Source organism: Triticum aestivum, chromosome 5D (assembly GCF_018294505.1).
Source record: "Triticum aestivum cultivar Chinese Spring chromosome 5D, IWGSC CS RefSeq v2.1, whole genome shotgun sequence".
Taxonomy (NCBI): domain Eukaryota; kingdom Viridiplantae; phylum Streptophyta; class Magnoliopsida; order Poales; family Poaceae; genus Triticum; species Triticum aestivum.
The window spans coordinates 374,910,630-374,982,718 of record NC_057808.1 but is presented as its reverse complement, the minus strand read 5'-3'; the positions used below and the strand labels follow the sequence as shown (position 1 = coordinate 374,982,718).

Here is a 72,089-nt window from a genome sequence, read left to right as displayed (position 1 = left end):
ATGGACGGCAAGCTTCAAGCATTTGATCTCTTCATGATGCTTCACTTGAACTTGCACACCGCAACCTAACCCCACAAAGAACTCTCACGAAGATCATGGGTTAGTACACAAAGCGTAATTGACAATGCTTACCACACCATGGGATCGCTTGATCCCTCTCGGTACATCTTGTGCGCTTTGTGTGTTGATCAACTTGATTCACTCTTGACTTAGTCTTGATCAACCTTGACTCTTTCCAACTCTCTTCATTTGGATGATGTCTTGAAGGTAAACATGAATGATCACACAATCTTCTTCTTCAAGACATGCTTGCAATAAGCTCTACTCTCACATGACCAATCTTTGGATAATTCCTTAATAACACCTTGGTCACCACATAAACTCCTTGAAACCAACACATGGACTTCAAGAAATGCCTATGGACAAATCCTTCAAATATAACTCAAGGCAACCATTGGTCCATAGAGATTGTCATCAATTACCAAAACCAAACATGGGGCACGGCATGCTCTTTCAGCATTTACATTTGCTTTAAAAAACTGATAATTTAAAGCACGTGTGTCCACGTGAATATGCATGACTTTTTTCAAGAAAACTTCTAATCTATTCTTTTTTAATCATGGCAATACAACGAACACCAGAAATAATAAAAACTACATCCAGATCTGTAGCATCTACTGACAACTACAAGGACTGAAGCGAGCTGAAGAAGCGCCGCCGTCATCGCCCCTCCCTCGCTGGAGCAGTGCAAAATTTGTTGTAGTAGATAGTCGGAAAGTCGTTGTGTTAAGATCCCATAGGACCAGCGCACCAGAACAGCAATCGTCGTCGATGAAGAGTAGCGTAGATCGGAAGGGTCCAACCTAAAAACACACAAATGTAGACGAACGACAACCAAATCCGAGCAGATACACCAAAGACAGATCCACCGGAGACACACCTGCACACGTCCACTGCGTTGATGGTGTTGCTTGATGCTGAGTTGATGGAGTTGCCTGCTCTCCAATTGGACTTTCTGGTTGTGTTTGCGTGTAACCAAAACCAAGGGTGTCCAAGAAGCTTTGGTCAGCATCCATCTGCAAGCAACCAATAGTACCTCTGAAGAAAACATACAACGACTATCAGAGACAAAGCAAACAGCTATTGTAAACATTAAGTCATGGTAGTGTGCGCCGAAACAATTACAGTATAGGAACAAACACACAAGAGTAACTCGGTTACTAGAGGACTGTAAAAAAAAAGTCTTGTACATCTGTGTGCTATACATTTACATGCAGGGAAGAAATTATAGAAGGAATAAGGGTATGAAATTACCCAACTTAGACAATGAAAAAGGATGTGTTACTACAGTAGTTACAGTTCTAAGGAAAGGGAGTTACAGTTAACGTCGTCAGGTACTGTAACATAACATAGGCGCAAATTACAAAGGCTGACAGAGCGACAGATCATAGGAACAATAAAACACAGAGAATACCAAATTACACTGACCTAAAAAGAAGAAATACAAGTCCTCAGTAAGTGTAATAGAAGTGTACTAGAGCTGTAAGCAAACTTTAAACCCGACTACTGGACACAGTGAATCATGGTCATTTTAACTGTGAAAAGAGTTCCACATGATAGTAAATGATGGACAGATCTCAAATACTAGTACAAAAATAAACTTGAAAGATGGTCAACAACAGCCGCAGAAATGCTATTGAAATTACAATGAACCGTGAAGCAAAAGTGCAGGAAAAAGAGGAAATTCAGAACATGAGAGACAAAACTCAATTTTAGTGACAGGACAATTACACAATAGAACAGTGGAAATAGAGGGGAAGGCACACAACATACATGGACAGAAGATTGTAAGAAAGAACAGCATTACAGGGCAGAAAGTTACGCCTGACTAACTATACGCCGAAAATACAACCGCTGTAAACTGCCAGAAAATCGTAACTAATGAACTATTGGCTGCGCATCTTAACTTTGCTGATAAACCAACCGAGCGCACGGCGAAGACAAGCACATGCAACTCTACACTACATCTAGACGAACAACTAAGATTACCCCCCAAAAAAACGAACCGCAAATGCCTGGCATTAGAAATTAGTACATGAACGCCCCTGCTGCTCGAGAAGGTCGCCAGTCCAGTGGCTAAACTAGGGCGCGTGCCGGCACCGGCGCCGCCGCCAGATCGGGCTGCAGGGCGTGCGGCCGCCGCCCCTGCATCTCCCCACGGCGCCGCCCCTGCATCTCCCCCCTCCCCCCCACCGCTCCGCCGCCCACGAGCGGGAGCGGGAGGCTTTTTTCCCTTCTGTTCGCGAGCCCACGAGCATGGTTCGGTCGTGTTTAGTCCCACGCCAGGTAGGCTCGTGGGAGCGACGTGTATAGGTACACGACCTGATACACGATCCACTGGGAAACATTTTTTGATTTTGATCGTGTATATTTAGCATCCACCTCCATATACACCATCCACTAGAGATGCTCTTAAGCTACTAAGTTGCTTTAGCTCTACGAATAATTAGTACTGTACTTGGAACCTAAATGATGGTGATTGTAGTATGCTTTGGCCTATACTCTCTACATTAAGCTACTAACAGTGGCATAGCCTGGATTTTCGGCCGGGATGGTCCAATTGATATGAAAAATATATTTACATCATAAATACAATATCCCAACATACTAGCAGAGGCGGAGCTATGTGTTAAGATGAGGGGGCCAATGCCCCCTCCCTCACCCTAACTTTGAATAAATTTATGAAAAAAAAATATGGGAGAACTTATATGGGAATTTTGGGTGCTACCCTATATGCGTGAACGAAACAAAAAACTGGAGAACCACGACCTTTTTGCTGCTACCCTGTGCGCGCGAACGGACCAAAGAATTGAAGAAACACATTAGCAGGTATAGAAAAGGTTAATTACTATCGGAGTTCAAGAGTTTAAGAGTGACTTCACATATTAGCTTTGACCCCACCCACCCACCCCAGGACGCAAAAAAAACATTAGCTTTGTCTCGGGTCAAACTTTCTAAACTTTGACCAAGTTTATAAAAAAATAGCATCCACAATCCAAAGTCAACAAAGTCAATACCATTAGAATCAGCATTCAATATATTTTTATACTATATATATTTTTTATTGTGAAATTTTAGATTGTTTTTGATAAACTTGGTCAAACTTTATAATGTTTGTCTTAGGTCAAAGCTAATACGCGGAGTGAATAAAAACAGAGGGAGTATTTCATCACCTCGTGCTTTTTTTAATTTGCTGGCACACGGTATTCATAAAATTTCCTACCCTCGGTCGTTAAAGTTAGGCACTACACTTACAAAACTGTAGTGTGATGATAATACTTTCTCATTGTACATCTAAATACTATGACCTCCTCCAGGAAACATAAGTCAGGTTGTTAAGTTTCACAAAGTTCTCTGGAAAAAATAATAACATATATAGTACCCAATTAATATCAATACATCAGTCAGGTAACATATATTTTTATATGACCTGCTCAAATATAAAAAGTTTGACTTATCGTAAAAAAATCTTCCGCCTTATTCGTTGGTAGGGGGTTTATTGTTCCAAAATTTGTGTTAAGAAAGTGAAAAGGAAGAAACTCATTTGAAAATCTAAGCGATTTAAACATTTCTATCGGAGTAAATGGCCACGGGTAGCCTAACCGACTCCCCCTGGCTCTTCAACGAATTATCAGGCCATTCGAGCCTTCAGGCATCCAGAGCATGGGGCCGCCTTCCTCCGGCCGGCTATCCCTAGGGCCGACTACCAGAAGGCGACCCGGCCTCAAAAACCTTCCCGAAGAAAACTACGAGATGGCCGACTCCAGGAAGCCGACCCCAAGAGGACCGACTCCTAGAAGACGGCCATGAAGAGAGCCGACTCCCAGAAGCCGGCCAAGACTGCACCCACCAGGGCTGCACCCACATAACGGTGATAAGACGGGGCGTGGCCGCAGTACAGCCCACTACCCCCGAATCCCGGAACAGGCATGGCCACAGGGCGCCGTACGGGTCAGCCATCCCACGTCCGGCGCGGCACTGTAGCCATGTTGATCTCGATGTCACCCACGACAGGCGCCAGTACGGCCCGCGGGGGCGGGCCCCTTTAGCCAGAGAGACGCTCGAAGGCGGCCCGGCCTCCCCTAGTCGGCCAGGGGCGTAGCCGGCTCCCAATAGCCGGCTACCTCCCTCCCTCGAAACATGTGCATCATTAAGGAGACAAGACGAGGTGATGCTACAGTGAGAGCCCGCAAGGCGGCGGCACTATAGCCACGCTTACCTCGACAAAGCCCTCGTCATCAGAGGCGAGGCAACAGTAACCAGCCGCCGACAAGGCCCCCAAGCGGTGGGGCCGGCCTGTCGGCCAAGAGGCGGCAGCCGGTGGGACCCACCAGTCGGCGGGCCCCAATGGCCGGCGGAGAAGCCGGCGAGCACAGACACTGACGGCTGGGACCCGCGCCCAGCCGGATTACCATTGTACCCCTGGGGGGTAGGCCTATATAAACCCCCCGGGACACCCATGCAAAGGGTTGATCTCACATAGTTTCACACACCACATAGAGAGAAAAGGAGAGCTAGCCTTGCCCTTCTTCTTCCCCTAGCCAAACAGCTCAAGGAGCACTTGTAGCTACTTGTATTGATCTAGTGATCATGCGGAGACCCCGCAGAGCAGGACTAGGGGTGTTATCTCCACGGAGAGCCCCGAACCTAGGTAAGATCCGCCGGCTTGCATGTCTTCGCCTTATCCCGTTTCCAGGCACCGGCGATGTCTTACTGGCTCCCACAATGATAAGCCACCCGTTGGCATATGTCACACCTACCACCCGACATTTGGCGCCCACCGTGGGGCCAGGTGCACCGTCGTCCGGAGACCTGTTCTGCACGGGAGCACTTTTCCTCCCCCGCGAGCGTAGCCAGCCCGCTACGCCCGATGGCGCTTGCCCTGACGCGCAGCAAGGCGTGGACGACGCCTACGCGGCGAGCTGCCTCGCCGACCTTCTTGGCGAGACTCGCATCTCCGACGAGCCCACTACCCCGAGAGCCGCCTCGCCAGCCTCCTCGACCAGCTTCACGTCTCCAGCGAGCTTGCTGTGGACTTGGAGTCGGTCGGCTCCACCGACCCGATGCTTGTCGACTCCGACACGGCATCGCTTGACGCCTTCCCCACCGACGTGGTGATCTTCGACGACCCTCTCCCTCGAGCCGACAGTGGCAGCAGCGCTGTCACCGAGGTGCTGGTCATCAGCCACGGCGCTGACTCGGGCGAGAACGCCCACGACGCCCTGCAAGCGGCGCTGCACGACTTGTCCGTCCCCATCCCGGCCGACGCCGACGCCGAGACTCTGGAGGCACGCCGCCTCGCCCTCATCGCGGAGGGCCAGAAGATAGCCTCCATGAGACGCCTCACTGAGGCTCACCAGCGCGAAGTCGACCGCGCCGCCTTTGGTACGCCGCCTCATGGCGGGCCGAGCCGAGCTGGTCTCGTCAAGAAGCGCGGCGCGGCCATTGCCAGCATGCTGGGGGCAGACCGCCCAGTCTACGCCACGCCACTCGAGAACCTGCGTGCCGCTCAGGCGGCCGCAGAAGAGTTGAACGGGCTGGGGGCTGACGAGCTCCCCTACATGACAAGGCGCATCCAGCAGCTGATCGACGCGGCCACAGAACGGCATGAAGCCGGCGCCCGCGCTGAGAGTCCTCCCCCATGCCGAGAACACGCCGTGACATCCCGGTTGCCGACTGCGAGCGGCGCCCGTGCGAGGAAAGACAAGGAGCCGGCTGCTAGCCGCAGCCGGACTCGAATCACCATTGAGCGCGATGCAGAAGGCCGCCCCCGAGCGGTGGAACGCCAAGGCAATCCGCCTCCCCCCGCCTCGTGGGGAGAGATATCCCACCCCGCCGCCGGTCACGCATCCGACTCTCGGTGGCCGACTAGGACACCGCGAAGGAGTCGGCGAGAATGATGCCCGCCACCGGATCGACCGCCTAGCGCGATCCCTGGCGTTAGAAGAAGAAGATGATGTCGGCCCGCCTTGCTTCGGCCCCCGCATCCGCGACGAGCCCTTCCCCAAAGGGTTCTCACTCCCCAGAGACACGCCCAAGTACAACGGCTCTGTGAAGTCGGAAGATTGGCTGATCGACTACTCTACCGCGATCAGCATAGCAAACGGCAACAGGCGCGTCGCCGTGAAGTACGTCCCTCTCATGCTTCAAGGCACGGCACACACCTGGCTGAACAGCCTCAAGCCCTACAGCGTCAACAGCTGGCTAGACTTCACGGAAGTCTTCGTCCGCAACTTCACCAGCACATACAAGCGGCCTCCCAAGCCCCGCCAGCTCTCCTTGTGCGTCCAAGGACCCAGCGAATCGACTCGCGACTACCTCATGCGGTGGGCCGAGCTCCGCAACTCCTGTGAGGGGGTGCACGAGGTTCAAGCCATAGAATACTTCACCGCCGGGTGCCGAGAGGGCACCCTCCTCAAGCACCGACTCCTCTGCGACGAGCCGACTACCCTTGATGAGCTGCTGGTCATAGCAGACAAGTACGCCACGGCCGACTCCTCGATGAAGACCGAGCTCCGAGTGGACGCCTCTGGGAAGGTGCTCGCTCCGGCTCCCAAGACGCCGGCTGGCGACTCCAACCGACGCCCCTACCAGAACGACCACAAGCGCAAGGCCCCTATGCCGCCTTCCACCAGTCGGCAGGTGGCCACCGTCGAAGACGAGCAGCCCGAAGAGCGGTCCGCTCCCAAGAAGAGCCGTCCAACCACACGACCCGGAAATGCCACTGGCTCACACGGATCTCCAAGGGCGAGGGGCTGGTGCCGCCTTCGCCTCCCGGCCCGCCGCCTCCAGCCCCCCAGCAGCCGGCTGCTCGACCAGCAGTCGGAGCCATTCAGGATGAGTTCCCAAATGAGCACGCCGCCTACGTCGTCTTCACGAGCCAGAGTGAAGACAAGCGCAGTCGGCGCCGACAGCACCAAGAGGTCAACGCGGTCGCCTCCAGCAACCCCGAGTTCATGCATTGGTCTGAAAGGCCTATCAGCTGGAGCCGGGCCGATCACCCAGAGTGTAACACCCCGCATGTAACTTGCCATATTTGGAACTCCGACTCTTGCCATTTCCGGCTATGTGATATGATTTTCCCTCCGTTGTCGGGTTTTGTTTTTCGTTTTGTATTTTGTCTTGTCATGCATTTTCATATCATGTCATCATGTGCATTGCATTCGCATACGTGTTCGTCTCATGCATCCGAGCATTTTCCCCGTTGTCCGTTTTCCAATCCGGCGCTCCTATCTCCTCCGGTGCACCCCTCTTGTTTTCTTTCGTGTGCGTGTGTCAAACTTTCTCGGAATGGACCGAGGCTTGTCAAGTGGTCTTAATATACCACCCGGAGACTACCGGTCAAGTTTCGTTCCATTCGGAGGTCGTTTGGTACTCCAACGGTTAACCGGGCATCCGCAAAGTCCATTTGAGTGTCCAGCAAAAAACCCCTCCAAAACCAGCCCAAAACCCACCAAACTCTCTTCCATGCTCTAGGTCTTTCGATCACGATCGTGTGGGCGAAAACCGCACCTCATTTGGAGTCTCCTAGCTCCCTCTACCTATTTATATGTGGGCATCCCGAAAACGAAATCGCAGTCTCCCGTAACCCTAATTTCCCCTCTCCGCGGGCGGACGCGTCCAGCGCCCGCCGGACAAACGCGCCGCCGTGCCCGGCGAACCAGCGCCCGCCACCTGTCACCGCCGCCCCCGCCGCCGCGCCGGCCCGCGAAGCCCGCCGCGGGCCCGCCGGCCCGTTCGCCGCCGCCCGCGCCTGCCCGAGCGCCTCCTCGCCGGTCCGCGCCTCCGCGCCGCCCCGCCGACCCGCCGGCGCATCCCCGCCGCCGCCGCCGCGCCGGCCGGCCGCCGCCGCCACCGCGCGCTCCCTCCGGCGCCGCCGCGCCCACCGGCGACCGCCGCCTCCGGCCGGTGCCCTCCTCTGGCCCCGGTTCCCCTCGCCGTCCGCCGCCCCGACGGCCCTGCCTCGCCGTCGCCATCGAGCACGAGCTCGGGAGCCCGATCCGATCGGATCTGGTACTGTTCCCGTTGACTTCTTCGTCCCCCTTTTTTTCTTCCAAGTCCTGGAATTCATCAGCATATGCACTTGTTCCCGATGCGATAACTTCTTGCATGTAGCTCCGATTTGCGCGTGTAATATGTCAAATTGTTCATATCGTGATGCTCTTCATTTTGTTCAATTGCACCATGTTCATTAGAGGTCATCTTGATGCCTAAATCTTCATTGGAAGAGGGCTAGTTGCTGTTATTCTCTGGTTCTTAGCAGAACTTGGAGATTTGTCTCTTTTGTATCATTTATTCTGTGCATCTTTTGAGCATGAGCTCTACATGTGTTTTGAAGTATGCCATTCCATCTTTCCAGTGGTGTAGTCCATGTATTTTTGTGATCTCTGTGGTGACTAGCACAAGCATGCAAAGTAGGCCCCGTAATATTTCTGATTTCAGGGACTTGGTGATTTCTCTAAGTCTTTGTCTGCTGTAATTTTGTTGCCATGTAAACTTGATGCTACAGAGAGATCCATGCATATTTTGGAGATGTTCAGTAAGTATGGTTTGTAGCTATAGTTGTAATTGATCCATTCCTGCAATTGGTTGCAATTTTAGAGTACCATAGCATGACTCAATCTTGCTCTACTTTTGCTATAAATTATTTCTGGCAGATTCTTAACATGATATGCATTTTTGCCAAGCTTATTGTAGTTGATCCATACATGCTATGCAATTGCTCTTGCCATGGATAGCTTCATAAACATGCCATCTTGCTGTAGGTATGCTTGGTTTGTCATGAATTGCTCTATAGTGAGTGCATCAATCTCACAAAGAGGCCTATATATTAATATTTCTGCCATGCTCTGTTTTCTGCTAAGTCTGAAACCTGATAACGAAACTTGCTATGTTTACATGCTTGCCATCATATCTTCTGGTCCTTTTTAGCTTATGGTCAGTAAGGGACTTTTGTCATGTGCATTTAGTAGAACACTACCATGCTTTGTTTTGCTATGTTAAGTTCCTGTAGCATATTGATTTCATGCTCTGAACATTGCTACCTGATGCTGATTTTTGCCATGTCCAGTTTTTCACTAAGTCTGTGAACCTGTAATCTTTTGCACTTTTGCCATGCTTGTTTGAGCTTGATATGTTGTGAACTAGCCATAGCTCAGTGTTCATCTTTTGTCAAGCATCTCCTGTAGATTACTTCCATGTGCTTTGTTGCTATGTTGGGGTGCTGTAGCATTGTTGCTTGTTGCATTTTAAGTGCTATCTTGCTGTTTATCGCAGATCAGTGTCATTCTTGTTTTGCTTGCCATTTGCAAACCGTGCATCCGATTCCGGTGATCTTTATATAGATTTCGACCGAAATCATCTCATCTTTCCAGTGGCATGCTTGGTTTGCCAAGTTACTGCCATGTTACATCATTTTCCTTCCGGAGCACGCATATGCATCGCATATCATTTCTTGCATATCATACATGTTTTGTATCATGTTGCTTGCGCATTCCTCGTTGTTGATTGTGGTTCCGTTTGTTTGTGTTCTTGTCTTGGATAGAGCCGGGAGACGAGTTTGTGAACGAGGAACCTATCGAGTACGCTTACGAGGATCAAGCTTTCGACAACTCTGAGAATCTTGCAGGCAAGATGACCACCCCTCGAAATCACTTCTATCTTTGCTATGCTAGTTGTTCGCTCTATTGCCATGCTCGCTACCTATCACTTGCTATATCATGTCTCCCATTTTAGCCATGTCAGCCCTAACCATCCTTTCCTAGCAAACCGTTGTTTGGCTATGTTACCGCTTTTGCTCAGCCCCTCTTATAGCGTTGCTAGTTGCAGGTGAAGTTGAAGTTTGTTCCATGGCGGAACATGAATATGTTGGGATATCACAATATCTCTTATTTAATTAATACATCTATTTATTTTGGTAAAGGGTGGAAGGCTCGGCCTTATGCCTGGTGTTTTGTTCCACTCTTGCCGCCCTAGTTACTGTTATACCGGGATTATGTTCCTTGAGTTTGCGTTCCTTGCGCGATCGGGTGATTTATGGGACCCCCATGACAGTTCGCCTTGAAGAAAACTCCTCCAGCAAGGCCCAACCTTGGTTTTACCATTTGCGACCTATACCTTTTTCCCCCGGGTTTTCTAGAGCCCGAGGGTCATCTTTATTTTAAATCCCCGGGCCAGTGCTCCTCTGAGTATTGGTCCAAACTGTCAGTCGCCGGTGGCCACCAGGGGCAACTCTGGTCTGGCCTATCGGAAGCTTGGACAATCTGGTGTGCCCTGAGAACGAGATATGTGCAGCTCCTGTCGGGATTTGTCGGCACATTCGGGCGGCTTTGCTGGTCTTGTTTTACCATTGTCGAGATGTCTTGTAAACCGGGATGCCGAGACTGATCGGGTCTTTCCGGGAGAAGGTTTATCCTTCGTTGACCGTGAGAGCTTATGATGGGCTAAGTTGGGACACCCCTGCAGGGTATTATCTTTCAAAAGCCGTGCCCGCGGTTATGAGGCAGATGGGAATTTGTTAATGTCCGGTTGTAGATAACTTGTCACTTGACCCAATTAAAATACACCAAGTGCGTGTGTAACCGAGATGGTCTCTTCTCGGCGGAGTCCGAGAAGTGAACACGGTCAGTGTTATGTATGACGTAAGTAGGCGTTCAGGACCTCTTCTTGGTCATTGCTAGATGACGTCCGTTCCGTTGCTTCTCTTCTCGCTCTCATTTGCGCAAGTTAGCCACCATATATGCTTTTGCTGCTGCAGCTCCACCTCTTTGCACCTCCTTGTCCTACAAGCTTAAATAGTCTTGATCTCGCGGGTGTGAGATTGCTGAGTCCCCGTGACTCACAGATACTTCCAAACAGTTGTAGGTGCCGACGATGCCAGTGCAGACGATGGCGTCGATCTCAAGTGGGAGTTCGACGAGGAACGTGGTCGTTACTATGTGTCTTTTCCTGATGATCAGTAGTGGAGCCCAGTTGGGACGATCGGGGATCTAGCATTTGGGGTTGTCTTATTTTCATCTGGATTTTGACCGTAGTCGGTCTATATGATTGTATTTTGGATGATGTATGATGATATTTATGTATTGTGTGAAGTGGCGATTGTAAGCCAACTCTTTATCCCTTTCTTGTTCATTACATGGGATTGTGTGAAGATGACCCTTCTTGCGACAAAACCACTATGCGGTTATGCCTCTAAGTCGTGCCTCGACACGTGGGAGATATAGCCGCATCGTGGGCGTTACACAGAGGTGATGCCGTCTCCCGGCTCCTACGCATTGGTGTTGGACGTCACCCTCGCGACGGAAAGGCGAGCTGCCCGTTTCTCCCGCGTGCTGATTGATGGCGGAAGCAGTATCAACATACTGTACCGCGACACCATGGAGAAGTTGAACCTCAAGGCGAAGCAGCTCATGCTAAGATGGACTGTGTTCCATGGCATCGTACCCGGCCCGTCCTGTTCCCCAATCGGCAAGATCAAGATGGATGTTCTCTTCGGAGACAAGGATCACTTTCGCCGAGAAGCGATCTGGTTCGAAGTAGTGGACCTAGAAAGCCCTTACCACGCCTTGCTTGGCCGACCTGCCCTGGCCAAGTTCATGGCTGTGCCCCACTACGCCTACCTCAAGATGAAGACGCCGAGCTCGAAGGGGATCATCACTGTAGCCGGCGACTACAAGAAGTCCATCGAGTGCGCTGCAGCCAGCAGCCGACTGGCTGAGTCCCTCGTGGTTGCTGAAGAGAATAAGATGCTGGAGCGAGTTGTGGCCATGGCCGGCAAGCAGCCGGCCCTGTCCCCCAACCCCAAGGAATATGATGCTCAGGGCTCCTTCCAGCCGGCCAAGGAGACGAAGAAGATACCTCTAGACCCGGAGAACCCGGAGAGGTTTGCTGTCATTGGTGCAAACCTGGACAGTAAATAGGAAGGCGAGCTCGTCGACTTCCTCCGTGAGAATCGAGACATCTTTGCATGGTCCCCAAAGGACATGCCGGGTGTTCCAAAGGATTTCGCCGAGCACAAGCTACACGTCCGAGCGGACGCGAAACCAGTCAAGCAGCCTCTCCGCCGACTGTCAGAGGAGAAAAGAAGGATCGTAGGAGAGGAGATAGCCCGGCTCTTGGCCGCCGGCTTCATTATGGAAGTGTTTTTCCCAGAGTGGCTTGCCAACCCGGTCTTGGTGTTGAAGAAGAACAACACATGGCGTATGTGTATAGATTACACTAGCCTCAACAAAGCCTGCCCCAAAGATCCGTTTGCCCTACCACGGATTGATCAAGTGATAGACTCCACAGCCGGATGCGAGCTGTTGAGTTTCTTGGATGCCTACTCAGGATACCACCAGATCAAGTTGGACCCAGCCGACCGCCTGAAGACCTCCTTCATCACACCATTCGGAGCTTTCTGCTACCTGACTATGACATTCGGCTTGAGGAATGCCGGTGCCACTTTTCAGCATTGCATGCAGAAATGCCTCCTCAAGCAACTCGGCAGAAATGACCACGTCTATGTAGACGATATTGTGGTGAAGACGGAGAAGCGCGGCACCCTGCTGGAAGACCTCAAAGAAACATTTGCCAACTTGCGCCGATTCCAGATCAAGCTCAACCCCGAGAAATGCGTGTTTGGAGTACCAGCCGGCCAGCTTCTAGGCTTTTTGGTCTCCGAACGCAGCATTGAGTGCAACCCTGTGAAGATCAAGGCCATTGAGAGAATGGAGATTCCCACCAAGTTGCGAGATGTTCAGAAGTTCACCGAGTGCCTGGCCTCCCTAAACCGCTTTATCAGCCGGCTAGGGGAGAAGGCTCTCCCCCTGTACCGACTCATGAAGAAATCCACCCACTTCGAGTGGAATGACCAAGCAGACCAAGCTTTCCACGAGTTGAAGAAGATGCTAACCACTCCACCTGTCCTGGCAGCGCCGACTGAGAAGGAGCCCATGCTCCTCTACATTGCTGCGACTAGCCGAGTGGTCAGTACAGTCATTGTGGTCCAGCGCCTAGAAGAAGGCCGAGCTCAGTTGGTTCAGAGGCCGGTATATTATTTAAGCGAAGTACTGTCCACCTCGAAGAAAACTACCCGCATTACCAGAAGATGTGCTATGGAGTGTCCTTCGCCGCCAAGAAGTTGAAGCCCTACTTTCAAGAGCATCCCATCACGGTCTTATGCACCGCCCCGCTTGCCGAGATCATAGGCAGCCGGGATGCATCCGGCCGGGTGGCTAAGTGGGCCATTGCGCTGGCTCCTTACACAATCTTCTACCAGCCCCGCACCGCCATCAAGTCCCAAGCATTGGCCGACTTCCTTGTCGACTGGGCCGAGACCCAGTACCTACCGCCGGCTCCCGACTCCACTCATTGGCGAATGCACTTCGACGGGTCCAAGGTGCGCACCGGCTTGGGAGCAGGCATCGTCCTCACCTCTCCCAAAGGCGATAAGCTCAGATACACATTGCAAATCCATTTTTCCGCCTCCAACAATGTAGCTGAGTACGAGGCGCTCATACACGGGCTCCGGCTAGCCAAAGAGCTCGGCATACGCCGGATCCTGTGTTATGGCGACTCGGACTTGGTGGTCCAGCAGTCATCTGGCGACTGGGACGCCAAGGACGCAAACATGGCGAGCTATCGATTCCTCGTCCAGCAGATCAGTGGATACTTTGAAGGGTGTGAGTTCCTCCACGTGCCACGGGCCGACAACGACCAAGCAGATGCCCTGGCACGGATCGGCTCCACCCGACAAGCTATACCAACCGGTGTCTCTCTCCAGCGCCTCCTCAAACCGTCTATCAAGCCGTCTCCAGAATCGGACTCTATCTTCATACCGCCTGCCCCTGATGCAGTCGGATCCGACTGGGGGAACCCAGCAGGCGGCTCGGGGACTTCGACAAGCGGCCCGGGGACTGTCGTAGTCGCACCTGGCTCGGGGACTTCAGAACCCGGCCCGGGGACTGCAGCAGTCGGCCCGGGGACTGCAGCGACACAAGAGGCGGTGGCCGACTCCAACTCTCCACCACCCAACCCACCCACCCGGGTCACAGTGGCCGTACTGACAACAGAAGAAGTCACAGCTCCATCATGGGCCCAGCCCATCCTCAACTTCCTAGTCAACAGAGAGCTGCCGACTGATGAGATCTCGGCAAGACTAGTGCAACGCCGAGCCGGAGCATACGCAATAATAAACAGAGAGCTTGTTAAGCGTAGCGTCACTGGAGTCTTCCAGCGCTGCGTCGAGCCAGAGAAGGGCATAGCAATCCTCAAGGATATCCACCAAGGCGAATGCGGCCACCACACGGCCTTAAGATCACTTGTCGCCAAAGCTTTCCGCCATGGTTTCTTCTGGCCGACTGCCTTGGAAGACGCCAAGGAACTAGTCAAATGCTGCAAAGGATGCAAGTCTTCAGCTCCAAGCAACACCTGCCGGCTTCTGCACTCAAGACCTCCCCCTCACCTGGCCCTTTGCCGTTTGGGGGCTGGACATGGTGGGCCCATTCAAGACAGCCCGCGGCGGCATGACACATCTGCTTGTCGCCATGGACAAATTTACCAAGTGGATTGAAGCGAAGCCAATCAAGAAGCTGAACGGGCCGACTGCCGTGACATTCATCGCAGACATCACTACTCGGTATGGTGTACCACACAGCATCATCACCGACAACGACACGAATTTTGCCAAGGGAGCACTGGCACGTTTCTGCGCGACACAGGGCATCCGACTGGACTTAGCGTCCGTTGCCCACCCGCAGTCAAACGGCCAGGTCGAGCAAGCAAACGGCCTCATCCTCTCCGGCATCAAGCCCCGACTAGTCGTACCACTGGAGCGTTCGGCCGGCTGCTGGCTCGATGAGCTGCCGGCTGTCCTCTGGAGTCTGCGTACTACCCCAAACAAGTCAACCGGCTTCACTCCGTTCTTCCTTGTATATGGTGCTGAGGCTGTCATCCCAACTGACATCGAGTTCGACTCGCCTCGGGTCACCATGTACATGGAGGCGGAGGCCAAGGAAGCGTGAGAAGACGGCGTCGACCTGCTGGAAGAAGGCCGGCTGTTAGCACTCAGCCGGTCCGCCATCTACCAGCAGGGTTTGCGCCATTACCACAACCGGAGGGTCAAGCCAAGATCCTTCCAAGAGGGCGATCTTGTGCTCCGGCTGATCCAGCGAACAGCCGGCCAACACAAGCTCTCGGCCCCTTGGGAAGGCCCTTTCGTCGTCAGCAAGGCCCTAGGCAATGACTCCTACTACCTGATCGACGCACAGAAGCCAAGAGCACGCAAGAGGGATGATTCCGGCAAGGAGTCGGAACGACCATGGAACGCCAATCTCCTGAGAAGATTTTACAGTTAAAAGCAGTATGTATCATGCTACCTTTTTGTATTAAGTACAAGACAACGGGCCCCCCGAGGCACACTCGGGGACTGCCCTCCTTTATCTATGAATGACGAGTGTTCCCATGAATGTACTATTACATTTGATTTTCTATCTGGCACCGGGTTCGACTAGTCGGCCCGGGGACTGGCCGCCTTAAGTTATATTAAAAGTTCTACCTGAAGTCAGACAAGTAGTGTGCCAGCACCCGAGCCCTCTCTTGTTGTAAGTCGCAGCTCGAAGAACCGACTGTCCGACTGGCAAGAGCCAAAGGCAGAAAGGATGCCCACACGAAAAATGGCTAAGGACTAACGAACTTATATAACACAAGCCGGCCTCCAACCACGCCTACCGGCTGTCAAAACAGCCGGCTGGCCGGCTTCCCAGTCACTTCGCTACAATCCAAGAAAGCTAGAGTACTTGCCCTCCCAACCGGCCAAGCACTTCTCCAGCCACAGACTGCAGAGCAGCTGTCCGGCTGGGAAGGCGGCAACCAAGGGAGGGCGGCAAAGGAAACAGCCGAAGGACGAAAAGCAAAGAACAATGGAAAGCCAAACACATGCATGATTATATTTACACATAAGGCCTTCAACAGGCCGGCAGTCAATATAGTTCAAATACACCCCCAGTGGGTGGAACTGTGCAAACTTAACAAAATACTGTTCCAAGAGTAATAAAACAGGAAAGTAGAGGCAGCGGATTAGACTAAGGGCGCAGCAGGGGAGCCGGGCTGGTCGGTGGAGACGGCAGCGCCGGCTGGAGGAGTGGCCGGCTGGCGAGTCTCAGCTTGATCATATACGGCTGCATGCGGTGCGCTCGCACGCGCCTTGTTGCTGGAGGCATGGTCAAGCTGAGGCTGACCGGCTGCTCCACCATCTGGCGCAGCGCCTTCACCCTCCTCCTCCTCCTCGCCCTCGTCGCTGGAGTCGATCTCCTCCGCCGAGTCCTCGCCATCTGCCAGGTTCAGCCCGAACCACTCCTCCGACTGGGCAACGCCGTTGTCATCCACCTCAGGAGCAAAGGCGCTGGTGTCGGTGTAGTCAGCGATCGCCGAGGCTCGCTGGATGATAGCCGGCTGCACCGGCTCCAGCTCCGTGTCGGCCTCCTGCCGCCAGGTGGCCAGCTGGTCCAAGCTCAGCTCAGGATACCAGGCCTTGACGAACTCCAGCGCCCGCCTGGCGCCTGACCGAGCCGCAGAAGCCTTCCAGGCCTCGAAGCGGCCGGCCGCTACCTCCAGCCAGTGGGTGTGCGGGGAATCACCTCGCCGGGCCAGAGAGCGGCCAGCACCTGCACCCCAACACGCTGAAGCCGGCGGAGCATGCGGTGAGCCGGCTGGAGGCGGGCTTGAACAAGCGTCCATACAAGCTTGGACCCAACGAGCTGAAGGAATTGAAGATACAGCTCGATGAACAAGAGCGTCTGGGTTTGATTAGACCGAGTTCATCTCCATGGGGTTGTGGTGTTCTTTTTGTAAAGAAGAAGGATGGCACAGACCGACTTTGTGTCGACTACCGTCCATTGAACAAGAAGACAATCAAGAACAAGTATCCACTTCCCAACATCAATGAGCTATTCGAGCAACTCAAAGGTGCTAAAGTATTCTCGAAGCTTGACCTTCGTATGGGTTATCATCAAATTCGCATTCGTGAAGAAGATATTCCCAAGACAGCATTCAGAACAAGCTTTGGTTCTTATGAATATACTGTCGTGTCTTTCGGCCTTGTCAATGCTCCTCCAGTATTCTCTTGGATGATGAATTTCAAATTCAAACCCCTATACCAATGAATTCGTCCTGGTGTATCTCGATGATATCTTGGTCTTCTCCAAGAATAAGAAGGATCATGCCAAACATTTGCGATTGGTGCTCGACAAGCTCAGAGAGTATCAATTCTATGCGAAGTTCTTCAAATGTGAGTTTTGGCTTGATGAAGTTCTTTTCCTTTGTCACATCATCTCTGCCAAGGGCATCGCTGTTAACCTCGAGAAGGTGTCCGCAATTATGAATTGGGAACCTCCTCAGAATGTCAAGCAGCTCCGCAGTTTTCTTGGTCTTGCAAGCTATTGCCGAAGATTCGTTGAGAATTTCTCTAAGATTGCAAAGCCTCTTTCCAACCTCCTCCAGAAGCATGTGAAGTATGTCTGGTCTCCTGAGTGTGACGTTGCTTTCAACACTCTCAAAGAGAAACTAGTCACAGCTACTGTCTTAACTCCTCCTGAGGAATCCAAGCCATTTGAAGTTTTCTGTGATGCTTCTCTCCAAGGTCTCGGTGCCGTGTTAATGCAAGAGAAGAAAGTTGTGGCCTATACCTCTCGTCAGTTGAAGCCCAATGAGAAGAACTACCCCACTCACAATCTTGAGTTGGCGGCAGTTGTCCATGCATTAATAACGTGGAGACATCTCTTGTTGGGAAGACAAGTGGACATATTCACCGATCACAAGAGTCTCAAGTATATCTTCACTCAGCCCAACCTCAACCTCAGGCAGACTCGATGGGTTGAAATGATGATTCAAGAGCACAATCCGAGTATTGAATATACTCCAGGCAAGGCCAATGTCATTGCAGATGCTTTAAGCAGGAAGGCTTATTGCAACAGCTTAATTCTCAAGCCATTCCAACCGGATCTTTGTGAAGCTTTCCGCAAGCTGAATCTCCAAGTTGTTCCTCAAGGCTTTCTTGCCAACCTCATAGTCTCTCCTACTTTGGAAGATCAAATTCGTGAGGCACAACTTCTTGATGCCATGGTGAAGAAGGTGAAACGTGGTATCGACAAGGGTCTTTCCAAATACAAGTGCTATCGCATTGATGACAGAGACACTTTATTCTTCGAGGACCGGATTGTGGTTCCTAAAGGTGATCTAAGGAAAGTCATAATGAACGAGGCGCACAATTCTCTCCTTTCCATTCATCCTGGAAGTACGAAGATGTATCATGACCTCAAGCAGTCGTATTGGTGGACTCGAATGAAGCGAGAAATTGCTCAATTCGTGAATGAATGTGATGTCTGTCGAAGAGTGAAAGCAGAACACCAACGACCAGCTGGTCTCCTCCAACCTCTTGCTATCCCAGAGTGGAAGTTTGATCATATCGAAATGGACTTCGTGACTGGTTTTCCAAAGTCCAAGCGCGGAAATGATGCTATCTTCGTTGTCATTGACAAGCTTTCTAAAGTGGCTCATTTCCTTCCAATCAAAGAATCCATCACAGCAGCTCAGTTGGCAGAGCTATACACCTCCAGAATTGTCTCCTTGCACGGCATTCCACAATTGATTTCTTCTGATCGTGGAAGCATCTTCACCTCTAAGTTCTGGGACTCCTTCCAGAAGGCCATGGGCACAAACATTCGCTTCAGCACAGCTTTCCATCTCAAACTAGTGGCCAAGTCGAGCGAGTCAATCAAATTCTTGAAGATATGCTCAGGGCTTGTGTCATTTCCTTTGGCATGAAATGGGAAGATTGTCTTCCATATGCCGAATTCTCCTACAACAATAGCTTCCAAGCAAGTTCGGGCAAGGCCCCATTCGAGATTCTCTATGGCAGAAAGTGCCGTACTCCTCTCAATTGGTCAGAGACTGGTGAACGCCAACTTCTTGGCAATGACTTAATCACTGAAGCTGAAGAAATGTGTAAAGTCATCCGTGATAATCTCAAAGCCGCGCAATCGCGCCAGAAGAGTTACTATGATAGTAAGCACCGTGATGTGGCTTTCGAGATCGGAGACCATGTCTACCTCCGCGTCTCTCCAATGAAAGGCACTCGTCGCTTCGGTATCAAAGGGAAGCTTGCCCCTAGATACGTGGGTCCTTTCAAGATCATTGGAAAAAGAGGCGACCTCGCCTATCAACTTGAGCTTCCTTCCAACTTCGCGAACGTGCACGATGTGTTCCACGTGTCACAGCTTCGCAAGTGCTTCAAGACTCCTGAGCGCACTATCAACTTCGAAGAGATCGACCTCCAAGAAGATTTGTCTTATCATAGCACCCCGTTGCTATTCTTGAAGAAACTGAGCGCAAGACTCGCAACAAGTCAATCAAATTTCTGAAAGTGAAGTGGTCGCACCATTCCGACCGGGAAGCCACCTGGGAACACGAGGACCATCTCCGTTCTGAATATCCGGAGTTCTTTCAGTCCTAGATCTCGGGATGAGATCCTCTCGTAGTGGTGGAGTGTTGTAACACCCCGGATGTAACTTTCCATATTTGTAACTCCAACTCTTGCCATTTTTGGCTATGTGTTATGATATTCCCTTCGTGGTCAGGTTTTGTCTTTCGTATTGCATTTTGTCCATGTCATGCATTTCATATCATGTCATCATGTGCATTGCATTGGCATACGTGTTCGTCTCATGCATCCGAGCATTTTCCCCGTTGTCCGTTTTGCAATCCGGCGCTCCCATCTCCTCCGGTGCCCCCTCTTGTTTTTCTTTCATGAGCGGGTGTCAAACATTCTCGGAATCGACCGAGGCTTGTCAAGTGGCCTTGGTATACCACCGGTAGACCACCGGTCAAGTTTCGTTCCATTTGAAGGTCGTTTGGTACTCCAACGGTTAACCGGTTAACCGCAGATGCCTTCTGTGTGTTGCAGCAAAACCCCCCTCAAAACCAGCCCAAAACCCACCAAACTCTCTTCCATGCTCTAGGTCATTCGACCATGATCATGTGGGCGAAAACCGCACCTCATTTGGACTCTCCTAGCTCCCTCTACCTATAAAACTCCTTCCCCCTCCGAATTTTTCCACAGATCAAACCCTAACCTTCGTCCCTCCGCGCGCCGGACACGTTCGCCCGGCGCCGGACGAAGTCGCCGCCGCCGCCCGGCCAACCGCACGCTGCCACCTATCCCCGCCGCCGCTCCACCGCCGCCGGCCCGCGAAGCCCGTCGCGAGCCCGCGGGCCCGTTCGCCGCCTCCCGCCCGCGGATCCCCGCGCCGCCGCCTCCTCCTCCGCCGCCTCGCGCCTCGCCCCGCCGCCGATGCCATCGCCTCCCCGCGCCGCCGCGCCTCCGCGTCGGACCCTGCCGGCGCCGCCTCCAACCGCCGGGGCCGAGCGCCGCCGCCCCGTGCCCGGTTCCTCCGGCGCCGCGCGCCGCACGCCGTCGCCTCCTCCCGCCGTCCCCGGCCGGCGCCGCCCTCCGGCGCCGCCCCGCCGGCGTCCCCGTCCGAACTCCGGCCGGCCCGAGCCTCGAGCCAGATCCGATCGAGATTAGGGTTGACCTCTCTCCCTCTCTTTTTTGCCCTAAGTCCTGAGATTTACACAGTATCTTGTCTTGTTCATAGCATCATAACTCTTTGCATATAGCTCCGTTTTGCGCGTGTAGACTACTGTCATATGCCTTGTTGCTATGTTGGAGTGTTGTAGCATTGTTACTTGTTGCATTCTAAGTGCTATCATGCTGTTAATCGCAGATTCGTGTCATTCTTGTTTTGCTTGCCATTTGCAAACCGTGCATCCGTTTCCGGTGATCTTTATATCGATTTTGACCGAAATCATCTCATCTTTCCAGTGGCATGCTTGGTTTGCCAAGTTACTGCCTTGCTCATCATTTTCCTTCCGGAGCACGCATATGCACCGCATATCATATCTTGCATATCATTCATGTTTTGCATCATGTTGCTTGTGCATTTCTCGTGATTGATTGTGGTTCCATTGCTTGTGTTCTTGTCTTGGGTAGAGCCGGGAGACGAGTTCATGAACGAGGAACCTGTTGAGTACGCTTACGAGGATCAAGCTCTCGACAACTCTGAGAACCTTGCAGGCAAGATGACCACCCCTCGAAATCACTTCTATCTTTGCTTTGCTAGTTGTTCGTTCTTTTGCCATGCTGCGCTACCTACCACTTGCTATATCATGCCTCCCATATTGCCATGTCAGCCTCTAACCATCCTTTCCTAGCAAACCGTTGTTTGGCTATGTTACCGCTTTTGCTCAGCCCTTCTTATAGCGTTGCTAGTTGCAGGTGAAGTTGAAGTTTGTTCCATGTTGGAACATGGATATGTTGGGATATCACAATATCTCTTGTTTAATTAATGCATCTATATATTTGGTAAAGGGTGGAAGGCTCGGCCTTATGCCTGGTGTTTTGTTCCACTCTTGCCGCCCTAGTTTCTGTCATACCGGTATTATGTTCCTTGAGTTTGCGTTCCTTACGCGGTTGGGTGATTTATGGGACCCCCTTGACAGTTCGCCTTGAATAAAACTCCTCCAGCAAGGCCCAACTTTGGTTTTACCATTTGCCACCTAAGCCTTTTCCCCCGGGTTTTCGCGAGCCTGAGGGTCATCTTTATTTTAAACCCCCGGACCAGTGCTCCTTCGAGTGCTGGCCCAAACCGAGCGATGTCCGGCGCCCCCTGGGCAACCAGGGTCTATGCCAACCCGACGTCTGGCTCATCCGTTGTGCCCTGAGAACGAGATATGTGCAGCTCCTATCGGGATTTGTCGGCACATTCGGGCGGCTTTGCTGGTCTTGTTTTACCATTGTCGAAATGTCTTGTAAACCAGGATTCCGAGACTGATCGGGTTTTTCCGGGAGAAGGTTTATCCTTCGTTGACCGTGAGAGCTTATGATGGGCTAAGTTGGGACACCCCTGCAGGGTATTATCTTTCGAAAGCCGTGCCCGCGGTTATGAGGCAGATGGGAATTTGTTAATGTCCGGTTGTAGAGAACCTGTCACTTGACCCAATTAAAATACACCAACTGTGTGTGTAGCCGTGATGGTCTCTTCTCGGCGGAGTTCGGGAAGTGAACACGGTTTGAGTTATGAATGGCGTAAGTAGGAGTTCAGGATCACTTCTTGGTCATTTCTAGATGACGCCCGTTCCGTTGCTTCTCTTCTCGCTCTCTTTTGCGTATGTTAGCCACCATATATGCTTAGTGCCTGCTGCAGCTCCACCTCATTACACCATCCTTTCCTATAAGCTTAAATAGTCTTGATCTCGCGGGAGTGAGATTGCTGAGTCCTCGTGACTCACAGATTCTACCAAAACAGTTGCAGGTGCCGACGATGCCAGTGCAGATGATGGGATCGATCTCAAGTGGGAGTTCGATGAGGAACGTGGTCGTTACTATGTATCTTTTCCTGATGATCAGTAGTGGAGCCCAGTTGGGACGATCGGGGATCTAGCTTTTGGGGTTATCTTATTTTCATTTGGTTCTTGACCGTAGACGGTCTATGTGTGTATTTTGAATGATGTATGAATTATATTTATGTATTGTGTGAAGTGGCGATTGTAAGCCAACTCTTTATCCCATTCTTGTTCATTACATGGGATTGTGTGAAGATGACCCTTCTTGCGACAAAACCACAATGCGGTTATGCCTCTAAGTCGTGCCTCGACACCTGGGAGATATAGCCGCATCGTGGGCGTTACACGCGCCCCCACGGAAGAAACCAAGATCAAAAAGCAAAAACGGGAAGACTTACCCGAATGGCCGCCCGCGTCGCGAGGAACTCGTCATTATATTGCCTCAACGCCGCGGCCTGGGACTGAAGCCGGTTCCGGACTTCTTGCGCCGCCACATTCACCACGGCCGTCCCTCCACCCGGTGTCCACCCCGCGCTGGCGCTGGCCGCCTCCACATCCTGGGCCGACGAGCTGGAGCACGCGGCCTTCTGCGGGTCCGGAGCCGAAGTGGCCTTCCCCGCGCGCTGGCGCGATGGCGACTGGACCACCAGGTCCGTCCTCGCAGCCGGCTCGCCCCCAGCCGATTACGCAGGCGGCACGTTAGGCCGGCTGCCTTGGGCCGCCCCAGTCGGCAAGGACGGTGCCGCCTCCCTCTCCGGGACGACGACGTCGTCCTCCCTCTCCAACCCCGGCAAGTCGCCGCCGGCTTCCTCCGGCGGGGGCTCCAGGACCTCGGGCGCCGCGACACGAAGGGGGGTGATGAGAAAGACCCCCTCTGCTGTCGCTGCGGCTGCAGCCTCTGCCTGGGCCTTGGCCGCCGCGTCGGCATGCGCCTTCGCCGACTCCTCCTCCTCCTGTGCCGCCTTGGCGGCAGCCGCCCTCAGCTCCTCCGCCTCCCGCTCCTCCCGCGCCTCGCGCGCATTTCGCTCCGTCGCCGCTTGAAGCTCAGGGCGGGGGTCCACACGGCGGGTGCTCCCGGATCCTCCCGGCGACCCAACCACGGAGGCAGCAGCAACCCGCTCAAGAGAAAGCGGAGCCCTGATTTTTTGAGACAAGGCAAGGATTCAGAAATCGACAAGAAAAGAAGAAAGAGTATGCAAAAGAATATACACTTACGCCGACACCGTCTGCGGCTGCTTCACCACCTTGCGGAAGTGGGCCGCCTTCGCGGCCGCCTCATCCCGCCTGGTCGCCGCCGCCCCACCCTTGGGCTTCTTCGGCCGACTGCCGAACAAGCCCGACGCGGCCCGGCGCTTCTGCCCGCCGCCCCGAGCAGGCGGCGCGGCGGAGGAACCGGCGCCATGGCCGGACGCCGGCTGGCGGCGCGGGACGACTTCCGCCTCATCGTCATCCGGCCAGTCGTCGAAGCTGGCTCCAAGCCCGGAGCCGCCTGCTTCGCCGCCTCCCGCCTCGGTGTTGTCGTCCATGGCGGCCGCCCCCAAGTCGTGGTCCTCCAAGTCATGCTCCGCCCGGTCGGGGAGAAATCGGCGATCCGGCCCCGACCCGGCCGAGGTCGAAGGAGAGGGCTCTGCCAAGACGTGCCGACTAGTCAGAGTCGGCCAAGAAAAACTTGGCGACAAAACTAAGAGAAGAAAGGATAAAGAAAGCATACCGTAGGCAGGGGATGAGCACGGGAGTACGGCTCCTTGCCAAACCGCCACTCTGCGGAGAGCTTGCAGTTCGCAAGATAATTCACCATATGAGCCACCTCGTCGTGCGGCATATCCTTGGTGCACATCCGACTTGGATTGAGTTGGCCGCTCATCTGACAGATCAGATGAGGGCGGCTTTGAAGCGGAAGCACCCGGCGCGCGACGAAGGCGGCCAGCAGGTCGGACCCAGTTAGGCCCTCCGACTGGATCATTACCCGGAGTTGGGCGACGGCCGCGACTCCAGCCGGCGACAGCGTCACGGCCCGATAGGACCACTGGGGCCGCCTCCCAGCCGGCGGGCCGGCTACGTAAGCCGGCAAGTTGATGTAGTCGCCTTGCGGGGCGACGTTCTTCACGTAGAAGTACGACTTTTGCCAGCGCTTCACCGACTGGATCAACGTGATGACGGGGAAGGGGTTGTCGGCTGCCGGCCTCCGCATCGCGATGAAGGCGCCGCTCTGAGCCGGCACGCCCTGCATGCGGGTGCCGAGCTTGGTTTGGAAGAATTCCCACCAGAGCTCGAGGGTGGGGAGAACGCCGAGAAAGCCTTCGCACAGGGTGACGAAGGCGGACAGCAGCACCACCGTGTTTGGAGTGAGGTGGTGCGGCTGGAGCTGATAAAACTCGAGGAAGGAGCGGAAGAAAGCGCTCGCCGGCAGGCCGAGGCCGCGCAGGAAGTGCGAGCGAAAGATTACCCGCTCGCCTTCCTCCAGCGCCGGCGTGATCTCCTTCTCCGGTGCAAGACGGACCCGCACCTGGTCCTTGCCGGGCAACCGCCGCGTCTTGCGGAGGAAGTCGACGTGGTCCATATGGACGTTGGAGCCGTCCTAGTCCCCGCCGTACTGCATGATGGCGAGAAGCTGGCGAGGAAGGGTGCGGCGGCGGAGAAAGCACGGCCCAGCGGCGGCAAAGCTGCGGGGTGGAGTGAAGATTGGTGGGACGGCGCGGCGGCGAGGCGCTGCTGCAATGGAAAGGAGGAGGAAGAAGATGGCGGAGAGAAGAGGAGCGTGCGAGCGTCTGCCGCTTCCCCTCCTCCCCCTACTTATAGCCTCGTGCGGCGAAGCCGAGGAGGCGAGGCGTGGGGGGGAACGTGGGATTAACTGCGCCCACTCCCCCACGTCCCGCGATTATTGAGCCCTAACGGCGTGCGAAAACCGCCGCCGGAGGCGTGCGGACAGCTTTGGGCCACAGAGAATCCGCGCCTGGGCCTAGGCCTAGGAGTGGTGGGCCCCCGGCTTGCGGCGACGTCCTGTCGCGCGCGTGGGTTGGCAGGCATTTTTCAGCCGGAGGATGCCACGTGGTTCGCGGGCGGCGAGCGGCCGGCCCGCAGCCCGGCGCGCGCACCAACTGACTCCCGCCTTTCGACTTTAGAAATTTCGCCAAGACGGCGCGCCCAACCGAAGCCGACTCCCAGCTGCTGGCTCGTCAAGATAAGAAGCTGACCGAGCTTCTCGACCTCCTCTCAGCCTCGAAGCCCAACCAGCTTCGGGGACTACTGTCGGAGTAAATGGCCACGGGTAGCCTAACCGACTCCCCCTGGCTCTTCAAGGAATTATCAGGCCATTCGAGCCTTCAAGCATCCAGAGCATGGGGCCGCCTTCCTCCGGCCGGCTATCCCCAGGGCCGACTACCAGAAGGCGACCCGGCCTCAAAAACCTTCCCGAAGAAAACTACGAGATGGCCGACTCCAGGAAGCCGGCCCCAAGAGGACCGACTCCTAGAAGACGGCCATGAAGAGAGCCGACTCCCAGAAGCCGGCCAAGACTGCACCCACCAGGGCTGCACCCACATAACGGTGATAAGACGGGGCGTGGCCGCAGTACAGCCCACTACCCCCGAATCCCGGAACAGGCATGGCCACAGGGCGCCGTACGGGTTAGCCATCCCCCGTCCGGTGCGGCACTGTAGCCATGTTGACCTCGATGTCACCCACGACAGGCGCCAGTACGGCCCGCGGGCGGCGGGCCCCTTTAGCCAGAGAGACGCTCGAAGGCGGCCCGACCTCCCCTAGTCGGCCAAGGGCGTAGCCGACTCCCAATAGCCGGCTACCTCCCTCCCTCGTAACATGTGCATCATTAAGGAGACAAGACGAGGTGAGGCTACAGTGAGAGCCCGCAAGGCGGCGGCACTGTAGCCACGCTTACCTCGACAAAGCCCTCGTCATCAGAGGCGAGGCAACAGTAACCAACCGCCGACAAGGCCCCCAAGCGGTGGGGCTGGCCTGTCGGCCAAGAGGTCGGCAGCCGGCGGGACCCACCAGTCGGCGGGCCCCAATGGCCGGCGGAGAAGCCGGCGAGCACAGACACTGACGGCTGGGACCCGCACCCAGCCGGATTACCATTGTACCCCTGGGGGTAGGCCTATATAAACCCCCCGGGACACCCATGCAAAGGGTTGATCTCACATAGTTTCACACACCACATAGAGAGAAAAGGAGAGCTAGCCTTGCCCTTCTTCTTCCCCTAGCCAAACAGCTCAAGGAGCACTTGTAGCTACTTGTATTGATCTAGTGATCATGCGGAGACCCCGCAGAGCAGGACTAGGGGTGTTATCTCCACGGAGAGCCCCGAACCTAGGTAAGATCCGCCGGCGTGCATGTCTTCGCCTTATCCCGTTTCCAGGCACCGGCGATGTCTTACTGGCTCCCACAATGATAAGCCACCCGTTGGCATATGTCGCACCTACCACCCGACAATTTCGGTTTTACCATGTGCTCTTGACACATGTAGAAGGAAATATGAACGTTTTCTAGGGTAATAAAAATGATATCGTATTTTAAATGAAATTTAGTGGTTTTCTAAACATACAGGTAAAAAAAACTATCCTGTTGAAAATAAGGACCTCTTAAGAGGTAATTACCAAGTATTTGTATTTGAATTGTTGTGTGTCCAGAATGTTTGCCAAACTGGTTTAATTAATCTGCTGTCTAAATTACTGGCCACCCCTTAAATAAATCCTCTTCCTAAGCCACCCCTCAGTTTAGCTGTCTCTGTAGCAGTTTGTATACACACATCTATAAGTAGAGATAGTTTATATCGATCCTTTGCATTCGTTTATCTTAAGTCTTAACCATTGTTGTACCTTATGTCAGCGACAAAAGGTGCCAAATTCCCATATTTTTACTACATCCATATGTGTCATCTTGAATATTAGCTTAGTTATTTGTGATCATGCAACATACTTCTCCAGTTCAGTTATTTGAGTGTGCTTAGTCAGCCAAAAAGAAAATCGTTATGTATTATGGTTAAATATTGTAACTATTGTTCTGTTTATCTCCAGCTTCTTAATTTGTTGATTCAAGTTTTGGAAATAGGTTTCCATGCGTGAATATGAAATGATCAATCTTGTCTTGCAGTGTCGAGGATGCTCCACACATGGAAAATTTGAGTTTGCATGGCCATCCAGAGAGGTGATGGCATGTACAAGTCATTTCCTTGGACTTACTCATATGTAACACTTCGATTGTGAATCTCTTTTCCTAGATTTTACAAGCGTTCCCGTTCCTCCACCGCTCGTTGCTCAGTCTTAGTTCTGTAACCCTGTTCTTTAATCTTCACTTATAATGCATATATGTGACACTGTACTTTGTTATCATGTTTAGTTGGCCGGGAGTGAATATTATTTTGCTCCCTCTATATTGAATCTTTGAAAAGCATATACAAATCAGTGGGATATTTAACCTTCACTTATAATGCACAAACATGGAACTGGACATTGTTACTATGTTTTGCTAATCTTGAATCATTTGTTCTCTTTGTGAAATCTGTGAAAAGCAAATATAAAGCTGTCTATGCCTACTGCTTATTGTGTTATACCATGTTGCGTAAGTATTCATCTATAATGTCCAGCCGTGAGTCAACATGCCTATTGGAAGCTTCAATTTTAAAAAACCTTCTAAATTATGACATTTTTATGGGTTATAGGAATAACTATACTGGATATTTACTTTTATTGAGACAATTCCAAATAGCACGACATTCTTTGCATTGTGTCCAAGTAAACAGAAAGCGCCGGAGCGACTACCTATTGTATTAGATAGTGTTTACATTTCAGTATGTACCCTTCTTTCCTTCCGCGCATTAGGAAGATCTAAAAGCATCTCCAACAGCTGCGCCAAAAGATGCGCGCGCGCGGTAAACTGGCTCTTTAGCGCGCGCAGGACATTTTCGCGCGCTCCAGCGATGGCGGGAAACGATTGCGCACGCGCGGGAAAAGGCGGCAGCTCACGCGCTAGATTTGACGCACCGCTTCCGGCGCGCCTATAAATTGCGGCGCTCGCCATGCGGCTATCCACACTGCCACGCGCGCTCTCCACCGCTTCCTCGTAGCTCCCTTTGCTTCCTCGCCGCTCCAGCGCCCCGCCACCGACGCGCCACCATGCCGCCGCGCCGCCAAGGAGCGTCGGGCTACCGCGGCGTCCGCCAACGCCCCAACGGCTGGTACTACGCCGAGATCCGGTCCGGCGACGTCCGGCTCGGCCTCGGCACCTTCGAGACTGCGCACGAGGCCGCCCGCGCGTACGACGCGGCGGCGTGGCGCCTAGACAGGCCGCGCGCGCAGATGAACTTTCAGGACGTCTACACGCGCCAGCAGGCGCAGGACGTCGCCCCTCCGCCTCGTATTATTACGGACCAGGACCGTGCGGAGCACACTCGGCGGCAGTGCCGCCTCCTCATCGCCGAGGAGGACGAGCGAGGCATGGCGGAGTGGCACCGCCGCCACCCGAAGGACGTCGCCAACGAGCAAGCCTACCGGCCGGAGAGGACATATAGATATCAAATTTGATGCAAATGGAAGACCTCCGTGGATGCGGAGAAATGAGATCCGGCCTCCCAAATCCATGTTGCCCATACAATGTGATAAACACTATGTAGCAATACAAAGATCTGGGATAAAGTTTTACAACGGGTCACAAAATGTGCAAGTTCACCACCTAGATACAATCGATAGATAAACTATAGATAGATAGCCTAATAAATGGAGGGGCGCTGGACTTAACCATTTCCTCGCCGGTCCTTTTCCTTGGGGTCTCCGGAGCGCCGGTAGTATTCCTCCATGTAGGCATCGACGGCCGGAGGACAGTCGTCGCGCGTCGTGCCCCCGTCGGACAATGAGGAGATGATCCTGACCAGACGACGGGCAGCCTAGGCCTGCTCCTTGGCGAGGCACAAGCGTGCAGAAAGGGATCAGGAGCAATGCCATGAAACTAATCGTAATTTCATCACCAAATTGAGCAAAATGATCGACATAGTTCATTCATCACATAGTTGGACCATACATACCCATGTCACGTTCTCGATCACTTGGCAGAGCTCGCCGTCCACGTTGCCATGGACCAGCTGGTGACCTGACGTCCTGGGATCGAGCAAGACGGTAGAGCTGGACCAAACTGCGTTCAGATTATCTGTTGCAAAGTGAAAATACTGGTTAAACATGTGGTTTTATGAAAGTATAATGATGCTGATATGCTTCGGGTTAAATGCGGACACGTCTGCACTGATGATCAATGACAAATACTCGTACAGAGATACTACAAAGGAGTAAGTGCAGCTACACATACAGTAAAGAACTAAAGATCATCAAAACTGGATACGATACTATTGAACTAAACATGATCCTTAAGTTTCAGAATTTTTTTGCCATTTTTTTATTTTACTATTCACCGTGGTGCTATGTACTACCTGGGTGTAGAAAAATCGCTCTCCAAACCTTCGATCCCCGAATCATAACCGGATTCTGTTCGACAGACCATGTCCACCGTCCACACAAGTGACCAGTCAGCCTGCCACTGCTATTCATCAGTCCTCAGTCCTCACGCACTACCAAGTCCTACCCAGATCGGATCCATGCTAACCACAAATCCCAGTCCAAGGTCCGTAATAATGCACCAGTGGAGACACCAAGAAAGTATAATCGAAAACAACAGCAACGGAATCCTTGACCCAAACTTCTTCATAACGGCTACGACTGCAAGGGGCAAAAAAATTAATGGGAGCAAGAGCAGCTTCTTTGTTCGTCTCATGCTATTTTTCCATAAGACCATTGATGCCTTATCTAGCCAGTGCATAAGTTGAGGATCTGGCTTCCATGCTAGTTTCAACAGAAACCATGCAGCCCCTCCAATTTTCAAACAAGACACGCAACAACAAAATGCACATACCTTCCCTCGGCCTCGCTCTTGTGCTGCTGATCTCTTTGGCCTCTCCCGCAAGTTCCTGCACACAGCATGAGAAGAACTCCCTTCTCCAGTTCCTTGCCGAGCTCTCACAGGACGGTGGCCTTGCAGCCTCATGGCGGAACAACACGGATTGCTGCAAGTGGGAAGGGATCACCTGCAGGAAAGATATGACGGTCACCGAAATCTTGCTGCCTTCGAAGGGCCTCCAGGGGAAAATCTCACAGTCCCTTGGGATCCTCACCGGGCTGCAGTACCTTGACCTCTCTCACAACTCGCTGTCCGGTGGTCTGCCGCTGGAATTGGTGCCGTCCAGCAGCATCATCTTCCTTGATGTAAGCTTTAACCAGCTCAATGGGACACTCCACGAGTTGTCATCTTCAACCCCTGCCCGGCCTCTGCAGGTACTGAACATCTCAAGCAACCTATTTGCAGGACAGTTTCCATCCACCACATGGAAAGCAATGGAGAATCTGATAGCACTCAACGCAAGTAATAACAGCTTTACAGGGCACATACCAACTCATTTCTGTAGCAGTTCACCATCCCTAGCCGTGCTAAATCTGTGTTTAAACAAATTCAGTGGCAACATCCCCAAACAACTTGGTGATTGCTCCAAGCTGAGGGAGCTCAGGGCCGGGTACAACAACATCAGCGGAGAAGTCCCAGATGAACTCTTCAATGCTACTTTGTTGGAATACCTGTCTTTTCCTAAAAATTATTTAAATGGAGCTATTAATGATGCACACCTGCCCAACCTCAGAAATCTAGTAACGCTTGATCTTGGAGGGAACATTTTCAGTGGCAAGATTCCTGATTCCATAGGCCAGCTCAAGAAATTGGAGTTGTTCCATATGGACAACAACAACATGTCAGGGGAGCTGCCATATGCTCTAAGCAACTGCACGAATCTCAGAATAATCGACCTCAAGACAAACAACTTCAGTGGACAGCTCAATAAGGTCAATTTCTCCAGCCTGCCCAATCTAAAGATATTAGACCTTCTGTACAACAGCTTCTCTGGCACAATTCCAGAAAGTATATACTCTTGCAGCAACCTGACTGCACTGCGGCTGTCTAGCAACCATTTAGATGGGCAGCTTTCACCACGAATTGGCGATCTGAAGTACCTCACCTTCCTATAACTTGCTCATAATTCTTTTAGAAACATCACAGATGCACTTCGGATCCTTAAGAGCTGCAGGAACCTTATCACCCTGCTTATCGGGTGGAATTTCATGGGAGAGCACATGCCAGAGGATGATATACTTGATGGTTTTCCAAATCTTCAGGCTCTTGCGATAGATCGGTGCTCATTGTTGGGAAAAATACCTCGTTGGCTATCAAAGATAACAAACTTGGAAATGTTATTTTTATATGGCAATCAACTTACTGGACCAATACCTGACTGGATCAGCAGTCTAAACTTCCTCTTCCATCTAGACATAAGAAACAATAGCCTCACCGGGGAAATTCCAACAGCACTGATGGATATGCATATGCTGAAGTCAGAAACAACTGAAGCCCATTTTGACCGAATTGTCTTCAGACTACCTGTTTATGAAGGTCCATCACATCAGTACCGTTTACCCACTGCATACCCTAAAGTGTTGGATCTAAGCAACAACTGGCGAGATCCCTCTTGGGATCGGCCAGCTGAAATATCTTCTTTCACTAAATTTGAGCTTCAACGACCTAACAGGACAGATCCCAATATCAGTATGCAATCTCACAAACCTGCAGGTACTAGACTTCTCGAGTAACAATCTCACTGGTGCAATCCCAGCTGCATTGAACAGCCTGCAATTCCTCTCAGCATTCAACATTTCTTACAACGACCTTGAAGGTTCTATTCCATCTGGAGGTCAGTTTAACACATTTCAGACTTTTAGCTTCGACGGGAACAACAAGCTCTGTGGCGCTATGCTCGTTCACAAATGTGGTTCAGCTAAAGCACGTCCAGCCAACATTGTATCAACCAAACAGACTGACTCCAAGGCCACCTTCGCGATTGCCTTCGGCGCGTTCTTTGGTGTAGGGGTGTTGTATGACCAGATAGTCTTATCAAGGTATTTCGGCTAGTACCAGTTCAGTTTTAATATCGGTTTATTTAGCTCAGAGTTGAGATTAGGCTACTATTCAGCAACATTCCAGAGAATCTAGGTGTGAGTCATCATTATGTATAGAAAAATATTCTAGGGTGAGGGTGATTGTGGAGGTGTAATAATGCGAGACTGTTAGTACTGAAGCATTAGAAATGTATCTGAAACTCAACATGTTGGTGAAGAGGCTCACAAATCCCTCGGAAAGACAAGTCAGGGGACAGAAAAATGTTCATCGACGACACGTGGACTTGGGGGTAGTAGTATGTTACTCGTCCTAATTGTTCAGTGCAGAACAGGGTATTCATACATTGCTCGTCCATTTATCAGCATAGATTAGATTCAAAAGAACATGCATACCTGACAGTTTCACTATCTCATGGTAAAGGGGTACCAAACCAGGAATTTGTTATCTCGCAGAAAAAGGGTACCAGACCAGGAATTTGTTTTCATCCAATCCGTGCCTGAACCTGAACCAGAACGGCCAAACCAGGAATTTGTTTTTGTCCAATGCATGCCTGAACCTGAACCTGAACACAAGAACACGGGATAAAGAAGAAACCCCAACAATAATGGGTAGAGCTACACCTAAGACTGATAATCAGCACAACACCATCTTAAAACAAAAAAAAATTGCATGAAATGAAAATGTGGTACTTTATTTTTAACTTAACACCAATCATTCAACTACTAATTAACAGTTCATGCACTGTATTGCCTGCTGGTTCCACCCTAAAGACCATGTCCACACGAGGACCAGAGCTTCAGAACCAAGCAACTAATGATTCAAACACTCAACTGCCATTATCTAAAGAAAATCCGCCACTCCCACACGCTGTCCAGAGTTTACTTTGAACTTCTTCCGAGTTCAGATGGAAACCACAAATCCACAATAATAGTGCGCAAGTGGAGCCAGGAGAATGAAAAAAAAAACAGCAAATGTAAACATCAGGCAATAATAGTGTGCCAGTGGGCAACTAAACGCCTCAGGTCAAAGAGGATGGAAGAGACACATATCACCCACTTGGCGTCGTTCACATATTGATAAATAAGCCAATGATTGCTCTTAACCGAAAGCGCCTTTCGCAATAATGCTTCCCTGTACTATCTTGCTGATCAAATCTTCGCAAACCTTCAGCAATTGTTGTTGACGTCTTTCTCAACCTTTTTCCGAAAAACAGCTTCCTTTTCTTGGATTCACGTCTTTTCTTGTTAAGCAAAGGATGCATCAAGAAGTGGTAAATTTTTTTCAGTATTGTTAGATTGGTTTCATGAGGGTAGTAATAGAAGTGATGTCTGGTCAAGCATAATTATGATATGCTGTTAAAACTCAATAAGGATTGGGTCAAGGATGACCAGAAAAGATATGTTTTGTGCGGTCAGTTGTCAGGAAAAATGGGCGATTGACTTGGCATTAGAGTATAGAAGGCAGCCAACAGCGAAACACTGAAACATCAGTGTGAACTAGAAGCTGCTGGTGTCCGATTTTGTTGACCCCAATTTTCTTTCTTTCCCCTCATGCTCTTTTATTATTAGACCATTGATGCCTTACCCAACTACAGCACGGCTTAAGCATCTGACTTCTACGCTAGTTTCAGCACAAAAACCATGCAGCCACTCTATTTTCCATACACGAAGTGAAGCAGAAAATTAACATTCTTTGCCCTTGTGCTGCTGATCTCCTTGGCCCCTCCCACCAGTTCTTGCACAGAGAAGGAGAAGCAATCCCTCCTGCAGTTCCTCAGTAGTCTGTCGTGTGATGGTGGCCTCGCCTGCGTCCTGGAAGCAGAACGGCAGAGACTGCTGTGAATGGGAAGGGGTCACCTGTGGCCTGGATGGGGCAGTCACAGATGTTTCATTGGCTTTGAAGGGCTTTGAGGGGCGCATAACGCCGTCCCTCGGCAACCTTCTGGCCTTTTGCACCTCAACCTGTCCCAGAACTCACTGTGAGATGGCCTGCCACTAGAACTGGTGCCGGCCGGTAGCATCATCGTCCTTGATGTCAGCTTCAACAACCTAAACGGGGACATGCAAGAGTTGCCATCTTCAACCCCTGCTTGGCCTCTACAGGTACTGAACATCTCGAGCAACTTGTTAACAGGACAGTTTCCATCATCCACCACATGGGAGGCGACGAACAATCTGGTCACACTCAACACTAGCAATAACAGCTTCACTGGGCAGATACCAAGTCATTTGTGCGGCAGCTCACCATCCCTCGCTGTGCTTGATCTCTGTTACAACATATTTACAGGCAGCATTCCCCTCGAACTTGGTAACTGCGCCATGCTCAGAGTGCTCAAAGCTGGACAGAATAACCTCAGCGGGAATCTCCCAAATGAACTCTTCAATGCTTCCTTGCTGGAGTACCTCTCACTTCCTAACAATATTCTAGATGGAGAGCTTGATGGTGCTCAGATAATGAAACTCAGCAATCTGGTGACACTAGACCTTGGAAGGGTTTCAGCGGCAGATTCCGGATTCCATTGGTGAGCTCGAGAGACTAGAAGAGTTGCATTTGGACTACAACATATCAAGGGAGCTGCCATCAGCCCTGAGTTACTACACAAATGTGATAACAATTAACTTCAAGAGCAACAACCTTAGCAGAGAACTTAGCAAGGTCAACTTCTCCACCCTGCCTAGGCTAAGTACACTAGATGTTTTGTACAACTTCAACGGCAGAGTTCCAGAAAGTTTGTATACCTGCAGCAATCTGACTGCATTGCAGCTATCTGGCAACAACTTACATGGGCAGCTCTCACCAAGAATAGGTGTCTGAAGCACCTCACCTTCCTTTCACTTGCTATGAACTCTTTCACAAACATCACAAATGCGCTTCACATTCTTCAGAGGTACACCAAGCTTAACACACTGCTCATGGGAAGCAGCTTCAGGGGCGAGTTAATGCCAGAGGATGACTTTATTGATGGTTTTGAGAATCTTCAGGTTCTTTCCTTATGATTGCTCATTGCTAGGTAAAATACCTCTTTGGATGTCGAAGCTAGCAAAATGAGATATGTTTATATTATCTGGAAATCAACTTGCTGGATCAACACCAGCCTGGATCAAAAACCTAAAGCACCTCTTCTATCTAGACATATCAAACAACAGCCTCACTGGGGAAATTCGAACAGACCTGGCGGATATGCAAATGTTGCAGTCAGAGAAGACTAAAGCCAGTTTAGACCCGAGGGTCTTCAAACTACCAGTTTATAAGGGTCTATCACTTCAGTACCGCATACCCATTGCTTTCGCCGGAGTGCTGGATCTAAGCAGCAATAAAATAGCTTGTCAGATCCCTCCGGGAGATCGCCCGGCTGAAATTCCTTTGCTCACTCAATTTGAGCTTCAACGACCTATCAGGACACATCCCAATATCAGTATGCAATCTCACAAACCTGCAGGTACTAGACTTCTTGAACAACAATCTCACTGGTGCAATCCCAGCTGCACTGAACAGCCCGCACTTCCTTTCAGCATTCAACAGTTCTAACAATGACCTAGAAGGTCCTATTCCATCCAGAGGTCAGTTTAACACATTCCAAAATTCTAGCTTCGATGGGAATCCGAAGCTCTGTGGCTCTATGCTCACTCACAAATGTGGTCCAGCTTCAACACGTCCACCCACCAAACCATTATGGCAACCAAACAAACTGACTACAAGGCCGCCTTCGCGATTGCCTTCACCGCATTCTTTGGTGTAGGGGTGTAGTATGATCAGCTAGTCTTATCAAGGTTTTTTGGCTAGGACTGTCCAGTTTCCATATCGGTCTATCTCTACTTCTTCGAGATTAGAGGCTGCTATCTGGTTTAGCAAAATGTCCATGGAACAAGCTTCCACAATGTGCTGAGTCATAATTAAGTTTACAAGAATATTCCAGTGTGAAGAGTGATTCCATTTCGTGGAGACTTACAAGTATGTAACAATGTACGATTGTTGGCGGAAGCTTTCTGTACTTGTAACTCATCTCATATTGTTGGTGCTCCGTAATTTTTTTCCTTCTTCTTTCAGGAAAACGAATTCTGTACTGAAACTTCAATTTTCACAGTTACTTTGCTTCCCGAGGGCAGGATACCACTAAGCAACATGAACTGATTAAATGTACAGTGGTATCGTAAATACGGGTCACTGCTATCACAAAATCTTCTTAGAACAAGGACAGTGTATAGTAGCTTGGACGAGAAAACCCATCCACATTGAACAGATTTTATAAGCCGCGCATCTCGAAAAGCAAAACCGTCCGTGGCAAGTGTTTCTGCGAGATGTACCTCCGTACAGCGCGCGTTGCGAGCTGCACGATTCTGTTAGAATTATTGGGATTTGAACCATCTGTTATATCCAATAATTTCTAGAAAAATCCCATAGGCCCATGTGGCACGTTCATGCATGACAAGAAAGAAGTTAAAATATTTGCGCCAGTGGAAAATGAAACCGAATGGTGGTGAATGATGACATTCATCTCCTCATTGATGGCATCAATATTTTGGTTTTGGTTTCATTTCTTCATTAGTACATTGGTTTCTTCATACCGTGCGTACTAGCATATTTTGTCATGCAAGAACTTGAAACGATTTGCCTACTAATGGGAGACGAAACTGACCACTTAATAGGATTTTTAGTGCGTCTGTTTCTCCTCTCCTTAATGAGAATTAGTGCGTCCATTTCAGTTTCATCTCGTTGCTCCTATAAGAGGTCGCTCCTCTTTCCAACGAGACACAACTCTTCGCATTGTTCCAGAGCATTGCACCGTCTACCTCTTTTCCATCTCGCTTCCTGGCGTGCACCAGAGAGTGAGACAGCAGGCCTCCGAAACCCCGCCTCTTGTGATCCGGTACGGGAGAGGGGCGATCAGGTTTTTGGGGAGCGTCCTTACGCGACTGCTGGAGTCTTGTTCATCGTGGCTGCGAACGGCGACATCACTGACGACGAGTTCCCCAACGACGACTTCTTCCCCGACGTCAACGACCTCTTCAGCGACATGACGATCGGGACATCTGCACCTTCTGCTACTGCGCCGTATGCCATCTTATCCTCATTGTTAGGGCTAGCATTTGGTTTATTGCTAATAGCAATTGACATGGATATGATGCATTTTGCTTATGATTTTGATTGCATGACTAGTCTCAACGAATTGTTGCTAGTTTCTAGTTTCATTAATATATTGCTATTCATGTTTTATCCATTATTTTTCTGGATTAAACTAAATGGGAAAATGCCTAATTATTCATCAATCCAAAAACCTGATTTGTGTAGGCAATTTTCTCCTATTGCTTTTGCTGCAACTCTCAAGCCCGCACCATTTGAGGGCGTGAACTATAAGAGGTGGCGTGCGAGGGCAGTTCTTTGGCTTACCACCATGAACTGTTTTCACGCCTCTAAAGGCAAGCCAGAGGGAGAGCTGACTACTGAGCAGGAGCAAGCTTTCCAGGCTACAGACACCCTCTTCAGAGGTGCTGTCTTGAGTGTTCTTGGCGACAAGATTGTCGACCCATTCATGACCATCATGGTCGGTAAAGATATGTGGGATGCGCTCGAAGCCAAGTTTGGAGTCGCGGACGCAGGAAGTGAGTTGTATATCATGGAACAGTACCATGATTACAAGATGACTGATGACCGCTCCGTTGTTGAGCAGGCTCATGAGATTCAGTCGCTCACTAAAGAACTTGAGCATCTCAATTGTGTGTTACCGGACAAATTCATTGCCGGAGGCATCATTGCCAAGCTTCCTCCTTCATGGAGGAATTTTGCTACCTCTCTGAAGCATAAGAGGCAAGAGTTTACTGTTGTCAATCTAATTGGCACTCTTGATGTAGAAGAGAAGGCGAGGGTAAAAGACACACGTGCTCGTTTCCATGAGGGGAATTCCAGTGCCAGTTTGGTACAAAAGAGAAATTTCCATACCCACAAACCCAAGAACAAAAACTATGCGGGCAAAGGAAAATTTGATGGCAAGTACAAAGCCCCACAACCTGTCAACTTCAAGAAGAAGGAGGATACTTATAAGAAGAAAGGAAAGTGCCATGTATGTGGCAGTGAAGAACATTGGGCTTCATCCTGCAAGGACCGCTGGGACATGCGTCAGAATGAGAACAATAGCAAGACCGCTAATGTTGTTATTGGCGATGTTGACATGAAAGATGTCGGGTATGGTAAATTTCCTACCATCCTTTCAGTATGTCATTCTCCAGATTGGTGGATTGACACCGGTGCCAATGTACATGTGTGTTCTGACATAAACATGTTTTCTTCTTATCAGGTCGCAAGAACTACACCCGTGTTGATGGGAAACGGTGAAGGAAATATGCCCTAGAGGCAATAATAATAAAGTTATTATTTATTTCCTTATATCATGATAAATGTTTATTATTCATGCTAGAATTGTATTAACCGGAAACATAATACTTGTGTGAATACATAGACAAACAGAGTGTCACTAGTATGCCTCTACTTGACTAGCTCGTTGATCAAAGATGGTTATGTTTCCTAGTCATAGACATGAGTTGTCATTTAATTAACGGGATCACATCATTACGAGAATGATGTGATTGACTTGACCCATTCTGTTAGCTTAGCACTCGATCGTTTAGTATGTTGCTACTTCTTTCTTCATGACTTATACATGTTCCTATGACTATGAGATTATGCAACTCCCGTTTACCGGAGGAACACTTTGTGTGCTACCAAACGTCACAACGTAACTGGGTGATTATAAAGGTGCTCTACAGGTGTCTCCGAAGGTACTTGTTGGGTTGGCGTATTTCGAGATTAGGATTTATCACTCCGATTGTCGGAGAGGTATCTCTGGGCCCTCTCGGTAATGCACATCACTTAAGCCTTGCAAGCATTGCAACTAATGAGTTTGTTGTGAGATGATGTATTACAGAACGAGTAAAGAGACTTGCCGGTAACGAGATTGAACTAGGTATTAAGATACCGACGATCGAATCTCGGGCAAGTAACATACCGATGACAAAGGGAACAACGTATGTTGTTATGCGGTCTGATCGATAAAGATCTTCGTAGAATATGTAGGAGCCAATATGAGCATCCAGGTTCCGCTATTGGTTATTGACCGGAGACGTGTCTCGGTCATGTCTACATAGTTCTCGAACCCGTAGGGTCCGCACGCTTAAAGTTCGATGACGGTTATATTATGAGTTTATGTGTTTTGATGTACCGAAGGTAGTTCGGAGTCCCGGATGAGATCGGGGACATGACGAGGAGTCTCGAAATGGCCGAGACGTAAAGATCGATATATTGGACGACTATATTCGGACTTCGGAAAGGTTCCGAGTGATTCGGGTATTTATCGGAGTACCGGAGAGTTACGGGAATTCGCCGGGGAGAAGTATTGGGCCATACGGGAATAGAAGAGAGAGGCCAAAAGGAAGGAGGCGCGCACCCCCCCTCTGGTCCGAATTGGCAAGGGGTGCAGCCCCCTTTTCCTTCTCCCTCTCCCCCTCTTTCCTTCTCTCCTACTCCAACAAGGAAAGGAGGAGTCCCCCCTTGGCGCGCCCTCCTCCTTGGCCGGCCGCCTCCCCCCTTGCTCCTTTATATACGGGGGCAGGGGGGCACCCCAGAGACACAACAATTGATCTCTTGATCTCTTAGCCGTGTGCGGTGCCCCCCTCCACCATAATCCACCTCGATAATATCGTATCGATGCTTAGGCGAAGCCCTGCGTCGGTAGAACATCATCATCGTCACCACGCCGTCGTGCTGACGGAACTCTCCCTCAAAACTCGGCTGGATCGGAGTTCGAGGGACGTCATCGAGCTGAACGTGTGCTGAACTCGGAGGTGTCGTACGTTCGGTACTTGGATTGGTCGGATCGTGAAGACGTACGACTACATCAACCGCGTTGTGCTAACGCTTCCGCTTTCGGTCTACGAGGGTACGTGGACAACACTCTCCCCTCTCGTTGCTATGCATCACCATGATCTTGCGTGTGCGTAGGAATTTTTTGAAATTACTACGTTCCCCAACAAACGGGACACATGCTTCTGTTCATGGTGTTGGTACGGTCGATCTGAAGTTTACTTCGGGAAAGATCGTGCGACGGAAGAACGTGCAGCATGTCCCTGCCATAAATAAAAATCTTGTCAGCGGTTCTTGTTTGTGTCGAGATGGTTATAAATTGGTATTTGAGTCCAATAAGGTTGTAGTATCTAAGTGTGGACAATTTGTTGGGAAGGGCTATGAGAGCGGAGGCTTGTTCCGCTTATCTTTGTCAGACTTTTGCACTAAAGTTATTAATCATGTTTGCAGTGAAACCGAATCAAATGTTTGGCATTCACGACTTTGTCATATTAACTTTGGTGTCATGACGCGGCTAGCAAATTTGAGTTTAATCCCAAAATTTACAATTGTCAAAGGTTCTAAGTGCCAAATTTGTGTGCAAGCAAAGCAACCTCGCAAGTCTCATGCGACTGTTGAGGCGAGGAATTTGGCACCACTTGAACTCATACATTCAGATCTTTGTGAGATGAATGATGTGTTGACAAAAGGTGGAAAAAGATATTTCATGACTCTAATCGATGACTCTACTAGATATTGCATGATATATTTGTTGAAAACAAAAGATGAGGCTTTGCACTACTTTAAAATCTACAAAGCCGAAGCAGAGAATCAACTCGATCGAAAGATCAAAAGGCTTAGGTCGGATCGCGGTGGAGAGTATTTTTCCAATGAGTTCAATTTATTTTGTGAGGAACATGGTATAATACATGAGAGGACGCCTCCCTACTCTCCCAGTCAAACGGGGTTGCCGAACAAAAGAACCGAACTCTAACTGATTTGGTTGACGCCATGTTAGATACAGCGGGACTTTCCAGGGAATGGTGGGGCGAGGCTTTGATGACTGCAAGTCATGTCCTAAATAGAGTTCCTACGAAGAATAAAGAGATTACCCCGTTTGAAGAATGAGAAAGGAAAACGCTTAAACTTTCCTACTTACGAACTTGGGGTTGTTTGGCGAAAGTCAATGTACCAATTACCAAGAAGCGTAAGCTTGGGCCAAAAACAGTTGATTGTGTTTTCCTGGGTTATGCTTTCCATAGCATTGGCTATAGATTTCTAGTGGTGAAATCTGAGGTACTTGACATGAATGTTGGTACCATCATGGAGTCGAATGATGCGACTTTCTTTGAGGATATTTTTCCTATGAAGGATATGCCTAGCTCATCTAGTCAGAGGTCACAGACAACTCCTGGACCTACTGTTCCATTGGAACATTCCGAGAAGAAACACACAGATATTCCTGAGGAGGATGACAATGAAGCTCCTAGAAGGAGCAAGAGACAAAGGACCACAAAGTCATTTGGTGAAGATTTCATTGTGTACCTCGTGAATGATACTCCCACTTCTATTTCAGAAGCTTATGCATCTTATGATGCTGATTACTGGAAAGAAGCTGTGCGTAGTGAGATGGATTCTATCATGGCTAATGGGACATGGGAGATCACTGATCGTCCTTATGGGTGTAAACCTGTAGGGTGTAAGTGGGTGTTTAAGAAAAAGCTTAGGCCCGATGGTACAATTGAAAAGTACAAGGCACGACTTGTTGCCAAGGGCTATACCCAAAAAGAAGGTGAAGATTTCTTTGATACTTATGCGCCTGTGGCCAGATTGACCACCATTCGAGTACTACTCTCATTGGCCGCCTCACACAATCTTCTCGTTCATCAAATGGACGTTAAGACAGCTTTCCTAAATGGAGAGTTGGAGGAGGAAATTTACATGGAACAACCCGATGGTTTTGTAGTAGATGGTCAGGAAGAAAAAGTGTGTAAATTGTTGAAATCTTTGTATGGTTTGAGACAAGCACCTAAGCAGTGGCATGAGAAGTTCGAAAGAACTTTGACATCTACGGGCTTTGTTGCAAACGAAGCCGACAAGTGTGTGTACTATCGCCATGGTGGGGGCGAAGGAGTTATATTATGTTTGTATGTTGATGACATACTTATATTTGGAACAAATCTCAAGGTCATTCAGGAAGTGAAAGATTTTCTGAATCAAAACTTTGAGATGAAAGACCTTGGAGTAGCTGATGTTATCTTGAACATCAAGCTTTTAAGAGGTTGTGATGGTGGGATCACTCTCTTGCAGTCTCACTATGTGGAGAAGATTCTGGATCGCTTTGGATATTCAGATTGCAAACCTTCTCCGACACCTTATGATCCGAGTGTTTTAATTTGGAAGAACGAGGGAGAAACAAAGGATAAATTGAGATATTCTCAAATCATTGGCTCGCTTATGTATTTAGCTAGTGCTACGAGGCCTGACATCTCGTTTTCTGTGAGTAAACTAAGCCGGTTTGTTTCAAACCCGGGAGATGTTCATTGGCATGCACTTGAGAGAATAATGCGCTATCTGAAAGGTACTGCGAGTTATGGGCTTCACTATACCGGGTATCCAAGAGTACTTGAAGGTTATAGTGATGCAAATTGGATATCTAATGTTGATGAGCTTAAAGCGACAAGTGGTTATGTGTTTACACTTGGTGGTGCTGCTGTTTCCTGGAAGTCTTGCAAGCATACCATCTTAACAAGGTCAACAATGGAAGCAGAACTCACAGCATTAGACACGGCAACAGTTGAAGCAGAATGGCTTCGAGAACTTTTGATGGACTTACCGGTGGTTGAAAAACCAATACCAGCTATTCTAATGAACTGTGATAATCAAACAGTGATCATCAAGGTAAACAGTTCTAAGGATAATAAGAAGTCATCAAGACACGTGAGAAGGAGACTGAAATCTGTTAGGTTCATGAGAAACTCCGGAGTTATAGCGTTGGACTATATAAACACATCGAAGAATCTGGCAGATCCCTTCACAAAGGGTTTATCATGAAATGTGATAGACAATGCATCGAAGGAGATGGGATTGAGACCCACTACATAAGTTGTTCATGGTGGTAACCCATTCTTTGTGATCGGAGATCCCGTGAATTAGAATTGACGAGACAAACTATTGGATAACTGAGAGGAGAATATTTATTTGACAAAAATCCACTCCGTTATGATGCAATTCTCTCCTAATCTGTATGGTAGGCTGATATTTATCTTAATGTGTTTTGAATGGCTTGGGTAGGCAAAGATGTTGTCCTACAGAACATCTAGAAAGAACACACATATATGAGTTAGACTGTTAAACGTCGCGGTCTGTGAGAGTTGGGTGTTCTCTAATAAACTCATGAAGAGGCCCCGGAGTATGACGCATATGCTCCTACCCGCGGGAAAGTTTTCAGCGGTCTAGTATCGGTCAAGGCTTTTACGTGAAACTTGTTTGCACAAAACTTGCAGTTCAAGGCGTAGTCCACTGTTCAAGTTGTGAACGAGTGTAGCGTGGAGTTCTAGGTGGAAGTTCAACTTAACAGTCTTCACCGAAACACCGGTATATAAACAATGTTTTGGAACCATAGGCAAACTTGATGTGCCTCTGGGATCTGGTGGGGGGTTGTTAGAATTATTGGGATTTAAACCATATGTTATATCCAATAATTTCTAGGAAAATCCCATAGGCCCATGTGGCACGTTCATGCATGACAAGAAAGAAGTTAAAATATTTGCGCTAGTGGAAAATGAAACCGAATGATGGTGAATGATGACATTCATCTCCTCATTGATGGCATCAATATTTTGGTTTTGGTTTCATTTCTTCATTAGTACATTGGTTTCTTCATACCGTGCGTACTAGCATATTTTGTCATGCAAGAACTTGAAACGATTTGCCTACTAATGAGAGACGAAACTGACCACTTAATAGGATTTTCAGTGTGTCTGTTTCTCCTCTCCTTAATGAGAATTAGTGCGTCCATTTCAGTTTCATCTCGTTGCTCCTATAAGAGGTCGCTCCTCTTTCCAACGAGACACAACTCTTCGCATTGTTCCAGAGCATTGCACCGTCTACCTCTTTTCCATCTCGCTTCCTGGCGTGCACCAGAGAGTGAGACAGCAGGCCTTCGAAACCCCGCCTCTTGTGATCCGGTACGGGAGAGGGGCGATCAGGTTTTTGGGGAGCGTTCTTACGCAACTGCTGGAGTCTTGTTCATCGTGGCTGCGAACGGCGACATCACTGACGACGAGTTCCCCAACGACGACTTCTTCCCCGACGTCAACGACCTCTTCAGCGACATGACGATCGGGACATCTGCACCTTCTGCTACTGCGCCGTATGCCATCTTATCCTCATTGTTAGGGCTAGCATTTGGTTTATTGCTAATAGCAATTGACATGCATATGATGCATTTTGCTTATGATTTTGATTGCATAACTAGTCTCAACGAATTGTTGCTAGTTTCTAGTTTCATCGATATATTGCTATTCATGTTTTATCCATTATTTTTCTGGATTAAACTAAATGGGAAAATGCCTAATTATTCATCAGATTCCGGGGGTCCGGGCCGCCGCTTCGCCGGGTTGCCTCGCCCTCGCTGGGAACTGCGGGGCCAGAGGAAGGTGACGGGCGTGCCAGTGGATCCTGAGCTGATTATCTACAGTACATGCCTAGCCTCCAGCCACCAGGCCCTACAGCACGGATTTACCGAGCCGTCGCCCCGCCGGGCCGCCGCATCGCGAAGCTGCTTGGGTGCCCCTTCGTTTATTTAAGGAAGCTCTCCTGCTTGGGTTTCAGAGTGTTGTCTGTTTTTCTTTTTCTTTTTTGAGAATTCAGAGTGTTGTCTGTTTTTTAGGGGTAAAGCTAGATTTTACTGCTCAAAAACCTTGACAACACAGTGCGTGACCCGCCGGATCGAGCTCGTATTTTATTCTTGGCCTCATCCTCCCTCCGGCAAGGGCCCAAGGGCGTCGACGACAAAGCTGAAGCCATGGGTAGAAATGCAGCGCTGATCCCGCGGGTCGGGAACCAACCGACCGAGCTTGGCCTTGGGTGGACGAAAAACGACTCGCTCAAGAGCCATGCGTATGGTGGCCGAGTGTCTGTCTTGGAACAAAAAACGAGCTGCACAAACTGACAAGGGTGAGGACAAAGCTAGCCATGAGGTCGTCCAGCCCCAGCCGGAGACACAAACCGGCAGGTCAACGTCCACGCCCTCCACAGTATTGAAACATATATCATCTCCCTCACTGACGCAGGCAGCAGCATGAGCTGACTTGAGAATGATGTCTGGACTTTGGATGAGATGATCCAACAAACCACGCCACGCACAACAACCCAGATCCAGCAGAATCCAATCCCCTCCCTCATGCTCTTCATTCTGTTCTGGATGGTCCAGTGTCGTCGTCCTCTGCTCGGCCTCGGCGGATAGCCAACAGATCCATCAGGTACACTCCAATCCCCTCCCTCATGCTCTTCAATCCTCTTCTGTTCGCACCACATAAATGTCTAATTGCTCCTATTTGCTTGCATCTTGGCTTCTGCTTCTGTCTGCAGTGAGTAGGGTAAACGCAGCAGCAAATTAGCTAGGTTCCTCTCGTCCTTTTACTCGGAGCGAGGATCATATCATCATATCAACTTCAGTGTAGAAATATTGCCTCCGATCATCTGCGAGTCTGCGTGATCCTGTGCTTTCAGACGCAGCAGAAATCGTTTTGAGGCATGGCCGAGCACGCGGTTGCCGCCGTGCTGCAGAGGGCAGGCGCCACGGTGATCCAAGAAGTCGCTTCTCTGGGCCAGGTTCCTGCCAAGGTGGAGGCCCTCAAGTCCGAGCTCAAGCGCATGCAGTGCTTCCTCAGGGACGCCGACGCGAGGATGGAGAGGGGCGAGAACGAGATGCTCAGCCAACTGGTGTCGGAGGTCAGGGACGTCGCCTACAGCGTCGAGATCATCATCGACACGGCCAACATCTTGGCCAGGGAGACCAGCAGACCGCCGTCCCTCCTCGGCGCCATATCCAAGGGCGCCTGTTACCCCGTCCACTGCAAGCGTCTGTACAGCATTGGGAAAAGAATCGATCAGGTGACAGCGAGAGTTGGGGCAATCTTCAGAGAGTTCGCGAAATACAGCATTTCTTCTAGTACTGGCCTGAATGAGACGAGACACAGTATGGATGAGAACGAGAGTATGCGCGCAAGAAGACTGACGCTCCCAGATTTTGGGGACGACGTCGATGTCATTGGCTTTGACAGCGAAATCAACCAGGTCAAGGATGAACTGCTTGACTCGGAGAACAAGGACCTCACTGTCATCTCCCTTGTTGGTCCAGGGGGGGCAGGGAAATCAACCATTGCCAGGAAGGTCTATAATCTTGTCGCCAAAAAGCATTTCAACTCCTGCGCATGGATATGCATCTCACAGCAATTTACAGTCTATGGTGCACTGAAGGATATCGTTAAAGGGGCCATGGGGAGTCAAGACTTCGAAGAACTAGGAACAATGAGCGAGATGGAAATTATAAAGAAGATCCACAGTTTTCTCAAGGATAAAAGGTACCTGGTAGTCTTAGATGATGTCTGGAGAATCGAAGACTGGGATATGGTCCAAGCTGCCTTTCCTGATGTGAAAAATGGAAGCAGAATTGCTCTGACAACTCGCAACTCAGCAGTTTCCAATCACCCCAATGCAAGAAAAATAATCCAGGAGGTAAAGCTCCTTAACAACGACGAAAGTATAGAGTTATTCAATAGAAAGGCATTCCCTTCCTATGTCCTCCATGGCAGAGATGATCTGGATAGCTTCAGAGAACTAGGCAAGGCCCTTGCATTAAAAGGTAATGGCTTGCCTCTTGCAATTGTAGTCATGGGAGGTTTCCTTTCAAAGAATCTCAGGATCACCGAGTGGAGAAGAATGGTTGCCAGCATAAACTGGGATGCAATGAAGAACGAGGGTGACATCAGAGCCATACTGGACCTAAGTTACTATGATCTGTCAAGTAATCTGAAGGTGTGCTTTTTGTACATCACATCATTCCCAGAAGACTATGCAGTCCCGGTAGGCCTTCTTACAAAGTTGTGGATTTCAGAGGGTTTCATACCGAACGTGCATGGACGCTCCCTTGAAGAAACTGCGCTCGGGTATGTGGAAGAACTGGCCCAGCGCTGCTTGATCCTAATTGAAAAGAAGAGCTCCAGGTGCATCAGGACCGTTAAGGTACATGACGTGTTGCGCGACTGGGGAATTGGGCGAGCTCGAAGAGAAGGGTTCTTGAAAGACTGCAGTTCCAGAGATGAAGTGGAGACCTCATATTCCAATGAAATGAGAGCTTACAGAGTGGTTCTCTATGACTCTGTTTGCGTGAAGGTCGGTGTTGCTATGCCAAATCTGCACACCTTGCTGATCTTCAATGCAGCTCGGCTAGAAAGGAACGTCTTCTCTTTCCGAGGCTTGAATTACCTGCGGATACTCTACTTTGATGGCATGAGAGGGAGATGGCAGCTACCTGCAGAGATCGGCCAGATGGTACATCTGAGGTACCTTGGCTTGAAAGGTGGCACATATGTACTTCCTGCTTCCGTCAGTAATCTCACAAACTTGCATACTTTTGATGCAAGAGATGCCGTAGTGGAAGCGCTCCCTATTGATCTCTTGAGCATCTCGACACTGAAGCATGTTCATATCTACAAGGTCGAGTCATGGTCCGTGTGGAAGACTACCATCCAGAGCAACCTGAAGTCTCTCTTCATATTACCTGGCAGCCAACACCCCAAAGCAATGGGAAGGAGCAATTGACAGAATGGAAGAGAACCCCTCCTGGTGCTTTGGGAAGCACTACCGGAGCGTCAAACAGCTGGAAATTGTCGGGGCGTGCGAGGACGAGTTCGGGGTGCCCAACGACCTGCATCTTCCTGATCTGCACCTCCTCCCGCACAACCTCAGACGGCTGAAAATTAGTTGTCCTAATCTGCTGAATGATGAAGACCCCATGCCATTACTTGGGAGCTGGCTGACGTTCCTGAATGTGTTGGAAATAGGGGTCAAGTCATACACTGGCGCGACCATGACCTGCCCTTCTGGTGGGTTTCCAGACCTGCACAATTTGGTGCTCCACGATCTGGATATCGAGGAGTGGATATTGGAGGATGGTGCCATGCCAAGGCTCAGGATACTAACTCTCTGCAAGTGCACCAAGCTGAAGACACTTCCACAAGGATTGCAGCATCTGAAGGAACTTAAGAAGCTGAAAGTGATAGCGATGCCCGAGTTGGATCAAGTATTATGCTACCTGCTCCACAAGGCCGGACGCGAGGTTGTCCTCAGGTCGAGTGAGGAGGACTTTGAGCATGTACAGATCCCGTAAGTACACACTCTGCTACATGCCTCCATTTTCAGCTGGTAGAACAATGCCATTAAATCCATCGTGAGCTGGTACTTAACTCGTTTCACCTGAGTTAAATACACATACAGAAAAATTAAATTTCAAGAGAGAGGACAGAAATAACGGTGGCACGGAGAACCTCAAAGTAACGACAGCTATAATTCACTGATGCAATACTGTTCAGTTTTAACATTTAGCATGCTATTCAAAGCACCACTGTTTTAATTCTGAAGTGAACACTTATGACTAAGCTACTCTAGTATGTTCCTCTCCTGCAGCAAGTATGACATGTAAGGAGTGGACAATGGGGAGCGGAAGCAATTTAAATTCACTGCCATCTTACATGCTGGGGCCTGGTGGAACGGATATCTTCGAAAGGTGTACAGGTCTCTCCTGCAAGCTACTGACCTGATACCGACAAACTGTCAATTGTGCTTATAGGTTTATGTCGCTACTATTTGTTATGTACTTATATATGTGTAAACACAGTATTTGATACCCAGAGTAAATGTGTATACTGTGCAACTCCGATGTACATGACACGGTTTGTAATCTGAATAAAAAAATAAAGGGCTGGGAGGAGATGAGACACCCCGAATTGCGGCCACGGAGTGCTCTGTTCTCACATTTTTGTAATCTGAGCTTATGTTGATTAGTGATGTTGGGCTATAGGAACAATTGGTGTATTGCCGTCAAGTTGGTTGACCTATGATCAAATGGCTTAGAGTTGATGACCCTCTTGATAAAATGCCCTGAGCTGATGTTTAGAAAACAACATCACGTAATTCGCACTGCAATGGAAATGGAGCTTTGCCCCTGCTTTTTCCCCCTCTCCTGAGCAGAGACGGACGGGTGCTGGGTGCTCTCTCTGGAGCTCACCTCTTGCCATCTCTTTCTATATTCTTTTTCTTCAAATGATTTGATCCACGACAATGATATCGGGTACGTGGTTTTTCTGCTACTCCTCAACGCACCCAGATTCCAACCCAAATCCATCTCACAGAACTAGGGTTTACTACATTGCACCTAAAATCAAAACATAGGGTTCAGGGGGAGGAAATGAGGTGGCAGAAAACGGAACCGATGGGCTCACCTCGCTGCCGGAGGGGCCGCCTAGCCGCTGGGTCGCTGGGGGGGCCTCAACGCCCGCCGGCGAGCCGTCGCCGAGGCGGCCGCACAAACACACAGAGAGAGGGACGTTTCGTCCGTCGACACCGTCACCACGCCGTTTCCAGACTTCCACTTCCCCAAGTGAGCTAACACGAAATTCTAAACCTAAAATCTGATTCACATCATCACATATTAAGAATAGACAAACCGAGCTAGCGAATAGTACAATACGCACTTGATTACTTCCGATATGTAAGTTTCTCTTCTGTACTTCTTGGTTGATCTGCGAGTTTTAACATGAAATTTTGGCACATCGATTTCGAAAATTTAAGACTATTTGAGTAACTTCGGTCCATGCACTTGTTTTTTAAATCAATAAATGGGGAGGGGAGGCGAGGCGACGATTTCATTATTCAGAACGAAACCAGTGTCTGTCTGCATACGATTGAAGATGATTTCCAGCTTCAGAGCGCCACCTCTTCTGCAGCTGAGCGCACCCTGGTTCGTGCACTTCTTTTCAGCTCAATTCATACTCCCTCCGTTCCTTTATATAAGGTGTATGTGCATTTGTTTTTTCAAAAGTCAAACGAGCCCATGTTTGACCAACTTTTTAGAAAAATATATCAATATCCACAATACAAAATTTATATCGTTTGATCCATCATGAAAAGCAATTTTATATTTTATCTATTAGGCATTGTAGATGTTGTTATTTTATTCTATAATCTTGGTCAAATATTGAAATGGTTGACTTGCACGGAAACCAATACACTTTATATTCTGAAACGGAGGAATATATGCAAGTCATCTCTGTTCTAGACCCTGCTGCTAGGCGACTCCGCACATTTCATGCATGCACGTGGTGCAGCAAGAGAACGGAGAAAATATGTAAGCGATAAGAAAAAAAACGTGTTTTAAATATTTATTCCTCCACTTGTTTACAAGCGAACAACTTCATACCAGAACATGAAATGACTCAAAAAAAAATACAAAGAAACCAATACAAATTGTCGTAAAGACGTATAAACCTGTCTATCCTGGAAAATCACCACTCGGGATGCAGGTTATTCTTCTTCTATATTTTCTATCAAACAAAGCAACCAATAACGCAATGTACATCACGAGCAACACGGTCAGGCGCTGATCACAGCGCGAGGCCTTCCTTGCGAATTAAGAACCTGTTTGACCTGTGCACCGCAGCACTCTTCACAGGCACGTCGAACGCCTTCATCGGTTTCTTGGCATCGTTCTGCACGATGGTCTTAGGCTTGGAGTCGAGTGCCTTGGCTTCCTTGGTGCTCTCCAGAAACAACTCCAGACCCTACAGTATGCACAGCATAAAGTTGGTGATTCTGCATCAAGAAACTGAAACTGCCTGGAAGGAGGGCAAACATCTGAGAGAAAGGCACTCGACTTACCTTCACCGGCTTCTTTTCAGTATGAGCCAGGTCCAAGAGCTTGAGTTTTTCATCCGCTTCCTGTCAAATGAAGAACAGGTATGAATCATCACGAAGATAGCTCAATCTACATGATAAGCTCAGATATGGGTCACGACAAAGATAGTTGAATCTACGCGATAAGAACACCTAATGAACAGGCCTTAAACAGGACAGCGCAGACTCATAACCCTGTACCAATTATCTGCTTACTTGGAAAAACTTGGCATTTATTCCCTCTTTTATACCTCCTGCCATTCGGCAGAGATACCATATACCAGCATTAGCCGCATCCTGCCATTAAAATATAAGAGGTTAGGACAAACAGAATTTCAGCATGCCAAGACTCAGAGGCTCGTGAGTATGCTGGTCACCTGTTTATTGTCAAGCAACTCAATCTTCTCTTCCTGATAATCGTACACAAACAAAGTCAGAACAATCAAATAGACTTCGAGCAAAAATTCATGTGCAAGGGTTCCAGGATGCTCAAACTCACCAGTCCAGCTACCATCTGTTGAATTGCTTCAACGTCAAAGCCAATTTGAGACAGATCAGTTTTAACATCCGTGACCTGTGCATATTGAACAGAACATGAATGCTTGAACTGAGAAGAAAACTGAATTTTCATAGGATAGCATAGCATTACAAGTATATACAGCATGTACTCCCTCTGTAAAGAAATATGGAGTGCCTACTAAACAAATTAGCTTAACAGCTTTCGCGACATTGAAAAGAACAGAAAGCAGAGTACACCTTTGGTGCTCTTACAGAATTATTTTGAAGAAAAAGGCTGGAAAACTATGTGCTCCATGCATGCAAGTGAAAGACTAGCAATAGCTTATCAAAAAGACATAATAAACAAAATCAGATTCTCCATAGACAATTTAGGAAGATCACTCTGGTTATGTTTGTGCTCATACGTATTATTATTCTACACAATAATATTTTATGGTATATGGACAAAAGTACTTGAGTAGGCTGCAGTTAATGGTTGTAAACACCAGACTAGTGTATTCCCTTAACCAGTCATTTGAAGTGTTGCACAGTTTCTGGATTTGAGCCAATCTTGACATGCTAGCCAGTATATGACTATGGATTATGAACATTAACAACAAAAACAATCACAAGCAGGCCACGACTAGTACTTGTATGTTGTTATGTGATGGCACCAGGGATGCAAGCGGCACGTCACTTGTGCTTGCACCGTAGTCAAAATCGTCCATATTAGTTGGAGCTTTGTATTAGGGAATTAGTTCAGCTTGTACTACCCCTTATTGAGTGGGCTTACATGGGTTCGCCACTTGCACCCCTAGACGGCGGCTGTTCTAAAAAAAAATCCTGACCCACCTTTCCGGATGAACTACAGTATGATGGAAACACCTACTTGTAGTGAACAATTCAATTAATTCAATTATGGTAGCTGAAGGTGTTGATTAGGTAATGTAAGAATGAAAACAGAAGAACAATTGTTGCTGTTCCACAAGAACAAACTTCATAAGGTCTCAGGAATCATTCAACTTGTCATCATATCAGTATATCACTGCTCAGGACTAACATCATAGCAAATCAACAAACCTCATTCCGGATTTGTTTGGAGACCTCCACTTGTTCGTCCATTTTTCCATCCAAATTCTCAAGGCGTTTTGTTAGATGTCTTTTCGTCGCCTGAAATTAATTGAATGTCAGTCATTAGTCAGTAGATATGAAAAGAAAGATAACACTGAATCTGAAATAATAATGTGTAAAGCATACTGCTAGTGCTGACGAAACTTGCTCCAATTGCTTCGACATGCTATCAACAGCACTGGCCATATTGCGTTTTGTGACAAACATGACATCTGAGAAGGACCATCCCTGCATAAGGATATTTATATTAAGAAAGCAAAAGCATGACAGATAGAAGTTTACACACATAATTTATATATGTAATCTACATTGCAAGTTTTGTATTAAAACAACAACTTGGAGACGTCATTAGCATAAGAAAGATCCAAGGATTTTACATAAACCATAGTGAATCCATAGGAAACAATGCAACAGTCAATTTGAAACTATTATCAGAATTGTCACCATATCAGGAATATTTCTTTACAGAGTAAGATTAACTTAGAGGTGCTCCATTTATCTACTTACAGTTGGATCCACACACACACAGACACAAAAAACATGATTCCCAAGAGATTTCTGGTATATGCGAGAAACAAGGCAGAAAGCAAATAAAAAAAGGGGAAGAAAAAGGGTTCTATTTTCTCTTTCTTCAGTTACTGATTCTATATGAATGTTGTAAGAAGAACATTTCTGGAGAAAGAAGACCAGGACACAATTCATGATCCTTAGTCAAAAAATTGCAGACAGAGAATTTGACAATAACTCGAATATATTTTTGTGTGTATGCTTATCTTACCTTACACCACATATAGCAATAACCTAATGCTCCAACTGCAGCTGCTGGTAGTATGTAGGACGATAAACTGCCTGAAGAGAAATGCGCATGCAGGTAAATAAAATGCTACAAGAACTAGCAAGTAAGTGTAATAAAATGAAGAGAAAAGTATACTTTTCGTCCCTCAATTTTTGGTGAAGTCTAGATTTAGTCCTTTAACTCTAAAACCGGACAACTTGCACCCCTAACTCTCAAAACCGGACAAGTTTAGTCCCTCGTCTTGATTGGCCAGGTATGATTGCTGACTCATTGTGGTTTTGACTTGTTTTCGTCCACGCGGCGGTATTTCTCCCCTACTTGGGCATATCTCTTCTTTCTTCTCTCTATCTCTGTTTGGGCATTTCATCAAACAAATGATGCGCGCCTACCATCGATGGCCCTGCTGGCTACCACAAGCCGCCGTGGCCGCATCGTGGGCTGCCTACTGGCAGCTCCAAGCCGCCGCTGCCTCCTCACCGCTGGCCAAGTGCAGCAGCCCTGCTCCAGCACGCACTGCTGGCCCCGTGCACCTCGCCATGGCGCAGCTCCCGGCTGCCTGGCAACCTCTGCGCGCACTGCCGCTAGCTGCACCAGTAGGAGTGACACGAGTGCGCCGGCCATACAGGCAAGGTGACCAAGCTTACCGCCTGGTCGCCGATGAGATACTCAAGCTCGGTACGCATCGAGCTCGACGGCCTGCGTTTGCTGATGGACCTGTGGTGTACTTCCTCGATGTTGTCCGCGGAATGCTCGCCGAGGGCCTGTATGACGGCTCCAGCTGCTTCCGACGTGCAGCGACGCGTTCCTTGCCACCGGTGGTGCTTGCCCTCGAGCTTGCAGCGCTCGCGTCCGGGACCGCGTTGGTGCGCACGTGCTGGGGCAAGGACGAGGCCGCGTATTTGAGGTGCAGGAGGCTTCTATGGCTGGGTTGGTGCACCTCACGGTCCTCACCTCGATGCCTCCTTGAGCACCCGGGCGTCGAGCTCCAGAACGTTGCTCAGGAGGCCCAATGGCGGCATGGTTCAGGCTGCTGTATGCGGCCGGCCCGCCGTATCCATGCCCTGCAGACCAGCTTTTCAACCGTCGCCGCCGCCCCCGCAGGATATTCGAACGCCGCCGCTGGACATGCGGGGGTAGAGCAGCATGACATGCGGGATGAACGAGATGACGAGCACCGGAAGCATCGCCTGCCTACGAAGTGTTCGATGAAACGCCCGACACGAGTAAGAAGAAGATGATGAGGTGGACGTTGTGTTAGACTTACGACTAGCCAAAACCGGGTTGACTCGGCACAGAAACAACCTCAGGGACTAAACTTGTCCGGTTTTAAAAGTTAGGGGTGCAAGTTGTCCGGTTTTCAAGTTGAAGGACTAAATCTAGACTCCACGAAGAGTTGAAGGACCAAAAATATACTTTTCTCTAAAATGAATGAGGTAAGTAGCTTTTCTCAAAGGTTCATAAATATCGTGGCGAAACAATTGAATGTACCAATATATTGTTCATTAGCTTATCTACATGTTCCAAATTACAAGTTTCGAAGCGATTCAAACTCATGAATCATTCATTGTCAGATTGGAGATGCACATGCCAAAAAAATAGGCCTTCTTTCAGCTGCAGATATTGTAGGAGAGTCAGGCTTAAGTGAGTAACTATCTATCTGAGCATTTTTGGATAATACAAGCAAATTCATAATGAAGGCTTATTTAGCATGTGGATTAGGTTTTTTGCATAGGTCGCTTAGAGAGAAAAGCTGAAACATAGCAAGGGGGGCATCAGACAGGTACATACCTCCCGAGTCCGATTTGCCACTCAATATGGTAATGGGCTTTGACAAAGTTAAATCTCTGACTTCTTGGCCTAAATGCCGAATCTGGTATCAAATACCAGCACGTGGAATGCACAAACAACAACAGAGACGTTATTTTACAGCAAATGAAAGACATTAGTGTAATATCTCATATTTATGCAACTGTTGGTGCAAGTATAAACAACTGCGCACCTGAGCTTGGATAAGAGCCATGTCATATGCGCTGGAGCCTTCTCCTTGATTTACGCCCTTCATGAGCTCCTAATAAAAACAGAAAAACACAACATGTCCCTCAAAGATTTGAAGGTTGACATAACTTACTACAAGATGAAGAACATACAATCTAAACCACTGACACATGCTTGGCAAACACTATGGCTGATTATTTTTTCTGCAGGGTACACTATGGATGATTTGGAGTACCCATTGGTGCCTTCACTTGTTACGCAGAAAATGAAAATGAGATCATCAAAAGCGCTGTCCAATACTTTCCATACATATATGTGTGCGGCAAAGCGGATTTAATTGTAAGATTGGGTGACAATCTGTGCTGCTCTTATGAGCATGTGTATGCAAATTTACAATCATGCTCTATTCAGACAGGTCAGCGGTAACGCTCCTATTATCCTATTGTCTTCTCATCATAAAAAACATCCAAAGATTTCTCCCCACCTCTGATGATGAATAAAGGCGAGAAAATTAACAAGGTATGAGCTGGAAATCCACCGACCTGGAGCTCCGCCAATACATCCGACAGGCGGCCATTCCGAAGCACGATCGATCCCGTCAGGCCTGCGGCGACGCAAAATCACCATTTCAGGATCAAGAGAAGCAGCCAATTCGAATTTCGACATCGCAAATTGATAGATTTGGGGACGGGGGGATTGATTGCGACCTGCGCCGACGAGGATGAGGACCTTGGAGGCGGCGACCCCCGTGTGCGTCGCCATCGCCATGCCCCTGCGGGCTCTCTCGTTCGCTTCTCGGAGGTTCTGGAAGGGGGGTCAGCGGCGGATTGGGTGGGGGGAGGAGACGGAGGAGGCGGGTGGTGGCTTGGAGGAGGGGAAAGCGTGCGGGACGAGCGGGCTGGACAGTCGGGGTTGAACGCTTGGACCGGGCTCGGCCGCTCGGCTCGTGTCGGTTTGCCGACCACAGACGCTCTTGGGTCTAGTCAGCATGTACGAGCAAGAAGGTTACCGCACAAGCTCAAAAAAAAAAGGTACCGCACGCTACTTCTAATCTTCACGATGAATCATGAGACTACTACTAGCAAAAAAATTACTGTAGAAAAGAAGGATGTATCCCGGCCTCTGGGCGATGCATGTAGACTGTCATGAGACTACCACTAGCAAAAAGTCATGAGACTATCACTAGCAAAAAAAATTACCGTAGAAAAGAAGGATGTACCCCGGCCTCTGGACGATGCATGCAGCCTGCTTATTAATTATTCACAAAAACCTTGCAAAGTACTTCTCCGTTTTTAAATATTTGTCTTTCTAAAGATTTCAACAGTAACTCTATATGAAGTAAAATGAGTGAATCTACACTGTAAAATATGTCTATATACTTCCTATATAGTAGTCCATTTGAGATGTCTAAAAGGACAAATATTTAGAAACGGAGGGAGTAAGCCTGAAGTCTCCATCTTAGCAATACGTGTCGCTACTCCTATCCATTTGATAAAGGGGTGCTGAATGTGCGAGCCTAATACCAAACAGACATCGCACAAAATCCTAACACCTAAAGCCGGTTATCCCACCCAAGCCACAATGCCGGGATTGGGTCACACACCAATCCGGCGCACTCTCAGTGGACATCACATGCGCACACTGCAAGGGCCGTCACCACCATCTTCTAACGATCCATCTTCAAAGCAGATACTGACGCATCGGTCTTGCCAGTCCTCTCTACCACCAACGCCACCACGACGCCAGACGGCGTCGTCCTCCGGCGCGAGTCTATCACCACACATCAAACACCGAGTCTCCACTACGCCACGCCGCTGAGATCCGCCGCCATCAATGTGTAGGATGAATCACCGCTTCACCAATGATACCGTCCACTGGTCCCTCGAGCCCATGAACACCTCCAAGAATAACGCCCCCTTAGGTACTAGCACTAGTAGAAAAGGGCATTTTGTCCCGGTTCTAGAGGGCCTTTAGTCCCGGTTCTGGAACCGGGACTAAAGGGTCGTTACTAAAGGTCCCCTTTTAGTCCCGGTTCTTATACGAACCGGGACTAAAGGCCCTCCACATGGTTGTTGCCTGGAGGTCCACCTTTAGTCCCGGTTGGTAACACCAACCGGTACTAAAGGATTTTTTTTAAAAAATTAAAAAAAAATTGAAATTTTTTCCTGATTTTCAAATTTCTGAATTATTTTAACCTCTAATCTCTAATCACCCCTCATCACTGCTCAATTTAATCTCTAATCACCCCTCATCATTCCAAATCATCTAACTTCCCGAACAGTCACCCATCCTCCCACTCCCCCAGCCTGAGCACACTTAACTTCCGGGTTCTATTGTCCCTCGTTTTCAAATCTACACTTGTTGTTTTCCTGACAATAGTAAGATGTCAATCCTATTAACCCTCAGGAGTTTAGCTTGAGCATGAAGTCACACATTTCACTGTTTGAGTTTGAAACTATTGTTTAAAAAACAATAATTATTTAGTAACACTAATATTTCTTGAATAAGTAGTTTGACCATTGTTTGACCACAGTTTGACCAGATTTGACCAAAATTCAAAAAAAAACTGAAATACTTATTTAGTAACACTAATATTCTTGAATAATTATTTAGTAACACTAATGCTTCTTGAATAAGTAGTTTGACCATAGTTTGACCAGATTTAATGATTTTTTTTAAACTGAAATTTGAGCATAACTTTTTTTCCTTTTGGAATTTGAGGATTCTAAAAATTTGCAAACAGGACATAGGCCGTCAAAATCGGATGCGCATTTTCGTGCTGAACATTTTGATATATTATACGTTTTTTTCTGACATCGTATGCAAAAGTTATAGCCGTTTTACATTTTTCCTACACTTTTTGCAAAACATGTCCAAATTTAAGTTTTTAAATTTTCCTAACTAGTAGATGTGGTAACATAACTACATCTCGAAGGATTTTAACTTTTGAAATTTTTATCATTTTCTTTTGCTTTTTACAAAACTGAAAAGGCGATACAGGGGGTAGGATTTGAAAATTGCACCATTAGTACCGGTTCATGGCACGACCTTTAGTACCGGTTCGTGCCACGAACCGGTACTAATAGGCATCGCACCCTTTAGTACCAGTTCGTGGCATCAACCGGGACTAAAGGTCCCATTTGAACCGGGAGTAATGCATGTACGGTGCCCTCGCCGCTCGAACTGGGACTAATGCTTACATTAGTCCCGGTTCGTAATGCAACCGGTATTAATGGTCTTTTCTGGCTGAACCAAAGCCCTTTTTCTACTAGTAAATAGTAGTGGTCTGGAACTTCTCAACGGCGATGCCTTAGGTAACGACACTGAAGAGCGTCGCCGTCGCCGGCCTTGCCAGCTAGCCAAGAGCAGAATTTCATCCAGATCAGTTCGAAGAACCTCCTTCAAGCGTCTTGTGCACGGATTGCCGCCTTCTCTGACGGAGACTAGATGAAAGGGTCCAGCCGCCGTCGCCTGGCTGCCTGCCGCCACCACCATGCAATCACGCAGCAGCAGGGAACCACCACCGCCGCGCCGCCAGCCGCTACAACCGGTGCTCCACAGGCCCGCCCGAGCCCATCGGCTCGCAGCGCGTGGCTGCAACGACCACAACATCCCAGCCAAGAGCGCCGGATCCCTCCGTCCATCGTCGATGTTGAGCCACCGGCTTCACCGGATCCCTCCGCAGCCCGTATTTAACCCACGAGCCAACGCTGGAGGGTGTACCCATCGCCACCATGGAGGGAGGACGCCTCGCCGCCGCCGTCCACACACGGGCTTCGCCCGGTGGCGACCTGGATCGGTGAACGGAGCTGCTAGTCTGAGAGTACCACTAGCAAATATCCCGCGTTGCAAAGTAAGAAAATAAAATAACACGCCCCTAATTTGAGAGGAACAAAGCACCCGTCTCACTTTGCATCACACGTCCCTAACTCGAGAAACAAACCACCCGTCTCACTTCTTATCCTCCTTTCAGTTAACTACTCGTAATGAGTAACAACTATTTGGCAGATGTCAATAGTAGGTCAATCGACAATCAACATTGCAAATTCATTAGCAATAAGCCTATCATCAGTAACCTCAACTTGCATCAAATGTGGAAATAAAAAGCCCACTTCCACCCAGTGATCTGCATTGAAAAATAACACAAGCACGTGACTTCTGTTAAAGATATCGTAACAGGTTAGTCTGCACACTTCTGTTAAAGAGGTCATTTTCAACGCTCTGTCCTCGCATACACAACTATACAAGTGCAGCGAGAAATTTCCAGATAGGAAACACAAAAGGTCACTTGGTAAGCATCTCTACTCTTATAAAAAAACGAATTGGTGATGATGGTATGTCTGTCATCCTACAATATAGACCGTTTGATCTATATCTAGCGGATAGAAAGCAAACTATAGCAATTTTGAAAAAATATACCCACATCTCTCTTCACAATTGCATATAAGGCCTTCCCTCGTTCATCCTTATCTCCCACAACCTCATTGTTGAGCAATTAAAAAAGGAAACCTTCAGAACAATCTGGCATGGTGGCTGCTGCCGGCGTCGTCCATCCCCATGCGTGCCTCCGCTCAGTTCGACTACCTACCACCACCATGCCCCACTCCTCCTCACATTATCTCTCCTCTTTCTCGTCTCTCCTACTCCGCTCAGTCTGAGCTGTTGGGACACGGGCGGCGTCGTCGGCGTGCTTGCGAAGGTCAGTGTCGGAGAGGATCTGCATCAGCGGTGTACATGTTGAGTTATGTAAACCTGCAGATGTCGTTAGTTTTTACACATGAGATTACTCCCGCATGGGTCAATCACAATAGATTTTTTGTAAAATAATGCATCTTGGTGTTCCGTGCAATGCACAGGCATCTTGCTAGTCAGAACAAAATGATGATACCCAAATTTTTTGTAATAATGCCATTAGGTGGCTCATCCATCCAAACACTAGGAATAGTAAATTTTTCTAATCTAGCTAGCTCATGGACTACATTATTTGCCTCTCTAGGACAATGCTCATACAAAGCTCGAGGAAAATCACACAACAGGTGATAGCAATCATAAAAAAATAGCAGTAGTAGCTCCAATATAGTTCGCTCTTTTCATAACCTCGATAACCAGGCAGGACTTGTGTGAGATATCACATTAGATGAGATCAATGAGATCGGTTTTTTTGAAAAAAATACATGTTCAAACATTCTCAAAAAATTTATAGACATACATCAATGTTTGATGTACAACTCAAAAAGTTTCAGCTCCTAATTCGACTTGCATTAATAGAAATAGAAAAGACAAAACCAGATGTGAATAGTGTCAAAGTACTATTTACCTAAATCTACCACTATTTACATTCAAATTTGTCTTTTTTGAATCTGTAAATGTACATCAAGTTTTGAGCTATTTTTTTGAAGTTGTAGACATACCCCACATGGATATCGTCAAATAATTTCAGATATCGATTTTTGGGGTTGATCTCACGATTTCACCTAAATGTGAGATCTCATACAAGTCTCCCCCCAACAACCACCATGTTGTCCAAGTGGATCACCAAGCCTTCTTAAGATCACATCATGTGGAAGAAATATATCTTGGCTATTCACCAATTGAATCTAGCTTGTTACATATTGAAACCTCACGAGAGGAATGTGTCCATGTGGCACTTACATCAGAATGACGTCTTTGTCAAGTCTATGCATGATGCGATGATGGATAAGATCACTAAACAACAACAACAACAACAACAACAACAACAAAGCCTTTAGTAACAAACAAGTTGGGGTAGGCATGTATAAGATCACTCCACTTGTAAAAAAATGGCTTTGAAAATCAGAAGTGCCATCAAGATTAAAGTTTTTTGTTTGGTTCTTATGCCGAGGATGATCCTAACCAAGGATAACTTCACTAAAATGGACTAGAGGAGTAGTAAGAGCAACTGTTGGGGAACGTTGCATGGAAAACAAAAAAATTCTACGCACACGCAATGATCCATCCATGGAGATGCATAGCAACGAGGGGGAAGAGTGTGTCTACGTACCCTCGTAGATCGTAAGCGGAAGCGTTTCACAACGTGATTGATGTAGTAGATCTTTCTTCGCGATCCAACCAATCGAGTACCGAACGTACAACACCCACGTTCAGCACATGTTCAACTCGGTGACGTCCGCGCCTTCTTGATCCAGCAAGACGGCGAGGTAGTGGATGAGTTCCGACAACACGACGGCGTGGTGACGGTGAAGTTATCTCCGCAGGGCTTCGCCTAAGCACTACAAAAATATGGCCGGGGGTGTAAACGGTGGAGGGGGGCAACACACGGCTAGACAATTGTCTGTTGTGTGCTAGGCACCCCCCTCCCACATATATATAGGTGGGAGGGAGGGAGGAGCAGCCAAAGGAGGCACCCAAGTAGGAGGAATCCTACTTGGAGTCCCTCCCAAGCCGTTCCCCCCTGCCATATATAAACGAGGGGGAGGAAAGAGGGGGGGGGGGAGAGGGAAGGAAGGGGGAGTCCTACTCCACACTTTCCTTTCCCTCCCCTCTTTCCTTCTCCTCCTCATAGGGTCGGCCTCTATAGGGGTGCACCAGCCCCTTGTGGGCTGGTGTGTGTTGGGAATCGTTGCATGGAAAACAAAAAAACTTCTACACACACGCAATGATCTATCCATGGAGATGCATAGCAACAAGGGGGAGAGTGTGTCTACGTACCCTCATAGACCGTAAGCGGAAGCGTTTCACAACGCGGTTGATGTAGTCAAACTTTCTTCGCGCTCCACCGATCGAGTACCGAACGTACGACACCTCCGAGTTTTGCACACGTTCAGCTCGGTGACATCCCTCGCCTTCTTGATGGAGCAAGACATCGAGGTAGTAGATGAGTTCCGTCAGTACGACGGTGTGGTGACGGTGATGGTGAAGTGACCTCCGAGGGCTTCGCCTAAGCACTACGAAAAAATGACCCAGGTAGTAAACGGTGGAGGGGGGCGCCGCACACGGCTAGGCAATTGTCTGGGTGTGCTAGGCCCCCCCACATATATATATATATATGTGGGAGGGGGAGAGGAGAGGCCAGGAGGCACCCCAAGTAGGACCGAATCCTACTTGGGTTCCTCCTTGGCCGCGCCCCCCTGCCATAAGTGTCGGAGGGGGAAGGAAAGAGGAGGGGAGAAAGGGAAGGAGGAGGCCGAATCCCCCCTTTCCTTTCTCTTCCCCTCTTTCCTTCTACCCCTGGTTCGGCCCATATGGGGGTGCACCAGTCCCTGGTGGCTGGTGCGTTTCCCCTCTTGGCCCATAAGGCCCATATCTTTTGCCGGGGGTGCCCGGAACCCCTTCCAGTGACCCGATATGTACCCGGTACCCTCCGGAACACTTCCGATGTCCGAATACCATCGTCCTATATATCAATCTTTACCTCTTGACCATTTCGAGACTCCTCGTCATGTCCGTGATCTCATCCGGGACTCCAAACAACATTCGGTCACCAAATCACATAACTCATATAATACTATATCGTCATCGAACGTTAAGCGTGCGGACCCTACGGGTTCGAGAACTATGTAGACATGACTGAGACATCTCTCTGGTCAATAACCAATAGCGGAACCTAGATGCTCATATTGGCTCCTACATATTCTACGAAGATCTTTATCGGTCGAACCGTTATGACAACATACGTAATTCCCTTTGTCCATCGGTATGTTACTTGCCCAAGATTCGATCGTCGGTATCTTCATACCTAGTTCAATCTCATTACCGGCAAGTCTCTTTACTCGTTCCGTAATACATCACCTTGTGACCAACTCCTTAGTCATTTGCTTGCACGCTTATGATGTGTATTACCGAGAGGGCTCAGAGATACCTCTCCAATACTTGGAGTGACAAATCCTAATGTCGATCTATGCCAACTCAACATACACCTTCGGAGATACCTCTAGAGCATCTTTATAATCACCCAGTTATGTTGTGACGTTTGATATCACACAAGGCATTCCTCTAGTATCCGGGAGTTGCATAATCTCATAGTCGAAGGAATATGTATTTGACATGAAGAAAGCAATAGCAATAAAACTGAACGATCATTATGCTAAGCTAATGGGTGGGTCTTATCCATCACATCATTCTCCTAATGATGTGATCCCATTATCAAATGACAACTCATGTCCATGGTCAGGAAACCTTAACCATCTTTGATCAACGAGCTAGTCAAGTAGAGGCTCACTAGGGACACAGTGTTTGTTTATGTATTCACACATGTATTTAGGTTTCCGATCAATACAATTCTATCATGAATAATAAACCTTTATCATGAATAAAGAAATATAAAATAACAACTTTATTATTGCCTCTAGGGCATATTTCCTCCGGTCTCCCACTTGCACTAGAGTCAATAATCTAGATTACATTGTAATGAATGTAACACCCATGGAGTCTTGGTGTTGATCATGTTTTGCTCGTGGAAGAGGCTTAGTTAATGGGTCTGTTACATTCAGATCCGTATGTATCTTGCAAATTTCTATGTCTCCATCCTTGACTTGTTCACGAATGGAGTTGAAGTGTCTCTTGATGTGTTTGGTTCTCTTGTGAAACCTGGATTCTTTTGCCAAGGCAATTGCTCCAGTGTTGTCACAAAAGATTTTCATTGGACCCGATGCACTAGGTATTACACCCAGATCGGATATGAACTGCTTCATCCAGACTCCTTCATTTGCTGCTTCCGAAGCAGCTATGTACTCCGCTTCACACATAGATCCCGCCACGACGCTCTGCTTGGAACTGCACCAACTGACAGCTCCACCATTCAATATAAATACGTATCCGGTTTGTGACTTAGAGTCATCCGGATCAGTATGAAAGCTAGAATCGACGTAACCATTTACGACGAGCTCTTTGTCACCTCCATAAATGAGAAATATATCCTTGGTCCTTTTAAGGTACTTTAGGATGTTCTTGACCGCTGTCCAGTGATCCACTCCTGGATTACTTTGGTACCTCCCTGCCAAACTTATGGCAAGGCACACATCAGATCTACTACACATCATAGCATACATGATAGAACCTATGGCTGAGGCATAGGGAATGACTTTCATTTTCTTTCTATCTTTTGTAGTGGTCGGGCATTGAGTCTGACTCAACTTCACACCTTGTAACACAGGCAAGAACCCTTTCTTTGACTGATCCATTTTGAACTTCTTCAAAACTTTATCAAGGTATGTGCTTTGCGAAAGTCCTATTAAGCGTCTCGATCTATCCCTATAGATCTTGATGCCTAATATATAAGCAGCTTCACCGAGGTCTTTCATCGAAAAATTCTTATTCAAGTATCCTTTTATGCCATCCAAAAATTTCTATATCATTTCCAATCAACAGTATGTCATCCACATATAATATTAGAAATGCTACAGAGCACTCACTCACTTTCTTGTAAATACAGGCTTCACCGAAAGTCTGTATAAAACCATATGTTTTGATCACCTCATCAAAGCGTATATTCCAACTCCGAGATGCTTGCACCAGTCCATAGATGGATCGCTGGAGCTTGCACACTTTGTTAACACCTTTAGGATCGACAAAACCTTCTGGTTGCATCATATACAACTCTTCTTTAAGAAAGCCATTAAGGAATGCAGTTTTGACGTCCATTTGCCAGATTTCATAATCATAAAATGCAGCAATCGCTAACATGATTCGGACGGACTTAAGCATCACTACGGGCAAGAAAGTCTCATCGTAGTCAACCCCTTGAACTTGGCGAAAACCTTTTGTGACAAGTCGAGCTTTGTAGACAGTAACATTACCATCAACGTCAGTCTTCTTCTTAAAGATCCATTTATTCTCTATGGCTTGTCGATCATCGGGCAAGTCCACCAAAGTCCACACTTTGTTCTCATACATGAATCCTATCTCAAATTTCATGGCCTCAAGCCATCTGTCGGAATCTGGGCTCATCATAGCTTCTTCATAGTTCATAGTTTGCCATGGTCTAGTAACATGACTTCTAGAACAAGATTAGCGTACCACTCTGGTGCGGATCATACTCTGGTTGACCTACGAGGTTCAGTAGCAACTTGATCTGAAATTTCTTGATCATTATCATTTGCTTCCTCTCTAGTTGGTGTACGCATCAGGGGAACAAATTTCTAAGATGTGCTACTTTCCAATTCAAGAGAAGGTACAATTACCTCATCAAGTTCTACTTTCCTCCCACTCACTTCTTTCGAGAGAAACTCCTCCTCTAGAAAGGTCTCATTCTTGGCAACAAAGACCTTGCCTTCAGATCTATGGTAGAAGGTGTACCAATTGTTTCCTTAGGGTATCCTATGAAGACGCACTTCCCCGATTTGGGTTCGAGCTTATCAGGCTGAAGCCTTTTGACATAAGTTTCGCAACCCCAAACTTTAAGAAACGACAGCTTAGGTTTCTTGCCAAACCACAGTTCATACGGTGTCATCTCAACGGATTTAGACGGTGCCCTATTTACCTTGAATGCATCTATCTCTAATGCATAAGGCCAAAACGATAGTTGTAAATCGGTAAGAGACATCATAGATCGCACCATATCTAATAAAGTACGGTTACGTTGTTCGGACACACCGTTACGCTGTGGTGTTCCAGGTGGCGTGAGTTGTGAAACATTTCCACATTTTTTAAATGAAGGCCAAACTCATAACTCAAATATTCGCCTCCACGATCAGATCGTAGAAACTTTATTTTCTTGTTACGATGATTCTCCACTTCACTCTGAAATTCTTTGAACTTTTCAAATGTTTTCATTAAGTAGATATACCCATAACTGCTCAAATCATCTGTGAATGTCAGAAAATAACGATACCCGCCGCGTGCCTCAACACTCATCGGACTGCATACATCGGTATGTATTATTTCCAATAAGTCATTGGCTCGCTCCATTGTTCCGGAGAACGGAGTTTTAGTCATCTTGCCCATGAGGCATGGTTCACAAGTATCAAAAGATTCATAAATCAAGTGATTCCAAAAGCCCATCTGCATGGAGTTTCTTCATGCGCTTTACATCAATATGACCTAAACGGCAGTGCCACAAATATGTTGCACTATCATTATCAACTTTGCATATTTTGGCATCAATATTATGAATATCTGTATCACCACAATCGAGATACAACAAAAATAGACCACTCTACAAGGGTGCATGAACATAAAAGATATTATTCATATAAATAGACCAACCATTATTCTCTGACTTAAATGAATAACCGGCTCGCAATAAACAAGATCCAGATATAATGGTCATGCTCAACGCTGGCACCAAATAACAATTATTCAGGTCTAAAACTAATCCCGAAGGTAGATGTAGAGGTAGCGTGCCGACGGCGATCACATCGACCTTGGAACCATTCCCGACGCGCATCGTCACCTCGTCCTTAGCCAATCTTCGTTTAATCCGTAGCTCCTGTTTCGAGTTACAAAAATGAGCAACCGAACCAGTATCAAATACCCAGGCGCAACTACGAGCATTAGTAAGGTACACACATCAATAACATGTATATCAAATATACCTTTGTTCACTTTGCCATCCTTCTTATCCGCCAAATACTTGGGGCAGTTCCGCTTCCAGTGACCAGTCCCTTTGAAGTAGAAGCACTCAGTTTCAGGCTTGGGTCCAGCTTTGGGCTTCTTCCCCGGAGTGGCAACTTGATTGCCATTCTTCTTGAAGTTCTCTTTCTTTCCCTTGCCCTTTTTCTTGAAACTAGTGGTCTTGTTAACCATCAACACTTGATGCTCCTTCTTGATTTCTACCTCCGTAGCCTTAAGCATTGCAAAGGACTCGGGAACTGTTTTGTTCATCCCTTGCATATTATAGTTCATCACGAAGCCTTTGTAGCTTGGTGGCAGTGATTGAAAACTCTGTCAATGACACAATCAACTGGAAGATCAACTCCCAGTTGAGTCAAGTGATTATAATACCCAGACATTTTGAGTATGTGTTCACTGACAGAACAGTTCTCCTCCATCTTGCAGCTATAGAACTTGTTGGAGACTTCATATCTCTCAACCGGAGCATTTGCTTGAAATATTAACTTCAACTCTTGGAACATCTCATATGCTCCATGACGTTCAAAACGTCTTTAAAGTCCCGGTTCTAAGCCGTAAAGCATGGCACACTGAACTAGCGAGTAGTCATCAGATCGAGCTTGCCAGACGTTCAAAGCATCGGCTTCTGCTCCTGTAGCAGGCCTTTCACCTAGTGGTCCATCCAGGACATAATTTTTCTGTGCAGCAATGAGGATAATCCTCAAGTTACGGACCCAGTCTGTGTAGTTGCTACCATCATCTTTCAACTTAGCTTTTTCTAGGAACGCATTAAAATTTAGGGGAAGATATGCAAATACTATCAGGACTAAGTTCATGATAAATTAAGTTCAATTAATCAAATTACTTAAGAACTCCCACTTAAATAGACATCCCTCAAGTCATCTAAGTGATACGTGATCCAAATCAACTAACCCATGTCCGATCATCACGTGAGATGGGGTAGTCATCAATGGTGAACATCTCTATGTTGATCATATCTACTATATGATTCACATCGACCTTTCGGTCTCCAGTGTTTTGAGGCCATGTCTGTACATGCTAGGCTCGTCAAGTTTAACCCAAGTATTCCGCATGTGCAAAACTGTCTTGCACCCGTTGTATGTGAATGCAGAGTCTATCACACCCGATCATCACGTGGTGTCTCAACACGACGAACTGTCACAACGGTGCATACTCAGGGAGAACACTTATACCTTGAAATTTAGTGAAGGGGTCATCTTATAATGCTACCGCCGTTCTAAGCAAAATAAGATGCATAAAAGATAAACATCACATGCAATCAAAATATGTGACATGATATGGCCATCATCATCTTGTGCTTTTGATCTCCATCTCCAAAGCATCGTCATGATCTTCATTATCACCGGCTCGACACCTTGATCTCCATTGTTGCGTCGTGGTCGTCTCGCCAACTATTGCTTCTACAACTATCGCTAACGCATAGTTGATAACCCACAAGTATAGGGGGTCACAACAGTTTTCGAGGGTAGAGTATTCAACCCAAATTTATAGATTTGACACAAGGGGAGCCAAAGAATATTTGAAGGTATTAGCAGCTGAGTTATCAATTCAACCACACCTGGTGATTAATTATCTGCAGCAAAGTTATCAATAGCAAAGTAGTATGATAGTTTTGATAGTAGTGACAGCAGCAACGATAACAGTAACAGTGATAGCAGTATTTTTGTAGCAAGTGTAACAGTGATGATAGCAAGAGTAAGATAGCAGAAACAATATAAGATAAATTCGTAGGCATTGGATCGGTGACTTGTTGGATGATATTCATCATGTGACAGTTATAACCTAGGGCGATACGACACTAGCTCCAGTTCGTCAATATAATGTAGGCATGTATTCCGTAAATAGTCATACGTGCTTATGGAAAGAACTTGCATGACATCTTTTGTCCTACCCTCCCGTGGCAGCGGGGTCCTATTGGAAACTAAGGGATATTAAGGCCTCCTTTTAATAGAGAACCGGAACAAAGCATTAACACATAGTGAATACATGAACTCCTCAAACTACGATCATCACCGGGAGTGGTCCCGGCTATTGTCACTCCGGGGTTGCCGGATCATAACACGTAGTAGGTGATTATAACTTGCAAGATCGGATCTAGAACATGGATATAATGGTGATAACATAAACGGTTCAGATCTGAAATCATGGCACCCGGGCCCAAAGTGACAAGCATTAAGTATGGCAAAGTCATAGCAACATCAATCTAAGAACATAGTGGATACTAGGGATCAAGCCCTAACAAAACTAACTCAATTACATGATGAATCTCATCCAAATCCTCACCGACCAGCGAGCCTACGAAGGAATTACTCACTCCCGGTGGGGAGCATCATGGAATTGGCGATGGAGAAGGGTTGGTGATGACGAAGAACAAAGATCCCGCTCTTCGGAGCCCCAAATGGACTCCAGGTCTGGCCTCCCGATGAAGAACAGGAGGTGATAGTGGCTCCGTCTCATGGATCGCGATAATTCTTTCTCCCTGATTTTTTCTAGAAAAATAGGATTTTATAGCGTCGGTTTCAGGGTCTGCGGGGCCACCAGGTGGGGACAACCCACCTGGGCGCGCCAGGAGAGGGGGCGCGCCCTGGTGGGTTGTGCCCACCCAGGGGCCCCTCTCCGGTAGGTCTTGGCTCCAGAAATTCTTATTTATTATATAAAACTTCCTTGCAAAGTTTCGTTCCATTCCGAGAACTTTTATTTCTGCATAAAAACAACACCATGGTAGTTCTGTTGAAAACAGCGTCAGTCCGGGGTTAGTTTCATTCAAATCATGCAAATTAGAGTCCAAAATAAGAGGAAAAGCGTTAGGAAAAGTAGATACGTTGGAGACGTATCAACTCCCCCAAGCTTAAACCTTTGCTTGTCCTCAAGCAATTCAATTCATAAATCAAAAGTGAAAAAGAAAAACTTTTACGAACTCTTTTGCTCTTATTTGCATAAATAAGCTTAAACAACACCTAGGTTTTCAGCCAACATTATAACTAACCATGCCGACAATAACTCTTAAATATTATATTGACTCATATCAATGACATAATCAGCTAGCGAGCAATAATAAGATATCTCAAACAGCAACACGTTGTCAGAACAACCATGATATAATATGACAATAGTGGTATCCTTCTAGCCCTTTCTAAGACCGCAAAACATAAATACAGAGCACCTCCAAAGTTCAACCAACGACTAGACATTGTAATTCATGGTAAAAAAGATCCAGTCATGATGTGCCCAACATTAGCTACACACAATGCATAAGCCATGACAGTTGTGCTCTCAGGTTCTAGCTTGTTTTAGAAGGTGATGACACAACATGAAAGTAAATAGATAGTCCCTTTGCAGAGGGAAGCAGTGATTTGCAGAGGTGCCAGAGCTCAAGTTTTTAAGACAGAGAGAAATGATATTTTGAGACATGCACCCTTCTCATTCACTTCACGACCATCAGTTATCAACATCTTCCATGCTAAGCACGCTAGTGGCGGTTCCCAAGCGATAAAAGTAAAGGTTTTGACTCCATTGGGAGATTTTGTTTGATTATTTGAGAGATTAACTCCTTTTCATGTTTGCAGTTTGGGACTGGGCATCCCTATTACCGCCCTTTTCTCGTGCGATGGCGAGTGAATGAACACTCGACCTGAGAATAATCCACTTAGCATGGAAGATATCGACCACCTCCTGTCGTTCCATGAACGATCCAGGCACACAAAAAGGATAATTTTTAGACGTGTTTAGAGGTGGCAAATACAAATTTACTTAGGACGGCAGGGTAATACCGCATATAGGTAGGTATGGTGGACTCATCTGGAATAACTTTGGGTTCAAGATTTTTGATGTACAAGCAGAGTTCCCACTTAGTACAGGCGAAGGCTAGCAAATAGATTGAGAAGCGGCCAGCTAGAGAGCAACAACGGTCATAACCATGCATTATGCGTAAGTAACATTGGACACTAGCATGAGTAGGATATGAACACCATGAACATAAATATCATAGAGGCTATGTTGGTTTTGATTCAACTACATGCATGAACATGTGCCAAGTCAAGCCACTCGAACATTCAGAGGAGGATATCATATCATCATACTACATCACAATCATTTTAACGCTATCTTGATATCCAAGATAAATCATTATCCACTCCCAGCTACTTATGGATGGCATGAGAAACTATAATCTCTAATTGTCATTGCAAACATGTTTAATCATAATGGGATGAATCATGGATACTAGGTTAAACATATTTACACAAACAGAACAAGTCGAGTTCATACCAGTTTCTCTCTGCCACGACCAGTTCATCGAATATCGTCATTATTGCCTTTCACTTGCACGACCGAACGATATGAAAATAATAATAGTGCAAGAGTGCCATGGACTAAGATGGAATCTGCAAACATTTTATTTAACAGGAGAAGACAAGGTAAAATAGGCTCTTTATTAGTTCAACAATTATTCAAATGAGAGCCACTCGACATTTTCATCGTGGTCTTCGCCTCGGTACAACTCGAATAAAAAGGAAAAGAAATTTAGAGAAACACACTGAAATATTTTTGGAGTTTTTGGTTTTCTTGAACAAGCAAATAAAAGGGAAAAGCAAAAATGAGAAAAACTATTTACACGGGAAAGCCCCCAACAAGCAAAAGAAGAACAAGGAAATCTTTTTGAGTTTTCTTTTTAATACTACTACTAAGCATGCATAGAAAGTAAACTACTACAACTACTTTTTTTTGTTTTTCTAAAGTCTTTCTAACACACAAGGAGAAAGCAAGAAAAAAAATCTAAGCATGGACAATACAATGAAAAAGTGTGAACACCGACAAACAGAAATAAGTGGACATGAATGTAATGGCGGTGAGAACACGTGCTCCCCCAAGCTTA

At 48.0% G+C, this 72,089-nt stretch overlaps 1 protein-coding gene, 1 long non-coding RNA gene and 3 pseudogenes across 2 annotated transcripts; 3 read left to right on the top strand and 2 right to left on the bottom strand.

Annotated features, from left to right (window-relative positions):
• Positions 1-28,980: 28,980 nt before the first annotated feature.
• Positions 28,981-30,338, bottom strand: LOC123121894 (uncharacterized). The gene is made up of 3 exons (XR_006459930.1): positions 29,870-30,338; positions 29,471-29,592; positions 28,981-29,338 (listed from the first exon to the last, which is right to left on the bottom strand). It is a non-coding gene; the product is annotated as an uncharacterized lncRNA (long non-coding RNA).
• Positions 30,339-32,445, top strand: LOC123121893 (receptor-like protein 3; annotated as a pseudogene).
• Positions 32,446-33,113: 668 nt separating this feature from the next.
• On the top strand, positions 33,114-36,328 carry LOC123120656 (receptor-like protein 2; annotated as a pseudogene).
• A 9,052-nt stretch (positions 36,329-45,380) lies between these two features.
• Positions 45,381-49,287, top strand: LOC123121892 (probable disease resistance protein RF9; annotated as a pseudogene).
• A 1,401-nt stretch (positions 49,288-50,688) lies between these two features.
• Positions 50,689-56,606, bottom strand: LOC123121891 (uncharacterized). Its single transcript, XM_044541986.1, has 12 exons — positions 56,353-56,606; positions 56,188-56,249; positions 55,650-55,718; positions 55,439-55,520; positions 53,633-53,703; positions 52,981-53,082; positions 52,804-52,893; positions 51,725-51,799; positions 51,603-51,635; positions 51,442-51,522; positions 51,211-51,270; positions 50,689-51,113 (listed from the first exon to the last, which is right to left on the bottom strand). Exons 1-12 carry the CDS (start codon positions 56,411-56,413, stop codon positions 50,937-50,939), a joined length of 963 nt encoding a protein of 320 aa, XP_044397921.1. The 5' UTR covers positions 56,414-56,606; the 3' UTR covers positions 50,689-50,936.
• Positions 56,607-72,089: the final 15,483 nt, after the last annotated feature.

Bases quoted from the DNA above. Each gene is read 5' to 3' on its own strand.
- LOC123121891 (XM_044541986.1), bottom strand. From the start codon at position 56,413: ATGGCGATGGCGACGCACACGGGGGTCGCCGCCTCCAAGGTCCTCATC. The intron at 51,800-52,803 runs GTTTGTTGATTT...CAATATGCACAG, and splicing joins CCAAACAAATCCGGAATGAG to GTCACGGATGTTAAAACTGA. The intron at 51,114-51,210 runs GTAAGTCGAGTG...TGCATACTGTAG, and splicing joins CTGAAAAGAAGCCGGTGAAG to GGTCTGGAGTTGTTTCTGGA.